Genomic DNA, 72,089 nt, shown 5'->3' with positions numbered 1-72,089 from the left:
GAAAGCAGCTTGTAGTAGGCACATAGTTGTTGCTTGGCAAACACTTGCTGATTGGCAAGCATTTCCAAAAAAAGGTAAAATAACATGTTAAAATGATGGACCTTAATACTGAAATAATTCTGATTAAAAGAAATGCTCAGAGCTAGATGAGGTAAACTGAATGTGATGGGAGAGGAGGGGAGCAAATTTCCATGAATAACTTTGTTCTGTTTTAATGGTCATAGAAGAAGACAAAAAAGAAAGGGAAGGGGAGGGACTTTACTAGGCAAGAAAGAAGGAGAGAGATATAATTAATGTAGATTATGAGTATATAATCATAGAGGAAGGGCGGGGAGGAACCACAACTTATGGGTTCACTTTCATCTGAACTGGATAAAGGAAAATTAAATATAGTTTTGTACAAGAGTTAAGAGAAAGCAAGAGGGAGGAGGAAAAGGAAAAGAAGGAAGAGGAGAGAGAGAGAGAGAGAGAGAGAGAGAGAGAGAGAGAGAGAGAGAGAGAAAAGGGGGAGGGAGAGAGGGAGAAGAGGAGAGGGAAAAAAGGAGAAGAAGGAGAGGGAGAACAGGAGAGGGAGAGAGGGAGAAGGAAAGAGAGGGAGGGAGGGAGGGAGAGAAATAGAGGAAGAGAGGGGGAGGGGGAGGGAGAGGAATAGAGGGAGAGAGAGAGAGAAAGAAGGAGAAAGGGAAGAAAAGGGGGAGAGGAAGAGAGGGCGGGGAGAGGGATAAAGGGAGAGAGATTTTTGAAGAAATATACCAAACTCAAAAAGGAAATAGGAGACAGGGATAAGGAAAGGGATAGATAAGAGAATAGTCATTAGCAAAACAAACTCAATTTTGGAGGGTAAGAACATGAAGGGGTATTGAAAGGAATGGAAGAGAGGAATGGAGGAGAAAAAAATAGCAAGTTATCTGAGTTTTCCTCAAAAAAACCCTCCAAAAACCTTTAAATAATGCCATAAAAACAGCTTTTGGAGTAGTAGAACTCACAAAAGGATGGGATGAAATAATCTTCCAGCTAGGAAATTGGCAGGAAAAGTCTGTCACACCTATGTGAGAGCAGAGCGCAGGCCAGCACAGCCCCAATCCCAGAGGGAGGGGGAGGAGGGAAGGAGAGGTAGCCCTTGAGGATTTCTAAATCGTGAGCATCAGCAGCTACCCTCAAATCTCTCAGCCCACAGAAGGTAATGGAGTTGAACAACTGATCCGAAGGAGATTATTTGGGGTCTCTTTGTTGGCACTGGGGGAAGGGCTCTGTTGCTTTGCCCTTATTCAGATCTGAGTCACAGTTCTGGGTAGTAGTTCCAGGACAGGAAGGAACACTAGCCCACCAGAGCATCCCCTCAGAGTTCCAGAACAAAAAAGAATGCTTGTGGTTCCTCACAGACTAGAGCACAAGCCAGGAGAATAATAAACAAGCCTCTCCTTAGATCATACTACCTTAGAAGAATTGAAAACTTACAGATCCCTAGAATTGTCTCTGAAAACAGCTGCAGAAAATTCTGAAGCTTGGGACAGTACATCCTCCACCCTGGAAGCAGAGGCCTACTTAAACAAAAGAGTAAGAAGTCAATAAATAGGCTGGGATAATGAGCAAACAACAGAAAAGTTTTTCTTGATGACAAAGATCAAAACACAAACAAACACTCAGAAGATAAACAAAGTCAAAGTTCCTATATACAAGGCCTCCAAGAAAAATACAAATTGGTCTCATACTATGAAAGAGCTCAAAAAGGATTTTAAAAATAAAGTAAGAGAGGTACAGGAAAAATTGGGGGAAAAAATCATGAAAAAAGAGTCAACAATTTGGTAAAGGAGACCCAAAAGAAATAATCCTTAAAAAAAAAAAGACTAGACCAATGGCAAGAGGTAAAACAAACAAACCAAAAAAAAGCCAATGAGAAATGGAAGAGAAGCAAGCAACTAGAGGGCACAGTAGATATAGAACTGGTCCTGGAATGAGGAGGATCCGAGTTCAAATTTGACCTCAGACACTTGACACTTACTAGCTATGTGATCTTGGGCAAGTCACAAACCCTGATTGCTTTGCCAAAAAATAAAAAATAAAAAGGAAAGTAAGAGTAAAAATTTGTGTTCAAATGCAAGATACAGAAAAAAAAGAAGTGCCACAGAGAGGAAATGAGTTGTTTCATTTATAAGATCACAAGTTTGAGACACATTCCCTCTCTTTTTACCACCTTATTTGCAAACTCTAGTGGACCAAATAAAGGGAAATAAGCAATTGACAATCAAACTGAAAGTGAATGAGATAGACTCATCCACACAAGAGAACAATAAAAGGAATTAGAAAACAAACAATAAACATTTATTAAGCACCTACTATGTGCCAGGCATTGTGTATACCATGGGATCAGAGGGCAGAGGGAGGAGCATTAAGGGGAGAGAAAGAGAGGCAAAAGCTAGTCTCTGTTCTCAAAAAATTACATTCAACAAAAGCTCCTTAAAGAAACAAAAGACAATCAAAAATTAGATAATATAATTCAAAAGAACTGATAGGTCAAGGAACAAAGTATAGAAACAACTGAAAAATTTAACAAAGAAAATTATAAAAGTGAGACAAAATGACAAAATTTCTGTAATTCTGCTAAAGCACTTCTGATGGGTAAACTTTATAATCTCTAAATGTTTTAATTGATAAAAGAACAAATAAATAAATTAAGCATGCAATTAAAATAACATAAATTTAAAATCCCCCACTAACAAAATGAAAATTCTAAAAAAATTTTAAAAGAGTAATTAAATTTAAAAGTGTAATGCTGGAGAAACTGAGCAAGATAGACATTAGAGAGTATTTAATAATTTATTAAATGGGAGAGATATACTGAGACCAAATGGATCCATGGTTTGGTCCCAGGACTGAATGAGACTATTGTCTCCAAGAATCCAGCAAACAATGAGAGTTCTCAATGACATATATATACATTGCCCAGACTCGGTGTAGACCGAGGTGGGGGTGGAGTCAGGGTGCTGAGAGCGGGAATGGGACTCTGACAATCCTGTTCTGACATGATGAGGGGAGACATGGGGGAAGGAACCCTGGAGATGGGGAGAGGCATCTTGATAATATGGTATCTGACATTCCAGTAGCTTGGGATGGAGAGGGGCATTCTGATATTCTAAAACAAGATCTTTTATCCTTATCAAATATTCTGATAAAGAGGGAGGAGGGGTGGTTTGCAGGACTGAGAAGCAGACAAACTGAGTCAGGTCAGGATAATTAGAGAAACTGAGTAGTGTGGCTTAACAAAAGCAAGGCTGATGAGGTTTAAATTTGGGGTACCCAAATGGAATTAGGGTTTCTGGCGGTCAGGGAGTTAAATGAGGTAAATGAGGTCTAGTGGCGGCGCAAGAGTCCCCTGTAAAGGAATTTACAGACCCAAAAACCTAGATTGATAAAAGAGGTTTATTATAGAGATTGGAAGTAAGGTTAAAGTCTAGTTAGTAAAAGGTATTAGGTAAAGAGAAGAGGGTACTGGAAACAGTATTCCAGTGGGCAGAGAGTCCTTGGGATGTCAAGCATGGCATAGCTGGCATATTTGGACCCTCTGCAAAGAGAGGATTTTAGTTTGGCTCTTTTATAATGAGAGATTTAGCTAAAGGGCTCATGGATGGAGTCCCAAGTTCCCTGGGTTTCAGTGAGGGCTAGAATTTGCTTGGTGGGGGTTGGGAAACCTGAGCAGATCATTAGCCTATGGGGGCTGGGACAGCCCAAGTTGGCTCAGATCCTGTGGGAGTTGGGATAAGCCCTGATCTCCTATTGGAATTCAAAGAGGTGCTTTTGACCAGGATTTGTGAATCAAAGATCCTAGCTTCCTGAACTGATAATGCATCAGCTAGGAGGGGTTGGGAGTAATCTGAATCACAAATCAATTTGAAAGGATCACAAATCAGTTTCTTAAACCTGCTTCAAGGCCATTACATTTATAAATAAAACCAGAGGCTAGTCTTTTGAGGGGAAAAAAACTAATAAAATAGATAAACAGTTAACTAATCTGATTTAAAGAGGAAAATTAAATAAAGAAAACTGTCAGAAAATTTTTTGCCTAATTACATGCTAACAAAACTGATGATAATGACAAAAATATAAGATAATCCATTCAAAGAACAACTAGTTCCAATGTTATATAAAGAGATGGCAAAAAGTTCTTCTAATTTATTTCTATCATACAAATAAGCAAACAATCAAATCAATTATCCCTAATGAGTAATAATATTGTTTTTTTTAATGAATAAAATACAGGCTATTAGGACATAGCAATATATTAGAAAGATTTTAAATTATGACTAGGTTGTATTTAAAACAAGAATGCAGGTTTTGTTCAGCATTAAAAAGAATATAAATGTAATTAACTATGTTAATAATAAAACTAATAAAAGCCATATATAGATCAATAAATGCTAGAAAGATTTTTGATAAAAGCTCACACCTGTTTATATTAAAAATTCCAGAAATTATAGGAATAACTGGACTTTTCCTCATTATAGTAAATAATATTTATCTAAATTCAAGAGTAAACATTAAAGATCTTTCCAGAAAAATCAGGGATAAAGCATGAATGTTCATTACCACCATTATTATTTAACACAGTATTAGGAATATTAAGTACGATGATAAGACAAGGGGAAAAATTAAAGGGATAAGCATAGGCAAAGAGGAAGCAAAATTATCATTTTTTACAGATGATGTGATGGTAGATTTAAAGAACTTTAGTGATTCAGTTTTTTAAAATTGAAGTAATTCATAGGCTCATCAAAATAGCAGATTTATGCATAATATGTATATAAAAGCTACATTTAAATCATCAGAATTCCTTTATAAAACAAAAGCAAAACAAAACTCAGCAGAAGTAGAAAGGTAAATTTAATTCAAAATAACAACAGAAAAAAAAAAAAAAAAAAACAATTAGATGGTGCAGTTGATAGCACACCCACCCTGGAGTCAGAAAGACTCGAATTCAAATCCAGCCTCAGACACTTAACACTTACTAGTTGTATGACTCTGGGCAAGTTACTTAACCTAAATTGCCTCTCAAATAAAAACAAAAACAAAAACTACAACCAAAAATAACTACAGAAGCTATAATACACTTCAGAGTTCATCTTCTAATATTCACACAGTAATTATATGAATCCAACTATAAAACACTCAGCAGAAACAGAGACAGATTTTAAGAAACAGTTGTTCAGGGGTATATTTGAGCTAAATAATTAACATGACAATAATGCCTAAATTAATTTGTTCATTCAGTATTATAGCAAACTACCAAAGGAATATTTTATGGAACTAGAAAAAATAACAATGGAATTCTAAAGAAAAATAAAGGATCAAAAATGTTAAGGGAAATAATTTTAAAAAGAGAGAGAATTAAGGGGAGTCTTAGCAATACCAAATCCCAAAGTATGCAACAAAGCAATAATCATTAAAACAATTTGGAACTGCTTTAAAAAAAGACACAAGCACACAACATTCAGAAACAAAGAAATATAATAGCATCGTGTTCAATAAACCCAAAGATCCAGTTACTGGTGAATTGATGCAATATTTGACAAAAAACTTCAGAGAAAAAAATTAAGAGCAGTTTGCCAGAAATTAGGTTTAGACTAGTATCTCACACTATATTCTAAGATAAACTCAAAATGGATTATTTTACCTAGATATGAGGTCACATCATAAACAAATTTGAGGAGAAAGAAAAAAAATACTTTTGAGTCATATGGATATGGGAAGAATTTATGACTAACAAGAAAGAAAGGACTACACAAGATAAAAAGGAAAATTTTGGTTATATAAAATTCAAAAGTTTTTGCACAAACCTAACAAATATATTTGAAATCATAAGGGAAATTGGCAAGTAGAATAAATCTTTGCAGCAAGTTTCTCTAGTAAAAAGTTTCATTTCGAAGTTAGATAAGGAATTGATTAAAATTTGTAAGAATAAAGGCCACTTCCCAATACATAAATGGTCAGACTACATGTACAGATAGTTTTCAAAGGGAAAAAAGCTACCAACAACCATGTGAAACTGAAGAGATGTAAATAAAAGAATTTTGAGGTTTCATTCATATATATCAGTCTGTCAAATATGACAAAAGAAAAAAGTAACAAATATTGGTGGGGCAGTTATAAATAAGTAACAGTTACATTAATGTTCTTAGTATTGATGGAGTTGGGGATGGGTTTAGCCATTCTAAAAAGCAAGTCTAAGTATCCCTTAAAAATTAGTAAAATGTTTATACCTTTTAACTCAGCTATACCATTACTAGGCCTATATAGTTCAAAGAAATCGAAGAAAAGGACTTACATGTTCAAAAATAGTCCGAGCAGTTCTTTTTATAATAGCCAAAAAATCTAAAATTAAGTGTATGTCCTCTTCTTGGGGAATGACTAAACAAATTAGTATATGAATAAAATGGAATACTAATATTCCAAGAGAAATAATAATGTAGGCAATTTCAGAGGAAACTAAAAAAACTGAACAGAGCAAATTGAGCAAAATTAGAAATCTAATTTATACAATAATATTATTATAAAGAAAAACAACTTTTAGAGATTTTGGAACTTTGATCAACATAATGATAAATTACAAGTCCAGAAGAATTAAGATGAAAATGCCACTGATTTTCCACAAGTCAATAAGTCAAGCCAATTAACATTTATTAAGCACCTACGGTATGACAGGCATGCACAAAGTTCTGGAGATACAAAGAAAGGCAAAAACAGTCTCTATTCTTAAGGTGCACACACAATCTAATGAGAGAGAAAACATGCAAACAAATATGTACAAACAAAATAAATACAGGATAATTGGAAATAACTTCAGAGTCAAAGCATAAGCTGAAAAAGGATCAGGAAAGATTTCTTAAGGGAAGTGAAATTTTAATTTTTTAAAATAAATTTATTATATATTTATTTTAACATTAATTTAAAAACTTTTTTTTGAATTCTAAATTCTCTCCTTCCCTCCAGTCCCTCCTGTACCCATTGAGAAGGCAAGCAATATATCAATTATCTGTGTGAAATAATGCAAAATATTTCATATTTGCCATGTTTTCAAAAAAATCAAGAAAAATAAAGCTAAAAAACTATACTTCGATCTTCCCTCAGAATTTATTAATTCTCTTTATTTTTTTATTATATCTTTTTATTTACAAGTTATAAGCATGGGTAATTTTACAGCATTGACAATTGCCAAACCTTTTGTTCCAATTTTTCCCCTCTTTCCTCCCATCCCCTTCCCCCAATGGCAGGTTGACCAATACATGTTAAATATGTTAAAGTATAAATTAAATACAATATAAGTATAAATGTCCTAACAGTTATTTTGCTGTACAAAAAGAATCAGACTTTGAAATAGTGTTCTCTTAGCCTGTGAAGGAAATAAAAAATGCAGGCAGACAAAAATATAGGGATTGGGAATTCTATGTAATGGTTCATAGTCATCTCCCAGAGTTCTCCCTGGGTGTAGCTGGTTCAATTCATTACTGCTCTATTGGAACTGATTTGGTTTATCTCATTGTTGGAGATGGCCACGTCCATCAGAATTGATCATCATATAGTATTGTTGTTGAAGTTATATATTAATTCTCTTTCTAAATGTAAATAATTTTTTTCATCACAAATTCTTCAGAATTGTCTTAGATTATAATACTGATCAGAGTAGCTAAGTCTTTCTCAGTTCATCATTACAATATTGTTATTAGTGTGTACAATATTCTCCTACCTCTGTTCATTTCAATTTACATTACCAGGTTTTGTAAAAACCATCCTTTTCATTATTTCTAATAGAAAAATAGTCTTCTGTCATAAGCATATACCACAATTTGTCCAACCATTTCCTAATTGATGGTTATCAATTTCCAGTTCTTGGTCACCACAAAAATTGCTGCTATAAATATTTTGTACATATATGTCCTTTTCCTTTTTCTTTGATCTCCTTGGGATATAGACCAGGTCGTAGTATTTTTGGGTCAAATGGCATGCATTTATAGCCCTTTGACTACAATTCCAAATTGTCATCCAGAATGGCTGGACAAATTTACAAATTACAATTTACAACCAGTACATTAGTGTCCCAATTTTTCTAGTGTGCAGCATTTGTTATTTTCCTTTTCTATCATGTTAATATAGGTATGTGGTGGTAGCTGCAAATGAAATTATAGCTGAGACTTGAAGGAATCTAAAGAATTCAGGAATGAGAGATAAAAAAGGAGGTGTATAAGACACAGCCTCTGAATATGCACAGAATGGGGAAAAGGACCTTATGTGTGAGACAAGTGATAAACTTAAAATGCAAAGACATACATACAATGTGTGACATGGATAACATGAGAATTTTTTCTGCAAAATTATGATTATTGAGAGCTTAATTTTTAATTTTTTTATATTCAGTGGGATTAGAAGTATTAAGAGGGATGGGTTAATAAAAGAAAAAAGAAAAATCAACAACCACAATTTTAGAAGACTCAGAATGATAGATGTCACTTACTTTCTGATAGACATGTGAAAGACTCACTGTAAAGGTGAGACTGTTTTTTGGGACATGATCAACGCTAAAAAATTTTTTTCTTGACCATGCATATTTCTTATAAAAGTTTTGTTTTTCTTTAATCTTCCAGTTGGTGTGGGGAGAAGTGAGCAAAGAAAATAGATTTCTATTCATTGAAATAATAAAATTTCTTTTTAAAAAAATTTAATGAAACAAGAAAAAAATATCAGCTTGTTCTTTGTACTCATATTTTAACTCATTCGAGACTCTGAGATGCTGTTCAATCTTTGATCTGCCAGGTGTCCATATACAATTACTCTAATATTTTAATTGTGTAGCTGCCAATTTTGCTTCCAGCTTTTACTGATGCTATTTTTGCAATAATCCTTTACCATAGCTAGTAAACTCAAGGGTAGATAGGTACCCTCTATGATTTCATCAATCTTGGGGACAAACTCCCTTTGAGAGATTTTTATGATGTTTCCTTGAAGAATTAAAAACAACCATAATAATAGTTAAACAGTTCTGATTTCCCTTTTTCTATCATTATTCCATTCATGCAGACCTATAGTCCTATCTTTTTTTTTTTTTTTGACTCTCATCTTTTTAGTACAAATTAAAAGATTTTTTTGTTATTCTTTGCTTTCTTCATCAATCTTACCATATTCTAAGCTTTAATACTCCTGAAACCATTTTTCCCCCAGGACTGTCATATATTCCTTTTCATCCTTGTTCATTATTTGTCCTTAATTCTTTTTTTCTGGTATACATGCTCTTATTGGTTTCCTCCACTTCTTGAAGGATAAAATTATCCTTAAGACAAGCTAAGAAATTGTTAGCTGATCTGCCCAGAGAAAAAGCTCCATTAGATGTATGCATAATTGAAGTCCCCCATAACTACTACATAATGGTAGTAGGCAGTAGTATGATGTTTCTCCAACTCCTCATCTATTCCCTTTCTGTCCTGGTGGTCTATGCCTAATGACAATGCTACTTCTGTTTCTGCCTCTGTTGATCTTTATTCCAAATATTTTCCACACTATGTTTCTTCCCCAATTTCTCATATATCCTAATATGCCATACCATTCTGTTACTTTTTTTTTTTAATTTTTATTTTTATTTTTTTTTTTTTACCATTTTTTTTTTTTATTTAATAGCCTTTTATTTACAGGATATATACATGGGTAACTTTACAGCATTAACAATTGCCAAACCTCTTGTTCCAATTTTTCACCTCTTACCTCCCCCCACCCCGTCCCCTAGATGGCAGGATGACCATTAGATGTTAAATATATTAAAATATAAATTAGATACACAATAAGTATACCTGACCAAAACTTTATTTTGCTGTAGAAAAAGAATCAGACTCTGAAATATTGTACAATTAGCTTGTGAAGGAAATCAAAAATGCAGGTGGGCATAAATATAGGGATTGGGAATTCAATGTAATGGTTTTTAGTCATCTCCCAGAGTTCTTTTTCTGGGCATAGCTAGTTCAGTTCATTACTGCTCCATTAGAAATGATTTGGTTGATCTCGTTGCTGAGGATGGCCTGATCCATCAGAACTGGTCATCATATAGTATTGTTGTTGAAGTATATAATGATCTCCTGGTCCTGCTCATTTCACTCAGCATCAGTTCATGTAAGTCTCTCCAGGCCTTTCTGAAATTATCCTGTTGGTCATTTCTTACAGAACAGTAATATTCCATAATTTTCATATACCACAATTTATTCAACCATTCTCCAACTGATGGACATCCATTCAGTTTCCAGTTTTTAGCCACTACAAAAAGGGCTGACCATTCTGTTACTTTTGAAAGTGGAATAGCCTTCCAAATTCATATTTCTACCAAATCTCAGGAAAACCTACAAGGTCAAATTTGCTTCTTTCCATCAGAATCCCTAGGTTTCTTTACTTCCTAACCATTCTTTGTGCATTGTATAAAGAAAACGGGTGCTATTTGGGGTTTTGGATATTTCTTTCTTGGGTTTTCTCTCCTATGAATTTCTAGGCATCATCTTCTTCTCTATGGTACCTAGAAAAGGCAGTTTCTGGCCTCTTTCTTCCTTTTTTTAGCTTAAACCCTTTTGATTAGATTTGCATGAAATTTAGTCAAGACATTTTTACTGGTAGTTCTTGTTAAGTATATCCCACCTCAAACTAGAAGCATGTCATTCATATATTTTATGCAATATTCCAGAAATCCAAATCTTGTTCTCATATACTTTCTTCTTAACTGGCTATTTCCCAAATATCTCTTTTTCTTCTAATTGCTTTGTCTCTGGTTAGTAGCAATGCTGAAATCTGCCTTAAGGTCTTCAGTTTCTCTCCTAGGACTTAATAATTTTTTTATTCCTTCAGGCAACTTGTGCCCATATGAATTATCAGAAGTGGGATGTGGTTTTGACAGATGACTTCCTCAAGGTATTTTTAATTTGTTTTGAGACTATGTCTTCCTATCTCAATCAGAACAGAAGTGTAGATTAGAACAGAAGCTTTGCCAGTTCTATTTCTAACCTGAAGGTTTACCCCTTCCTTAAACTCCCAAACTCAAGCAATCCACCAGCCTCAGTCTCCTTAGCAGCAGAGACTGCAGGCATGAGTTCACATATTCGGCTAGTTTGCTAAGTCTTAAAAGTTTGTCTATTACTATTGGGATAAATGCTCTAGGAAAAGTAATATGCTTCTTCATTATTATTACTGAACTTAAAAAAAAAAAAACTTCCTCAAATCTTTAATCATGGAGTTGGCTTTGTTCTTAAATGTATTGAACCTTTCTTTAGTAGGATTTATAGGCTTTCTTTTAAAAATAAATTACATGTCCATTAAGTATAAGATCTCAGAGTGCCAGAAATATGACAAAAAATTGACGAAATTGGTTGGTAGAACAATAAAAATAATTGACATGTATGTAGTGCTTTAGGTTTTTAAAGCTTTACATGCATTGTTATCATTGGATCTTTATAACCACCCCGTGATGTATGTGTTATTGTTATACCCATTTTACAGATGAGAAAACTGAGAATCAGAGAGCTTAGGTGACTTACCAGCCTTACACAGCTAGTAAATGTATGAGGTGGGATTCAAATCCAAAGACTTCCTGATTCCAACAGGATCCACTAAATCATGCTGTCTCATGTTGTATGTGATGTGCCTTGAGAAAATGCTATTTCAGTGGAGATAACACCAAATGGCATCTTTTTCAATTCAACAATGATTTATTAAGTGCTTGTGTGAGACATTATATTACTCCCTATTAAAAATTTAAAAATTAAAAAAAAATTAAAACTGTCCTTGTTCTCAAAGATCTGACATTCTACTGGCAGAGTAAACAAGATATTAATAAATAAGTAAATATAACACTAGATAATTTGGGTGAAGAAACACCTAGAGGGATCTTGAATGGGAGCAGCAATTGAATTGTACTATGGAGTCCAAGAAAGGCAAATGAGCATTCTCCGTACTGAGTACAGCACAAGAGTATGAACTGGAACAACATGTAGTCAGTAAACTAGTATTAAGCACCTCCTATATGGCAAGCTCTTTGTGGGCAATTTATTTTGTGCTAAAATTTTGGAAAGATAGGCTAGAGGCAGATTTTTGAAGGGCTTTATAATGTCAAACAGAGTTTATATCTAAGAACCACTGAAGTTTCTTTAGCAAGGATGTGATATGAGCAGATCTTTGCTTTAGGAATATCATTTTGGCATCTGTATACATGATAGATTGGAGAGGAGAACAGCTGGAGGAAGGGAAAACAAAAGTTTCCTGGGATTGTCCACATGAAGGACAATCAGGACCTATTCTAAAGTATAAAGGCCAATTGTGCTGTGCTAAAAGCGAGAGATGCTATGGAATCAATAGAACTATTTCCATGATTGTTTGATTGGATCCCTGGCATCAGGTTTCAGAATCATTATCTAAGGAATGCTGCAAAATACAGGTGCTCAGGAGGAAAGAAACCTGCATTTCAGTTGAAAGCCATAAATCACAGGTGTGATCGCTCATGCAGAAAAGCAGAATTCATCTACCCTACTCCCCCAGCCACATGGAAAGCGTTATTCAGGCAGTCCGAGTCAAAATAGGCCTTATTTAATCCAACAGAACCCGTTTAAATGAGCAACACTGTGTAGTAGGTTTATAAAGTTTCTTAAACAAGCTTCAGTACCCTTCCCATCCCCCGCCCTTTCAGCGAACACATTTCTTGGCTCCCAAAATAATTGCCTTTTAGAGTGTTAGGTAAAACAAGACAGGCAAACACACTCTCCCCCGTCTACCAGACAGATTTAAAAGGAAAAATACCTTCAACCACAAACCACCTGAGCTACAGGGCTTCTCTCTCGCCTCAAGTTCTTCCAACTAGCAGAACTTGGGCCTGTGGAAGAGACTGGACACTGAGAGGTACCACAGACATGTTGTTTGCAGACTCACAGACTGAGGACTGGAAAGGACCTCAGAGGCCATCTAATGTAGCCCACACCTGAATAGAAATCCCTTATACAACATAGCTCCCAAATTATCATCTTGGCTGCTCTTTATTTTTCTCAAATTATGATCCTGCCTTCCTTTCAGAGTGCTCGTTGAGAACCTGGAGTGACTTAGGCCCATTTATTTTGGGGTGTGTAGATAACTTAAGAAATATGTACTGCACTTCTCCCCAACCCCGGAAAGCAATAAAATCTTTTACTTTGTCTGCTGTTAAATAAGTTGACCCAGAATAACATTTTAAGTCATCAGAAAACTGACTTTTACTCCAATTATTAGCAGGGAGCCCCAGAGTTCCAAAGTCATGACCTGTTTCTCACTGACAGCCTCTGATGGTCCATGTCATCCTTTAATCAAAGCCTTCTAAAATTCATTGCTCAAGTTTCCCTACCATCACAAGTTTGTGCGGAAACTAAAGTTAAAAAGGGGAAAAGTCTTGTAGAAGTTAGTTAAGTTAGTTGTATCAACTTTTAGAAGCGCTGTAAAAAATCCCTACTCTCTTCAATGCCTATAGTCATATGAAGGGACATATGGAAGTTGGATTCTTTGCCTCGAGTGACTTTAAAGCCAGAGATGTGCCTCAAGATTTTTTTTAAGTTTAAACATGAATGTCTCCATATTCACAGAAACAGAAAAGGATGCTTATATTCAAAATCACTTCCCAGTTCTTAGCACTATGCTTGGTGAGTTTAGCAAATACACTAATTCATACATTAAAGAACTTAACCTTATTGACTGGATGCAGTGGGGTATAGAACCCTTCCCTTACAAAGACATATGTTTTCTTTTACCACTTGACTACTATGGAAGTTTTGCATGACTACACATGTATAACCTATATAAATTGCTTGCCTTCTCAATAAGAGGAGTGGGGAGGAAAGGGAGAGGGAGAGAATTTGGAAGTCAAAGTTTTAAAAATGAATGTTAAAAATTGCTTTTACACATAACTGGGGAAAAATAAAATACTAAATAATTTTTTTTTGCCTTAAAGATTTTTCTTGGCTATGCAAGAGTCAATGTTGTCAAATTGTCTGTGTATATGTTTTGAAAATAAAAAGCTTTATAATATTTTTTAAATTCTTTTAAAATCTGGAAAAAAGACTTTTCTTTATTTAACATTTTTCCCCACTTACATTCAAAGCAATTTTTTTATATTGTTTTTTAAGATTTTTGAGTTCTAGGTTCTCTCCCTTATCCCCACCCACAATTAGGAAACCACATGTGATGTTATGCAAAACATTTCTATAACAGTCAAGTTGTGGGGAAAAAAAACAGATCTCCCAACCCAATAAAAATAAAAACCCTCAAGAAAAATTAAATTAAAATAAAGAGAGAGAAAGAAAGAGTAATAAAGAATGCTTTGATCTCTATTCAAACTCAATCAGTTCCTTCTCTGGATATGGATAGGATTTCTCAGAAGTCCTTCACAGTATGTGTGGATGATTGTATTACTGAGAACAATAAAGTCATTTATGTCTGGTCATCCCAGAATGTTATGAGCCAGAACTTGAAACAAGGTGATAACTCACTGGAATTGATGGAAGCAATGCTTGGGTTTGCACCTTTGAGAGTTCACACATTAGCTCACACATTAGTTCACATGTTTGGGAGATTTCAGGGTTCAGTATGAGATATTCAAATTCACACCTCCCATAATTACCACTCTCAGAGGAGGAAGGAGTCAACCTTTGAGTTTACACACCTCTAAAAGAGAATAAAAACAGCTGCGCTCAGTCAGGAGAGTTCAGTTGAAAAGCTTGAAAGGGTTAGTTGCAGATTGAGAAGCCACAAGTCGGAGTTGAGTTAGAGGCAGAAGCTGGAAGACACAAAGGACAATCTGCAAGAGCTCTTGGAACCAAGCAGAGAGATAGGCCTCTAAGAAAATTAACCAGGCTATTTTGGAAGAGACAATAAAAGACTGTCCTTAAATCCCTGGCTCCATTTGAGGTGATTATTACTCCGAATTGAAACTAAGGCTGCCTCCAGAAAACCTCCCCAAGAAACCTGCTCCCAGAGAACCATTATATTTTAAAAAAGAACACCACACCAGAACATTGCTATTACTTTGTATACAGTATATTTCACTTAGTTCATGGAGGACTTTCCAGGTTTTTTTTTTCCTAAGACCATCCTGCTCATCATTTCCCAGTGAACAATAATATTCCATCAGAGAAACTTGCTTCAAAAAAAATTCTTATAATTACTAGTGCTAATTTTATTTCCTCTATTTATTCTCTCTCTCCTTTCATCCTGTCCCTTTCTCAAGTGTTTTCCTACTTACCACTCCCTCCCCCAATATGCTCTCTCTTTTATCATTCTCCTCTCCCTCCCATATCCCATTCCCCTCTTATTTTCTTACAGGGTAAGATAGATTTCTATACTCATATTGAGTGTATGTTACTTCCTATTTGAGCCAATTCTGGTGAGAGTAAAGGTCATTTACTCTTTATCTTCCCCCTCTTCCCCTTCCACTGTAAAAGCTTTTTCTTGCCTCTTTTTCATGGCAGATAATTTGCACTATTCCACCTCTCCCATTCCCTTTCTCCCAGTACATTTTTCTTTCACCTCTTTAAATTTCATCATTTTAAAAAAGATATTATCCTTTCATATTCAACTCACACCTGTGTCTTCTTGTCTATATATAGTTCTTCTAACTGCCATAATAATGAGGCTGTTCTAATGAGTTACAATTATCATCCTCCAATGTAGATATGCAAACAGATAAACCTTCTTAAGTCCCTTATGATATCACTTTCCTGATTACCTTCTTATGGTTCTCCAAAGTCCTGTATTTGAAAATCAAATTTCCCATTCAGTTCTGGTCTTTTCATCATGAACACTTGAAAATCCTGTTTCATTGAATGACCACCTTTTCTTCTGAAGGATTATATTTAGTTTTGCTGGGCAAGAGATTCTTTGTTGTAATCTTCTCTCCATTGCTCTCCAGAATATCATATTCCAAGCCCTCAGGTACTTTAATATAGAAACTGCTAAATCTTGTGTTATCCTGAGTATGGCTCCATTATCCCTGAATTGTTTCTTTCTGGATGCTTGCAATATTTTCTCTTGCAATATTTCTGGGAGTTCTGGAATTTGGCTATAATATTCCTGGGAGTTTTTATTTTGGGATCTCTTTCAGGAGGTGATTAGTAAATTCTATCAATTTCTATTTTACCCTCTGATTGTAGAATATCAGGACAGTTTTCCTTGATAATTTCTTGAAAGATGATGTCCAGGATCTTTTTTTAATCATGACTTTCAGGTAGACCGATAATTTTTAAATTATCTCTCCTGGATCTATTTTCCAGGTCAGTTGTTTTTCCAATGAGATATTTCATGTTTTTTTGGTTTTGTTTTATTGTATCTTGATTTCATATATAAAGTCATTAGTTTCCATTTGCTCAATTCTATCTTTTAAGGAATTATTTTCCTCAGTGAGCTTTTGTACTTCCTTTCCTAATTGGCCAATTGCTGATTCAGAGATCATGCTGGGCTGGGGTGTGCTGGGGCTGTACCAGTGTGTCCTGCCCCAGGACGCCCTCACTCGTAACACAGGCCTTTTCTGCTGAGTTTCTAAGCTGTCTTCAGCTGGAAAATGTTCTAATACTCTAAAATTTGTTTAGAGTCATTCTTTAAGGGAATTTGGAACAGTTTGGGGGAGAGGTTGAGCAAGTTCCTGCTTTTATTATGACATTTTTTACTTTGCCCCCAAATAATAAAAAAAAAAGAAAGAAAAAATGATTAGTAATTAGAAAGAAGACAAACTGGCTATGAATTTATTACATGCATCTTGGAGTTTTATAAATTTAAATGTTATGTGCAAAAATGTTTGTGGCAGCCCTTTTTGTAGTGGCAAGAAACTGGAAATTGAGTGAATGCCCATCAGTTGGAAAATGGCTGAATAAATTATGGCATATGAATAGAATATTATTGTTCCATAAGAAACAATTAGCAGGATAATTTTAGAGAGGTCTGGAGAGACTTACATGAACTGATGCTAAGTGAAATGAGCAGAACCAGGAGATCATTGTATGTACATGGCAACAACAATATTATACCACAATCAATTCTGATGGACGTGACTCTTTCCAACAATGAGGTGATTGACCAGTTTCAGTGATCTTGTGATAAAGAAAGCCATCTACACCCAGAGAGAGGACTGTGGGAACTGAGTGTGGATCACAACATAACATTCTCACTCTTAATGTTGTTGTTTGTTTGCATTTTGTTTTCTTAATCATTTTCTTTCCTTTTTGATCTGATTTTTCTTGTGCAGCAAGATAATTGTACAAATATGTTTACATATATTGGATTTAACATATATTTTAACATGTGTAACATATATTGAATTCCTTGCCATCTAGGGGAGGGGGGGAGGGGAAGAAGTGGAAAATGTGGAACACAATGCTATGCAAGGATCAATGTTGAAAAATTATCTGTGCATATTTTGAAAATAAAAAGCTTTAATAAAAAAACAAAAATGTAAATGTTAAAATTAACATAATAGTATCACCATCACTCTGTTTATCCATCTCTTCCTGAACTTCCTTCTGTATTTTTAGATGTTTCACTGATGACTGCTTTATAACATATTTTGAAATCTAGTACTACTAGGCCCCTTTCCTTTTGACTGTTTTTCATTATCTCCTTTGAAATTCTTGATATTTTGTTTTTCCAAATAAATTATGCTTCAATTTTATCTAGTTAGATTAGCACTGAATTTATAAATTAATTTAGGAAGGTATGGTCATTTTTATAATAATACCAAGGCTAAACCAAGAGTAATTACTTGCCAATTATCTATCTTCCTTTTTATATAGGAAATATCCTACCACAGATCACCCTGTGGTTCCTTCATCAAGTAAAAATCCTTCTTTAATTGGATTAAAAAAAGAAAAGCTTCATGGCTAATGAAACAGAATAACCAAAATGAGGATTTTAAACAAAAGAAAAAAATTTAGCAGTTTTTTTAGTTAAGCAGTGGGCCAGTCTATGGGACTTCAGTTTCAAGCATACTAGCTGAAGAAGAAATCACTGTGGGGAAAGAAGGAGGAAAGAACAGGGAAGGAAAGTCTCCTCCCTCCCTCCCGGCCTCCCTCCTTCCTCCATCCCTCTTCCTCTCTCAAGAATAGTCTACAAATAGGATTTTCTGATAAGTTAAAACTTCTTTTCCAAAATGAATATATAAATATATCACCTCTTGAAAACTGAATTTTGTGAATACCATATTTTACTCACAATAGAACTTTTTAAAAAACTGTGCAATAAAACCCTTTACATATTAAAAAAAATCCTTTTATAAACAATTCCCCTCATCTTCCCTATAATGAATCTGTTTTGTCAATTTATAATGATATGAGGTTTTAATTTTGTTGTTGTTGTTGTTGTTGTGAGCCAGTGAGGATTAAGTGACTTGCCCAAGATTATCCAGCTAGTAAGTGTTAACTGTCTGGGACTATATTTGAATTCAAGTCCTCTTTACTTTCAGAGCCAGGGTGCTATTCACTGTGCCATCTAGCTACTCTAAATTTTTTTTAGTTTTATGTTATCTACCATTGTTAATAAAGTTTTTTTTTTTAAACAAAAGAAAAATTTACCTTAGCAAACCTAATCAGCCATAACAAATGACTCCCATCTGTTCAAAGAAGAATCATTCTATAATATTGTTTCCTTGATTGTGCTTCACTTTGCAGTAATTCATTTTAGTTTTCCATACTTCTCTAATCTTCATGTGTCATTTTTCAAGTGCAATAATATTCTGACATATTCATTTATTCAATGTTTAGCATAGTACCTAGAATAGTAGACATTTAGTAAACATTTATTATCAATAAATTGATATTTATTGGCTCAATCTGACTTAATTCCACTTGGACACACTAACAACTCTAATACAGAGGTGTCATTTTTGTTGTCTTCAAGAATGAAAGACAACAATCACCAGTACCTTCTTTATTTCCAACACTTTGTTACTGCAGAAAAGTGCTTCTATAAATATTTTGGTGTACATGGGACCTTTTTTTTTTTTTCTGTCTGACCTCTTTAAGCTATACACCAAGCAGAGGTATCTCTAGGTCAAAGGATATGTAAATTTTAGTAAGTTTCTTAGCACAACTTTCCAAAACCACTGGACCAATTCATTACTCTACCAATAATATGTGCTTGTCTTTCCCACAAACTCTTTAATATTGACTATTTCCATCTCTGTCATTTTTGCCAGTTTGTTGGGTGTGAAATAAAACTTCAAAACTTTTAATTTGTACTTTGTCTTTATTAATGATTAATAATCTCTCATATGGTTGTTATAATGTGCAATTCTCCTGAAAACCATTCACATACTTTGTCCAAAAAGGAATAGTTTTCTTCCTTGACACAGTTTTGATTAATTATCTTCTAATTTTTTTTTGATGTCTCTTTTAATTTGCAGGTCATATAACCATTTTGAATTTATTACAGTATAAGCATTGGTTTAAAACTAATTTTTGCCAAACCTCTTCCAACTTTCCCAGTAGTTATCATATAGAGATTTTACCCCCAATTTATATTCTCTGGCTTATCAAAACTAGATTGAGTTCAATTGTTTCTAATTCTTCCTTACCACATCTGTTCTAATGACCTACTTCTCTAATTTTCAATCAGTATCAAACCCTTTTTGTTTAAAGTTACTGCTGCTTTACAGTACAACTTTTGATTTGGGAGTACTATTTCCCCTTTGTTTTTACTTTTTAAAAAATTTCCCTGGAAATTCTAGACCTTTTATTGCTCAAAATGCTGTTTATTTTCTTTAACCCTATCAAGTATCCCCTTGGTAATTTTTTTTTTTGGTCGGGACAATTGGGGTTAAGTGACTTGCCCAAAATGGTATTTTGATGACTACAGCACTACATTTATAAATTAATTGTAAATCAATTTTGGTCATTTTCACTATACTGCAGCGATCTAGTCATGAATACTATCTCTTCACTTACTTAAGTGAAATTTTATTTCTTTAAAGATTAACTAACCTCAAGTATATCCTGGCATATAGATTGATTGACAAATATTTTACAGATATAATCCAGTTCTTTTAAAACAGCTGTTGGACCAGTTTCATCTATGAAGGCAAGGGATAGTGGATAACTATACAATCACTGTACTATTAATTTACTGCTTCCCTTAGAGAGTGTCAAAGGACAATCTTGCTGAAGGCTTTTAGTCAATCAAAATACAGTTTACATAAAAAACATATGTGAGGTCTAATTTTTGAGAATATTGAGCTATCTTTGGCTGAAGTTAGGAATTATAATTAAATCCTCAGAGGCAAAATAAATGACTGTCTAGGAATCTGATTAAATTAAGATATGTTCCATCTGAGACAACCAAGACAAGAATTTAGCACCTTTCCTATTACTGCAAATACCACCAGAGACTATTATTTTTTATGCAACTGCTTCCTCTCTGCTTTTCAATGGCACATGTGTTTTGCAGCTGTCCTTACTTTAGCCAACAAGAATAAAGAATCAATTAAGAGGAAAAGGTCAAATCATCCAAGCTGCCTGTATTACACATGAGGATTTTTTTTTTAAACTTTAAAATAAGAACCACATCAAATATAGTAAATAAAATGATAAGATTTCAAGCAAGTCCTTTTCTATTTGGAGATTTTTGTTCCTCCCTTCTCTTAGGTTTTTATGCTTAAGGGCAAATTTCAAACACACAAACTCTTCTTTTATAAATCCACTTTTATTTTATGACAAAAGTCACCTTATTATACATTTTATCTGATAGGCAAGATTTTACTATGTGAATTAAACCAAAAGTTACATAATTTTAAATAGAATTCATAGTTTGTTTGTTTTTTTTTAAAGACCCAAAGAATATTGTAAGAATTTTAGAGGCAGGTTTTTAGGTAGACTGAATATTTGAGGGACTATACGAATTTTTGTTGTTGAGTCATTTCAGTCTTGTCCAATTCTGTATGGCTCCATTTGGGATTTTCTTTGCAAAGATACTGAAGTGATTTGCCATTTCCTTCTCCAACTATATGAATATATATTTCATTTAAGCTGCTTGACAACTGCAACGATTTCTTTTTTGTCTTTGTATTCCTAGCAAAGTCCCCTAATATAAAGGGGGCAATAAATAATTTCTTAGTGAGTGGAATTATTTAAATAGGATGGTTAAAATGTCAACTCTGTTATTATTCATGGCTGATAATAATATTTCAAATGCCTTAAGAAGAAATTAAATATAACATCATTTATATTACTAATTTATTTTGGTCCTGAAGCCAAAAAACATGCAACTAGTCACTGTTGATTAATCCCATTCCTTAAAATATAATGGATCGTGGATATCATGTTTGGATAAAGAATACTTTCAGGAAATGTTCACCTGAGATTTAAAAAGTTGGTCTCTTTTTTTTTCCCTTCAAGTAATTAGTTCAAGTAAGCCTCCACAAAAATTCTACTCTGATAACTCATCTTGGCATGGAAGCATCCCTGGATTCTTAAGACACTGTCAGAGAGGTTCAAAGTCCAGTAGGTTCTAGCCTGCAGAAAAGGCTCTGGACACAGGCATGGCAATGTCCCCAGAAAGACTGTACTAGGTTAAGTACAATTAATATCTTCAGATATGTAAATATGTGAAATGTACCATTTTATATGATCTAAGCCATTTGTTCTGCCTTTTACCTAATCCCTGAACTTTTCATTCATTAATAGTGATATTCCCTGATTTACAAATTTTATGATGGTAAACCAAAATATGGAAAGATTGGTGTGAAGAATGATGTACCCATGGTACCATTTAATTAAGTTTGAATCTAAAAATTCTTAGCTCCTAATTGTGATTGACATGAATGTTGGTCTCTCTCCAGGAACCCTTTTATAATGCTGGGGGAAAAAAAAACATTTTGGGGCAAACAACTGGAAAAACTACTACTGGAGGCTGTGGCACTTCTTCCCTTATGGATATGTTCAGACTTTGGGCTATCCCAATTATCCCTAGCCTTGAGTCAATTATCTTTCCTCTTTCTTCCTATCCCTTAATAAAAGGGATTAATATCAATTAAAATCTTTTAAAAGATCCTAGACTGAAACTCTAGACAGCAAACCTCCTAGAATCTTTTTTTTCTCAATTAGCATTTATTAAGGGCCTTTTATATACAAGGCATTGCAATAAATGCTGGGAATACAAAGAAGCCTCTGCCCTTGAAAAGCTCACTAACTGGGGCACTGTTTCACTTTTTGGTCTATTTCTAGATTTCAGCACATAGTGTGGCACATGGTAAATGTTTTTAAAATGTTTGTTTATTGATAAAGAGAACCCAAGATATCTCCAACTCACTCTGAAATAGTCCCATAGATTTGAGTATCAGGTTGCCTAACATTCAACCCAGTTAAGTTCAGAGTTACTCATATTTTACCATTTCTGCTATTTAGAGATTGGTGATAAGCTTTTTGGGCAAAGCAACTAATGAAAACTTATTTATTAAGGTGTGAATTATCAGTGATAGTGGAGAGAGTACAATATCATTAAAGTCACAAATCTTTCAAAATAGTGAAAAAAGTTCAAGTAGTGAGGTTATTTATAAATGCTAAATATGAGACCTAATGAAGCTTGTATTATCACCTTGGGCAAATGCCAATTATCCTTATAATAGGATTTTACTTTTTTTAATTTGGTTCTTTAAATATTCTAAAACACTAAACTAAATGCAGTCATATTTCTGTTTCACTAGGCAAATACAGAGAACAAATCAATAAGTTCTGTCCAAAAGCCGGAAAACGCCTAAATGGTTCCCAACTCTCTGAAAAGATATTATATTTGAGAAAAACCCTATGTTCCAAGCTAGTTGATAGAGTAATGTCTCTGCTCATAATATAGATTCCATCATTATGAAGTGTGCAAGTCAAGTTAAGACCTGATTTGGATGTATTCTCCTTGAGATAGAGCCATTCCCGGGTAATTGTATTGTAAGATTGCACTGTTAACAGGTCCTCACTTTGATTGGTCCTTTTGTTGGGTCCAAGTTCATGGAGACAACCTCCCACCAAATAGATGATCTCTTCCACTGACAGCATCTGTTGTTTGCGAATGTGGACATCACACACTTCAAAAACAGTCCAGGCATCAGAAGAGGGACAATACTGCAAAATGTTCATATTCCTCTCTAAAATAAAAAAATAAGCAAAATTGTAAACATTATACATATTGCTCACTATCCACAATAGATCCCTATCTCTCTACTGAGGTATTTTAAAGTAACTTAGGGAAAAAACAATAAATTCAATAAAATTAGCTCCAGTTAAAAAGTATAAGGAATTTTCCTTTTCAGAACTACACAAATATATATATAACAAGAATAAAGGAAGTTATAAAGTGGAATGGAATTGTTGAAAAAATAGATTTAACTAATCATTTATGTGATTAATGAAGATAAAAACATTTTTTTTAATTTATATATTTCTCAGAAATTTATAATACCTTAAAAACTGATTACATGATAGGCTTAAAGGAATCCAAGGCAAATGTAAAAAGGCATAAATATTCTTTAGAGACAATAAAAATAGGTTAATAAAAAATAGGAATTTTATTAACCTAGACTCAGAAAAGGAAATAAAGCAAGCCATTTATGAATTACTAAAAGCAAAAATTCTGAAGCAGATGGATTTACAAGTGGTTTGACATAAATTAGCAAACATAATTCATACTATAATCCACAAAAATAACAAAAATCATATGATTATAGAAGAGCCTTTGACAAAGTAAAGTACTCATGTTAAAGTCCTAAAAACCATAAATACAGAAGGGACCTTCTTTAATATGATCAAAAGCATGTATATAATGCCAAGAACAAGCATTATTTGTAATACAGAAACATTAAATGTTTCCCACAAACAGTGGTAATGGATGCATCTACTCACCACTAGTATTGTACATAATTATGGAAATATTAAAGACAAACACTGCATAAAATTATTCCTACTTGTAGATGACATAATATGAGGGCATTTTTTTGAAAATATTAAAAATCAGGAATAAACTAGGTTCAATAAAGTAGTTGAACATAAAATAATACTATAAAGTTATTGGCATTTCTATATAGTACAAACAAGACCTAGGAACAAAGCAAAAATGTTTGTGGCAGCCCTTTTTGTAGTGGCTAGAAACCGGAAATTGAATGGATGCCCATCAATTGGAAAATGGTTGAATAAATTATGGTATATGAATATTATGGAATATTATTGTTCTGTAAGAAATGACCAATAGGGTGATTTCAGAAAGGTCTAGAGAGACTTACACGAACTGATGCTAAGTGAAATTGAGCAGAACCAGGAAATCATTATACACTTCAACAATGATACTGTATGAGGATGTATTCTGATGGGCATGGCTCTCTTCAACAATGAGATGATTCAAACTAGTTCCAATTGTTCAGTAATGAAGAGAGCCATATACACCCAGAGAGAGGAGTATGGGAACTGAATGTGGACCAACATAGCATTTTTACTCTTTCTGTTAGTTTGCTTACATTTTTGTTTTCTTTCTCAGGTTTTTTTTTTTTCTTTCTAAATCCACTTTTTCTTATGCAGCAAGATAATTGTATAAATATGTATACATATATTGGATTTAACATATACTTTAACATATTTAACATGTATTGGACTACCTGCCATCTAGGGGAAGGGGTGGGAGGAAGGAGAGGAAAATTTGGAATAGAAAGTTTTTCAGGGGTCAGTGTTGAAAAACTTACCCATGCATATGTTTTGTAAATAAAAAGCTATTTAAAAAAAAAGAAAAAGAACTAGGAATAAAGTATATAGTAAGGCTCTATTAATGGTAAGTAGCAGGTCGGTGGTATAGTGGATAAAGTACTGGGCCTAGAGTCAGAAAAACACATCTTCATGAGCTGAAATCTGGCCTCAGACAGTACTGTGTGACTTATCACTTACCCCTAGTTGCTTCAGTTTCCCCAGCCATAACTGAAAAAGGAAATGGTAAAGTACTCTAGTATCTTTGCCAAGAAAACTCCAAATAAGGTCACAAAGAGTCAGACACAACTAATATGACTCAACAATAACAAATGTTAAGTAATTCCTTTGTATTGTTCAAGATCTCTAAAAGTAATTTCTTCTTTTTTTTTTCAAGATGCAGAACTACAAACTAATAGTTTTAATTAGTTAATTACAGTTCTTAAGTTTCAATCCTGGAGCTTCATCAATTATTCCACTCCCTTAAAACCTGAGACTAAAATCTTAGTTTAAGAACAGTATCCACACACTGGAGCCTCAGTGCTGACCAAGGCTAGTCAATGGGGAATGGGATTGGGGGAAGGAGGGGAGTAGAGGGGCCAGAAAATTGGAGACTACACTGAGGACAACTGCATTGATATCTCAAGGCCTCCATGGACAGCTGAAGTACAACCATTTACTATACTAATGTCAGCCACCCTGCATTCCTTACTTTATCATTTTAGCATTCTTTTTTAAAATTTTGAGTTCCTAATCCCCTTGTTTTTACCTCCTACCCCACCCACAAAGACAAACAATATATCAGTTATACATGTGAAATCATGCAAAACAAATTTCTATATTAACCACATTGCCCAAAAAAAGGCAAAAAAAAAAAAAGAGAGAGAGAAAAAAATTATACTTCAATTTGCATCAGAGTTCATCAGTTTTCTCTCTGAAGGTGGATACATTTTTTTCATCTTGAGTCCTTTGGAACTGTCTTGGATCACTGTATTGATCAGAGTAACCAAGCCTTTCATAGGTCAATATTACAACATTGCTGTTAATTGTACACAATGATCGCTGGGAACTTCTCAGTTCACTTTTCATCAATTCATATAGATGTTTTTTTCTGAAATCACCCATTTCTTTTAGTATAATACTACTGTATCACAATCATCTACCACAATTGGTTCAGCTGTTCCCCAAATGAAGAGCATCCCTTTAATTTCCAGTTTCTTGCCACCACAAAAAAAAAGCTGTTTTAAATGTTTTTTAACATATAGTCTTTTTCCTTTTCTTTTGATACCCTAAGTCAATAGATATGCACAGTTTTAGCCCTATAGTTCCAAATGGTTCTCCAAAATGGTTGGACCAGTTCACTACTCCACCAGCAATGCACTAGTATATCTATTTTTCCCTCATTCCCTGTAGCATTTGTCATTTCTGATAGGTATGAGATGGTACCTTAGAGTTGTTTTAATTTGTCTTTCTCTAGTTAACAATAATTTAGAACATTTTTTTCAAGACTGATTTCTTCTGAAAACTGTCTATTTGTATCTTTTGATTACTTATCAATTAGGGGAATGATTCTTATTTTTATAAATTTGATTCAATTCTATACTCAGTTTATATTTCAGAAATGAGACCTTTATCAAAGAAACCTGTAAAGTTTTTTGACATTACTTCATTGACTATGGTATCTTTTAGCAAAATATAGTTTCCCTGATTATCTCTTTTAATTAGATCTGTTTTTGTTTTTGCTTTGTCTGGGATCTTTGTCTTTTTTTACTTCAGCTGAAGTATATAAGATTTTGTGCCAGCCCTTTATTTTAACTGTGTGTGTGTCTTTTAATTTCAAGTGTGTCTACTGTAAAGAATATTATTATAGTTTCTAATCCATTCTGCTGCTTCCATTTTATGAACAAGCTCATCCTATTCACATTCACAATTATAATTACTCACTGTGTATTTTCTCTGCCCCATTATCTTGTTTCTTCCTGCCTCTCTTTTTACCCTGTGCTTTCTCAAAAATCTATTTTGCTTCTAACCACCTAACTAACCCTTAATGCATCCTTACTTTTATCTTACCCCCATCTCCTATTTCCCTATTAGATAAGTTACATTTCTATACCCAAATGAGTTTATGTGAGTGTGTGTGTACGCACATATATTTTTTTTAGTAAATTCCAATGAAAGTGAGGTTCAAGCATTGCCCGCCATCCCTCCTCCTTATTTACCCCTCCACTGTGAACCTTATGCCTCTTTTATGAGAGAAAAATTTCCCCATTGAACCTCTTCCTTTTCTCAGTGCATCCCTCTTTCTCACCCTTTATTTTTTTGGGGAGAGGGGAAGATCCCCCACAATCAACTCACACCCATTTCTACATATACTTCTTTTAACTGCCCTAATAATGATAAAGTTCTCATCTATGTCATCTTCCCAAATAAGTATATAAATAGTTAAATTTTATTGAATCCCTTACAGTTACTCTTTCATGTTTACCTTTTTGTGCTTCTCTTCAGTCTTGTGTTGAAATGTCAAATTTTCTATTCATCTCTGGTTTTTTCGTCAGGAATGCTTGAAAATCCTCTATTTCATGAAATATCCATTTTTTCCCATGAAGGATGATACTCAGTTTTGCTGGATAGGCGATTCTTGATTGCAATTCTAGCTTTTATTTTCTAGAATATCATATTCCAAACCACCTACTTTTTTTTAACATGGAAGCTACTAAATGATGTATGATTCTAACAAGCTTGAAATATTTTCCCTTTGATCTGGAAGTTCTGGAATTTGGCTATAATATTCCTGGGAATTTTCATTTTGGGGTTTCTTTGAAGATTCTTTTTTTTTCCATTCTTTATACTGTGTTTTCTTGTTTCTTGATGTTTCATGGAATCATTAGCTTTGATTTGACTAATTTTTTTTTTTTTTTTTTGCTAAGGCAATTGGGATTAAATAATCTTGCCCATGATCACACAGCTAGGAAGTGTTAAGTGTTTGAGACCAGATTTGAACTCAGGTCCTCTGACTTCAGAGCTGGTGCTCTATCCACTGCACCACCAAGCTGTCCTAACTAATTAAATTTTTAAGGAGTTCTTTTCTTCGTGAATTTTTGTGTCTTTTTTTACCATTAAGTCAATTCTGTTTTTTAAAGTATTATTTTCTTTAGAATTTCTTTGTGCCTCTTTCATCAAAATGTTAATTCTCTTTTCATAATTTTCTTGCATTACTTTTGCATTTCTTTTCCCAACTTTTCTTCTAACACTCATCTCCTTAATACTTCCAGGAATTCTTGTTGGGTCTGAATCCAATTAGCATTTGTCTCTGAGGTTTTGTTTGTAGCTGTTTACATATTGTTGTCTTCTCAGTCTTCCCTGCCACCATAGTAGCTCTTTGTGATCAGATTCTTTTTTTGTCATTTGATTATTTTTTCAATCTATTTCTCAGCTTTGAATTTTATGTTCCTAAACTTCAGGCTTTTTGTGTTACTTTTTAGAAAATAATTCTTAAGATATACAAATGTTTGCTGCTTCCAAGGAAGTGTGATCCTGGGAGATATAGTCACCATTCTCTCCTCTGGTCTTCACCCTGAACAGCTCCTAGTTAGTCCCTCTATACACAAGGGCTAATATTCTTTTTGTCCTGGAACTGTGACAAAGGCCCTTACCCTTTGTGACTAAGTCCTAGTACTCCTCTCCACCTTGAAACTGTGACCCAGAACTGCTTATGCATAATACTGTTGCCAATCAGTTCCAACCATTCCCAGTGTCATGAAAGCACCCCCTATAATCTCCTTCTGACTAGTTGTCTGTCCACCTTACCATCTGCTGCTGCCTTCAACTGCCACATGTGTGGCCTCCATACAAGCCTCTACCCCAGTATCAGAGACTTCTCCTTTAATCTATTAAGTTTTCTTGGGCCAGAAAAATGTCCCACCCTGACATTTTGTTGGCTGTGGCAGACCAAAATTTTATCTGAGGTATTATTTTAAAGTTGTTAGGAGAGGAATTTTGGGAGCCTTCAGCTCACTGATATTAGGATGCTAATCATTAGTTATTGATACTAGAGGAAACATGTGAAAATAGGGAATTGTGGCACCTAAGTGGCACGGTGGATAAAGCACCATCCCTGAAGTCAGGAGGACCTGAATTCACATCTAGCCTCAGACACTTAATATAAAATAAGGGATCAAGTCAGTAGCATTAAAAAAAATCTTACTGCCTCCAAGAGTACCCCTATATCCCCGAAAAGGAAATATATCCAACTGCTCTCTGGAAACTTGATCTACCAGTAGAGTTGGTCAGTCTCACCAAGATACCTAAAGTCAGGACAGCTTCAAGGAGCAACCATGTACCCCAAAAGGTTCACTCCTTGAGGAAGTCTAGTCAATATTTGTAAATCTCTTATTGTTAAAAAAATTTTTCTTTAAACTGTAGCTAAATCTGCTTTCTATAATTCTATACATCATTCCTACAATACACACACACACAAAAATCTATACCTCTTCAAGTTACTTGAAGGCAGGTATCTCTGAGGTGCAACCAGGTGATACAGTGGATAGAGTGCCATTCTTGGAGTTAGAAGGACCTAAGTTCAAATCCAGTCTCAGACATTTACTAGCTATGTGACTTTGGGCAAGTCACTTAACCCTATTTACCTCAATTTCCTCATATGTAAAATGAACTGGAGAAGGAAATGGCAAATCACTCCAGCACCTTTGCCAAGAAAACTCTAAACGGGGTCACAAAGAGTCAGATATGACTAAAAATCAACAAAGCTTTTTGTGTAAGTTTTGTTTTACAAAAAGTCTTCTCATTTAAGACAAGTTCAAATATTTAAACAATTCTTCTCAAAGAACCAGTTTTACATGATGGAGACAGCATGCAAAGTATAGCTTTTGGTGATTTATAGGAAAAGCAAGCACTAGATTAAAAATAAGAAGGTCTGACCTTTACTAAACTAACTATGAAACTTTGAATATATCCCTTAATCTCAAAAGAGATGGATTTTGTAAGGAAAAGATTCATGTTATGAAAAAGAAATTAAGACATACATTAGTCCAAAGACAACTTCTTAAGTATTCAAAAAATCCAAATTATATAAATGGCAGTAAGAACTCCATGAACTAAGTAAAGTCTATCTGTCTCTTCAATTTCATAACAAAAGCCTTAGATAAAAAGTACCTTTATTACTTTGCATTCTCTCATTTAACAGTTTGCATCTGGGCTTCAGTCCTCATCAATTAATTTAAAAAGCTCTTTCCAAAGTTACCAATATTCTATTAATTACCAAATCCAATAGCCTTTTTCTCAATACTTATCCCTTCTTGACTTCTCTGAAGTATTTAATACTGCTGACTTCCCTCTTCTGGATAGTTTTTTCTCTATAGGTTTTCACTTAACTGCTGTTTCTTAGTTCTCTTGTCTGACTGTTGCTACTGTTTCTTAGTCTCCTTTGCTCAGTCATCATCCATATCATGAATGAAAACGAATCTATTAAGCACTTGGGGTACAAAAAGGAAAAAAAAAAAGGCAGCTCTTGGTCTCAAGAAACTCAATTCTCCCATGGGCATGTTTCTCCATAAACCTCCATTTTGAAAAAAGGCCCAGACTTTTCTCACCACCTCTAGACCCTGCTTCAGCAGCTTTCTCCCTTCGTTCCTGTGATTTCTTCTCCCAGCGGTGAGTTCTTCCCTGAAGCTCAACTTTGAAGAAGCCCTTAAACTATCCAGACTCTCCATTGCCACTATCTTCTCCTCCCCTCCCCAACTTTTTAGCAACCTTTAATGCATTGTTTTCCCCAATGGAATATACCTTCCTTGAAGGTAGGAATTCATTCTTTTTACTTACATTTGTATCCCCAGAAATTAGCAGAGTATCTTGCACATAATAAGTATTTAATTTGTTGATTTAATAGGGGAAAATGATACATATAGGAGGCTCTGAAAATCAGAGAAAGCTTCCATGGTTTTAGAATACAATAGCAAAACGAATGGGAATATTAACTTCTTTAATGTTATTTCCACTGATAAGACTATCAATTTTTGATGTTGAGCCAAATCAAGGAACTTTTGTAGGAAGAATTTTCTTTTCTCAGTCTTCAGTCACTGTGGTTGATAAAATACCTTTTAAAGCAGCTGCCAGGTCACATATCTATAAGAGTTGGTTCTCTGAACAGTGGCTGTCTGAGCCAGGTTACTAGCAGAACTTGAATGGGGAATAAGAGGAGGAGAGGGCTATTTCCAGGGCTCTTTGGCTTAGGGTTCTTGGCTGTCTACATTGGAATCCCAGGAGAAGTAGTAGTGAAAGTGGTGGTACTGTACCCACAAATTTTAGGTAAATCCTCAAATTCTATCTTAGACTTTCTTCTCTCCTTTTTCTATACTCTTCCTTGATAACTTCATCAGCTCCCATAGGTTTAATGATCATCTCTATGCAAATTATTCCCAAATTTATATTTCTATTTCTAGACTCTCTCCTGAGCCAGAGTGGCATATTCCAATTACCTTCCCTATTTCAGTCATGGAAATCACCATTTTTCCAGTCATACCAGTTCATAATCTCAGATTACTCCTAGAATCTTCCTTCTCTTTCAACCACAAAAACAATCAGTTGACAATTCTTATCAATTCTACCACCACATCTCTTGTATCAGACCCTTTCTCACTATTCATAACGCTACCACTAAGGCTACCATTCCTTGCTCAATAAATGCCACTGGCTCTCTACTTTCTCTAGGACCAAATACAAATTCTTCTGTTTCAGAATTAAAACCCCTTCACAACCTGGCTCCAACTTACTTTCAAGCCCTGTTATATCAATTAGTCTCCTTCATGCATTCCATGGTCCTCTTTTATACAACACTTTATCTTTTGTCTCTATCTTTTGCATTATCTTTCACGTCTGCAAAGCACTGATACATACCCTCTTTTCTTCTGTCTCTTAGAATCACTAGCTTCCTTCAAAGCTCAGATGAAACATGATTATTGATGCCTCTAACCTAGCCGCTAGTACCTTTTCACTCTCTTCCCCACCAAAAAAAATGTTAACTTGGACTTGGATTTATTTTGTATATATATTTATCTATGTATATAGAACATTTCCTGATTAAATGTGAGCTTCTTGAGAGAAGAAACTCACTTTCTTTCTTCTTTTCTTCCTTCCTTCCTTTCTTTCTTTTCTTTCAAACTCCTATCTCCTGATATGGTAGCTTGGTTAATGGTAGACATTTTATATGTGTTTAAGGATTCAGTAGGTAAAAATATGTATAAAATTATACTATGGAAGCAAAGATCTTGCATAGAAGACACTTCTGTTATATGATAATCCCTCCAACTACTAGCAATAAATGATCCTTCCATAGATATGCCTCTCCTATATTAAAAAAGGGAAAGGGACCTGTATATGCCAAAATGTTTGTGGCAGCCCTGTTTGTAGTGGCTAGAAACTGGAAAATGAATGGATGCCCATCAATTGGAGAATGGTTGGGTAAATTGTGGTATATGAATGTTATGGAATATTATTGTTCTGTAAGAAATGACCAGCAGGATGAATACAGAGAGGCTTGGAGAGACTTCCATGAACTGATGCTAAGTGAAATGAGCAGAACCAGGAGATCATTATATACATCAACAACGATACTGTACGAGGATGTATTCTGATGGAAGTGGATTTCTTTGACAAAGAGACCTAATTCCGTTTCAACTGACAGAACAATTGATTGACAGAAGCAGCTACACCCAAAGAAAGAACACTGGAAAATGAATGTAAACTGTTTGCATTTTTGTTTTTCTTCCCGGGTTATTTTTACCTTCTGAATCCAATTCTCCCTGTGCAACAAGAGAACTGTTTAGTTCTGCACACATATATTGTATCTAAGATACACTGTGACATATTTAATATATATAGGACTGCTTGCCATCTGGGGGAGAGGGTGGAGGGAGAGAGGGGAAAAATTGGAACAGAAGTGAGTGCAAGGGATAATGTTGTAAAAAATTATCCTGGCATGGGTTCTGTCAATAAAAAGTTATTATTAAAAAAAAAAAAAAGATATGCCTCTCCTAACTCTCTCTGAGCCCCAGTCCCCATGAAAACATATGATAAAATTACACAAAGAGAAACAAAAGAAGACAAAGTCATAATAAGTGTTTTGATGATGTCAGGCGTTCAATGGAGAAACTTTCTAGTTGTTCCAGCTTTTAAAAATACAGTTACTAACTAAATAATATAGCATAAGATGGCTCTCTTTGGAAGCTCATGTGAAGTAGATTAATTGCTAATGTGCCCAAAAATTCTACTTAAATTAATAATAATGTGATTAATAAGATTAATGAGAGATTTCAAAGGAACATTATATTTCTTAATTCTAGAACTTAGTATATTCTGTAGTCCATTAGAGGCCTGACCTAGCAAAATGTGGAGTTTCCAAAAAGGTTTTTTTGAAAATTTATCAATACTAGATTATTGGTTATTTTCTGAAAAGCCTCAATCAGCTTAGGAAGATAGCAGGATATGAATCAAACTTCCACATCATGATTTTTTTGCTCTTGTGTGAGGGATTACTTTGACAACTGGTTAAATGAATGTAACTACCAAAATTGCTAGGGGATTTCTAATGGGATAAAAGAGAATACCCAACCCTGACACATCTTTACAGACTCACATTCAAACCCCCACATATTTATCCACAGCACCAAACCAGCCCACAATGGGTGTTCTGGCTTGGAATTTCCAAAAACAAAATCATAGTGGGTGGCCCAGGAGAAGCTAAAAGTACATTGGCAGAAGCAGTGTGAAGCTAGAAACACACTAGCAAGTGTTTTCCAGGTCAAATTTAAAGGACATTTGCTCAGCCAAGGTGGTGAGAGGAAAAAAAAAAGAAATTTCTCTCTTCCTCGGTTAGAATGCGAGCCTGTCATATTATATTTTTATGGACATATTTTGCAAAGGAAAGAAGAATAATTGACATCACTTTAGGAAAATGTAGATTGTCAATGTTTGCGTTCTTCCAATTCACATATGATGCATTGCTGGCTGGTCCCCAGCTTGAAAGGAATTAGAATTCTTGGAAATTCACTTACATGGACGATTCTGAGTATTCCCTTTCCCATGAAAACACATTTGCAGGAATCCTTTGGGAATTATGGACTGTTTTTAGAATACAGAGATGACTAGTGCAATCTTACCCCCTAACTAAGCTGGAGGTAAAATTTGTGAGTGCTGGGCATCATATTTTAGAATTAAATATAATGGAAAAATTAGGAATTTTCTTCTCTACAGTACAAAGACACACTCCTAATGCAACACACCTGAAATAGCTTCAGGAAAGGAAGGAACCACACTGTTGATAAACTAGGGAGGAAACAATTTTATTGCTAATATACTGCCTTTGATGCCCACATCCCTACAGTACACAAATACACATACACACATCCCACTATCCTCCCCAAGACACACAAACATTTGCATATTCACACAACTAAACCATTTTAAGTTCCTCCAGGAATCCTTACTTCAGAGGATTACTTCTCCATAACCAAGAAATGTCAATCCAATTCAGAAAAGAACCCCCTAAATAGATTTTTTTTCCTCTTAGCACCTCTAAATCACTATTAATCAGAGAAATGCAAATTAAGATAACTCTGAGATACCACAACACACCTGTCAGATTGGCTAAGATGACAGGGAAAGATAATGACATGTTGGTAGGGATGTGGGGAAACTGGGACACTGATACAATGTTGATGGAATTGTGAACACATCCAACCAGTCTGGAGAACAATTTGGAACTATGCTCAAAAAGTTATCCAACTGTGCATACCCTTTGACCCAGCAGTGTTACTACTGGGCTTATACCTCAAAGAGTCTTAAAGAAAGGAATGGGAGCTATACGTGCAAGAATGTTTGTGGCAGCCCTGTTTGTAATGGCCAGAAACTGGAAACTGAGTGGATGCCCATCAGTTGGAGAATGGCTGAATAAATTATGGAATATGAATGTTATGGAATATTATTGTTCTGTAAGAAATGACCAACAGGATGATTTCAGAAAGTCCTGGAGAGACTTAGATGAACTGATGTTGAGTGAAATGAGCATAAGTAGGAAATCATTATATATGCACGGCAACAACAAAATTATATGATGATCAATTCTGATGGATATGGCCCTCTTCAACAAGGAGATGATTCAAATCAGTTCTAATTGTTCAGTGATGAACAGAGTCATCTATAAAGAGAGGGTTGTGGGAACTGAGTATGGTCCATAATATAGCATTTCACTCTTTTTTGTTGTTGTTTGCTTGCATTTATTTTGCTTCTCTCTTTTTCTTTTTTACTGGTTTGATTTGATTTTTCTTGTGCAGCACAATAATTGTATAAATATGTATGCATAAGAACTAAGAGATCATTATACACTTCAACAACAATACTATATGATGATCAAATCTGATGGAAATAGCTCTCTTCAATAATGAGATGATCCAAATCAGTTCCAATTGTTAAGTAATGAAGAGAACCAGCTACATCCAGCGAAAGAATTATGGGAAATAAGTGTGGACCACAACACAGCATTTCCACTCCCTCTGTTTGTCTGCTTACATTTTTTATTTTCTTCTCAGGTTATTTTTACATTCTTTCTAAATCTAATTTTTCTTGTGCAGCAAATAACTGTTTAAATATGTACACATATATTGTATTTAACATATACTATAACATTTAACATGTATTGAACTGCCTGCCATCTAGGAGAGGGGGTGGGGGGGAAGGAGGGGAAAAGTTGGAACAAAAGGTTTTGCAAGGGTAATGATGAAAAATTACCCATGTATATGTTTTGTAAATAAAAAGCTATAATAAAAATAAAAAATAAAAAAGTAATAAAAATTAATATATATGCATACATTGGATTTAACATATATTTCTACCATGTTTAACATGTATTGGACTACTTGACATCTAGGGGAGGGCATGGGGGGAAGGAGGGGAGAAACTGGAAGGTTTACAAGGGCTAATGTTGAAGAATTGTCCACATATATGTTTTTAAAAATAAAAAGCTTTAATAAAAAAATTTTTTAATTCAGTAAAAAAAAAAAAAAAAAAAAAAAAACCTTACTTTTTGAGGCAAGCAGTACAATTCTCCCACCTCTTTGTTGAAAATACAAATACATAGTCCAGTGTTCTATGCAAAAAAGACTTAACAGTACTAGCTGACTACCAATTGAGAGAACTGCAAGTTAACTAAAAGACACTCATTTCACTTGAGTGTTGTCACACACAACCAAGATAAGCCATTTTTGTTCTATCCTAGTCTCTGCATGGAAAACTTAAGAAGGTGTCCTCTCTTGTGTGTCAAATGTGACCAAAACTCTGAATATTCTACAAGTCCAATCATACATTTTCAATGAATTTTGTCTTTCAATGGTGTTTAAACATAAAGAAGTACTCCTTTTATTAGAAAAACAATCAATTTTATATCTTCCTTTCATCCTCCATCTGGCAACCACCAATTTAATGATTTGTACCTAACTTCCTAAAGGTGGGTATGCCCCAAGGCTCTATCCTGGATCCTCTTCTCTTCTTATTCTTCTTCTAGGAGACTTCATTTGCTTCCATGTGTTTAATTATCACCTAATGCTGATGATTCCCAAATCTTTAAATCACTTCCTAGTCAAACATAGGCTTGCCAAAAAGACTGTTTTATGGAGAACTCACACAGGGCAGGCACTCGTGTGGTGATCAGAAAAAATGATACAAAGACACTCTCAAAGCCTCTCTAAAGAATTTTAAATTGGTTGTATGACCTGGGAGACAATGACACATGACAAGCCCTCATCAGAGAAGCTTCTGTGCTTTATGAGCAAACAGGACTGAAGTGGCTCAAAAGAAACGTGAAATCCACAAAGTTAGAGAACCCACCCAAAATGGACTATTTGTGTCCAACCTGTGATAGAGCATTACGAGCTCATATTATGAGCTAAGTCTCTCTCCTAAGCTCTAGTACTGTCAGCGATTGCTAACTGGACATTTTAAACAGGCATTTCAAACTCAACACATCAAAAGCAAAACCCTTCTTTGGAATTTTCCTATTTCTATCAAGAGCATCACCATTCTTTCAGTCACCAGATTTCTGAACTCACTATTGTCTTCAATTCTTCACTTTCCCTCAGCTCACAGATCCAATCAGCTGCCAAGTCCTTTCAATTCTAACTCCACAAAGTTTCTCCCATCCATCCCCTTCCCTCTATATACTCTAATTAAGGTCTTCACAATCTCTTTCCTGGATTACTGCAACAGTTTGCTAATTGGTTTTCCTACCTCAAACCTCTCTTTTCTCTAATTCACCACCAACTATAAGTGCTCAAGTGATTTCCTGAAGCATAAGAGTGAATGTCACTTTCCTTTTGAAGAAACACCACTAAGATCAAATTTCCTCTAGGATCAAATATAAATCCCCGCTTTAGCCTTTAAAATGCTTCACAATGTGACTCCAAACTAGTTCAGTTCCAGTTCCTATATAAAGTCTTTCCCACTTCCCCCAGCTGCTAGTTCCTCTACATCAAATTATCTATGTATTTTGAATATATATTGGTTATAATTAGCCACCAATAGAATGCAAATCTCTTGGGCCTTCCTATTGAGGCTTTCTTGTTTCCTTGTCTTTGTTATCCCAGCACCTAGTACATTACCCAGAACAGAATAGGTGCTTAATAGATGCTGGATGATTGCTGTTACACCCTAGATTCCAAATTAGTTTGACAATGGTATGGCCATTCTCCACAATTGCACATCCATCTTCCTCATGTCCCTCTCATAAAAATCTCTCTTCCTTCAGATGCAGCTCAAGCATCACCTACATGAAGCTCTTTCCAATTCCTTCCCAGTGTTAGTGTCCTTACTTCTTCCCAAACTACCTTAAATCTAAGTATTACTGATATTGTTCAATCACTTTTCAGTCAAATCCAACTCTTCGTGATCCTATTTGGGTTTTCTTGGCAAAGATACTGGAATGGTTTGGTGTTTCTTTCTCCAGCTCATTTTACATATAAGGAAATGGAGGCAAACAGGGTCACACAAGTAATGTCTGAGAATAAATTTGAACTCAAGTATTCCTGATTCCAGGCCAATGCTCTATTCACTGCATCAGTCACATTATTCTACTAATGAACATGTTAACAGAACCAATGATCATATTATACATAATTATAACTTAGAATAGTGCAAAATCAAATACATATAACTGATTCATAGGATTCATTACTTGCACTAATAAGAAACTATCTGTATTGTACTGATAAAATTTTCAGAGGCAGTAGGCAAAAGCTTGGTTTCCCCCAAGGTCCCCAATTAATGCCCAGCTCATTCTTATAGAACTGTTAACCCTGTTTATAGGAGTTCCATCACCAACTTATCATAAAGACTAACCCAACTTTAGGATTTTCATTCCCATCTCTAAAACTATGTGACTAACACACTATAAGTCTGTAATAAATACTTTTTGATTGATTCCACCTTGATTGGCAAGTAAACATTTGGATACATCTGAACACTTCTTGTAGACATCTTTTGCCCCAATTTAAGATGCAGGTTCTTACACATTTTTTAAACCACCCTGACTAACTTGACTTACCTCTAGTAGTATATCCTCCCATGACATAAATGTTTCCCTTACATTCACAGGCAGAGAATTCAGCCAAAGGATTTGGTAATGGAGCCACAAAATTCCACCAGTCCTGCTCAGGATTGTAACATTCAACATTTGAAATAGACTGTCCACCAATGGCATACAGTTTTCCACTCACAGCCAGAAGCTTGAAACTGGACCTGAAAGAGAGGAATAAAAGACCTATGATACAAAAGATCATATGTATAACTAAAACAGAATCTGGAATTTCCTCTTGAGATTTTAAGATAAGGGATTTTTCTGTGATGGATGGAGTTATAATCCTAACCTCAAAAGAGAAAGATCAACTTGCTGATTCTTTTAAGCTCCTTTCCTGCCCTAAATTTCTACAGGGAAAAAAAAATCTTCAAAATATTTCTGAAAACATTTAACAAAAGATAACATTTGAAAGTATCATTTAAACAAGTATTTATTGAACATTTTTATGTTTCCAGCACTGTGCTAGAATCATAGGGTCAAAAAACCATAACTTATTGATGGAAGTAACCTTAGAGGTCATCTATTCTAACATTTTATAAATAATAACAATAGTTAGCGTTTGTATGCAGAATGAGAGACAAAGAGATATTTATAAAATACTTTACATATGTTAGTTAATTCATTTAATCCTAGCAAGAACCTGTAAAATAGGTGTTCTTATTATCCCATTTTACTGATTAGGACATTGAGGCACACTAGTTTAAATACAAATATATGTGTGTGTGTGTGTGTGTGTGTGTATCATACTCATATGTGTAAATGTATATACATACACACATATCTATACATATAGTTGAGCTAGCTAACAACTAAGCATGTGGATAAAAGGACATCATTAAAAATTATAAAATAGACTTAGGGACAATTAATAGTAAAATTGTAAATAGGCTTAAGTTTCCTAGAAATCAGTGAAAAGAACATTCCCTTCATTGGGACTTGTATATTGTGCTTTAGACCCTGAGAACAATTTTGTATGTCATTAGACTTCACCTGGGTGGCTGAGTTAGTAGGGGGTCCCTTTGGCATCATTTTGGTAATATTTTTCTGATGCCAATGATTCATAAAACCTGATCATGATGTCATTTTTGACCATGAAAAATAGAGAACTGAAAGAATTAAGGCAGTCTTGTAAATAAGCTTACGATTTTACCAGCCCACAATTTGTTTTTACTCTCTACTCCCCAAAGGTACACTGAAAGTAAAGTAAATAAAATTAGCAGACATTTTATTACTCATCCAGCAGAATCACTTGCCCTGGGCAAATAGGTGAGTAGTTATTTTGAAAGCTGAATTAAAAGGCAGCCAAAAAGTAAACAATCCTTCTACCTACCCCCTAAATTGCTCAAGTGCACTTTGGCCTCTTATGAAACGCTTTTTCAAGTTGTCAAATTTGAGTTAAGAGGAACTTCACCATATGAAAATAGTCTATGTAATTAAACAGTAATTCTCTAACATAGGGAGTTAAGAATAATACAACTTGTTTGGTGTATGCTTAGGTTAATTTACTGAGCTCCAACCTCAACACCAAACTCATTAAACTGAAGAACAATATAAAAGAATGGAAATCCAACATGAATTTTTTTTGTTACTGAGGTTCTTAGACAATAAAGCAATACTATATTGAGTGCTTTAATTTCTTTAGAACAATGTTATTGAAGAGACTTTTAACAAATGTCTTTGGCAGTGAGGGTGATGACCTGGCAAGGTCAATGGCCCCAGGAATAAAGAATTAAAAAGCAATGTGTAATGTTTTCCTGACTCATAATTCCAATGAACACAATCACCAAGATTTCAGAGAAATGAAGATTGCCTTCTGACCAAAAGGTGATAGACTAAATGAGACACGTTTGGACATAGCTATTATGAGAATTTATTTTGCTTAACTATGCATATTTATTCAAAAGGTTTTGCTTTTCTTTCTTTCTTTAGTAGGGTGGGCACAGGAGAAGGAAGGAGAGAATATATTTTTTTTAAATACTACTGTATTTTCAGGTTCCCAGAAGAACTTGACCAGCTCAGTGAAAAGGATAGTGACCCATGCATTTCAAAAAACTAGGGATGTTTTACTTGAAGATTTAAGTGGCAGAAGGATTAAGAAGAAGATTTAATTTAAATTAATTAAACTAAACCAAATTAATGGATTTAATAATAAGATTTAATAGCTGCCTTCCATTATCTGAAGGGCCATCATGTGGAAAAAACATCAGATGTGGCCCCAGGGAGTGGAACCAGTTACAGAGAGGCATATTTTAACTTGATGGAAGGAAGAATTTTATAATTAGAATTGGCTCAGAAATGGTAGGATCTCCCTCAATGGAAATGTTCAAGTGGAACCTGGATGATGTCAATTTTGAGTTAAGACAAGATAAGATTTGGAAGGGGGGTTTCCAGCTTTGAGATTCTAAGACAATGTGAAAGCTTGATTATATGGAAACAATACATGCTATGAAGATTATTCCCAATTAAAATAGTACGAAGGAAAGCAGTAACTACCAAAGCAAACACAAAAACAGTCTAGTGATAACCTGTTTTTCTGAGTTCAGATCCACATTCGGCCCACCAGGAGGCGCTGCCTACCTGTTATCCAGAGTTTCCTGCTAGAGCAGAGAAATTAATTCTTTTCAAAAGAAACAGTACATTTAAAATACTGAAGATTTTGAGCTGTAATTTACATAGCAAAATCTTTATTCGTTGACACATTTGTGTTTGATTAATGGTCTTTCTTCTTTTATTTCCCTGTCACTTTCCAATAATTTGCTGGCTTCCAGCTCTAACATGACGTGCCTTCCATTATAACAATTAAATATAAGCAATCAAAACAAATCAACACATTAGTCATGCCTGGAAAAGTATGCTTCATACCACCTTTTTTTCCAGGGTGCTAAGGGTTTGATGAAAACCACTTTATTTTATGTCCAAACCAACCGAAGTAGAAACAAGTTACCTTGTTATTTTAAAATTCCCAGGCTTTCTGCACTGTGTTCAATCCCTGAGGGAAATCAGCTACTTTGAATTCAATAACCCTACTGTCAGATTAAAGGGCAAACACCAATGGTGCCCAGGGAGAGAGCCTTCCCTCTAGACCATGAAGGTTTATTATAAAGTACGAAGTGATTTCTTGCTATTTGAACTATTGATCTTCTTTGATTACAGCATCATAATCACTCAAGGTTCCAAGTTCTATTCAATATATAACATATAGGACTTAATTATCAAGAAAATACTTTGAGACATTACTTTTGCTGAAGGTGTGTGGCTAATGTGCAACTGCACAACTTCAGACTCAAAACATCTGAGATTATTTAATACATTTTTTATTGCTCAACTGAGGTATTAGTATTAGCGTCTGAGTTTAAAGAGAAACTTTTAAAGGGACTAATTTGTAGTTTGACAGAATGAAACTAGGTGTTTTCCAACTAGGACCTGCCCAAGAACATTTAAAGTACAAAGAATTGCTGGTCACACCTCCTGGCTTCCAGGTACGGGACTATGGAGGTATTCAAGTAGGAAAAAGGGCATCACAGACATGACATGTCTCAATGACTTGTATTAGAGTATGAGCCAATCCTGAAGCAGACCTTTTTTCCCCTTTTTATTTTTTCGTGATTCTTCCTCTATTAATTTCATGTAACCTTAATCTCCATTCTTTTATTTCTATTCTTCCTATTTTGCTCCCTCTTCCTGGGGCAGAAATCTAGGCTTTGTCCAGCATCAGAAGAAGCTGACATACTTTAAGATCCAGACTCCAGGGAAACCACTATCAGGGAAAAAAGAGTTATAAAGCATGTAACTAGGAAAAATCAAGGGGAAAATGAATGAAATTGCCAAAGATCTCAGGAAGAAGAAAACTCAAAGACCTTAAAAATAAGCAGATACATGAAAAGGATTTTGAAAAAGCAAAAAGCAGAAGGAAATATGATTTCTAGATATAATAAATGAGTTTAGGAATCTATCAGTAAATATTGCAAAACAAAGAAAAATGATCCAACACTTGAAAGAGACAAAGGACCTAAGAAAATTTGATAAGAAGATGGGACCACAACAGAGATGAGAATTAAGAAAGAATTTCTGACTTTCACAATAAAAAAAAAGTGGCAGAATACAAAAACTTGAATCTACAATGGTGAGTTTCACCAAAGAAACAAAAAAGAGAACAATTGATCCAGGATGCAAATAATCACAAGTAGGGACAGTCTAGAAGATGAAAAGTTAAAAAAAAATTAAATATGTTCACTATACAACAAAAAACACCAATCTCAAAGACAGGATGTGTAGAAACTAACTTTCATGAGTCACCTGGAAAAACATGACAGGACTAAAACTTTAAAACCATAATTCAGTAGAAAAACAAACAAAAAAGAATTGTCCAGCACTTCCAAATGCAGAAAATGAAATACCAATTCAAATCATAGATCAGTGTTAGAATCCTTACAAAGTGATAAGTCAGTTGCCTAATTTAGCATGGTACTTAGCAAATCCTCTAGCTCACTAATGTATTTAAGTACTCATTGGAGTTCACACTTTCGGGAGATTCACAAGTCAGTATTCAGTATGAGATTCACAAATCAGAAATCCACAACCCCACTCTCTCAGAGGAGGAGTCAACCTTTGGGAGATCATATATAAAGAAGCTCTTAGAGCTTCAGGGAGTTAGTTTAGTTGAAAAGATTCAGAGTGGAGGAGCATCAGTTCGGAACAAGCCCACTCTCAGAGGCGAAGTCAGATTCATTCCATCTTCCACCTTTGTGCTGGCTGGAGGCTGAAGAAAGCAGAGGCAAAGAACAAGCTGCAAGAGCTCTTGGAATCAAGGAAGGAGAAAATAAACGTTTGGATTTTATCAGCTGGCTGCATTTGAAGTGATTATTATGTTGAACTGAAACTAAGGCTGCCTCCAGAAAACCTCCCCAAGAAACCTGCTCCCACAGAGAACCATCATATTATATAAAAGAAAAAGAACACCACATTTTGGCGCCCTGAACATGGGGCTGATAGAACTCTGATTTCAATGGAAAAACCTCTGATCCTGATTCCAGTGGAAAAGTCTCCTCAACCCAATTAGGGTGAGTACAACAAAGAAATTTTGTTAAAAGAGTCAAAGTAGAATTTCAGTTAAGATGGGACAGATGTTTAGAAAACAGCCTTCTGTTTCTGTTCAAGGAAAATGTTTAGAGAGCATTGTCAAAATTATGAAAAGCCAAGGTTTGATTATAATTTTGCAGCAGATCACTGAACTTTTAGAAACTGTAAAGCACATATGTCCTTGTTTCTCTATGGAAAAAGAATTGGATCTAGAGGAGTGGATATTAGTAGGAGAGAATCTTTGTCAATTCTATAATAAAAATGGACCTGACTCAATTTCCAAATACATACTTAATACATATAATTTAATACAACTGGCTTTAGGAAATTTTATAAGTGTTAAAATAAGGAAAAAGAAGAAAGAGCAGGAGGGGGAAGTGCCAACTAAACTAGGTGAAAAGGAGGAAGAATCAGATAAGAATGGAGTTAAGTACAATTTTGAGTATGATACTTCACAGCAGGAAAAAGTAGATCATTCCTCATCTCATGACCCTCCCCCTTAATTAGCCCTTCATGGGTGGAGGGAAAAAGAGGTGGAGAGGCAGTAATGCAATCAGAACCACCTATTAAGGAGCCTGGGACAAGAATAGAAAAGGCATTAATTAAAGCAAAAAATGAAGGAGAAGATATATCTGATTTTATAAATACATATCCTGTGATTGAAGAGCTTGACTCTTCAGGGCAAAAAGGGAGAAAATACACTCCTTTTAATTTGGAAAAAATTAAGGATTTGAAAAAGGGATGCACTCTTTTATGGGGCTACATTATCTTATGTGAAGATATTTGTTACCAGATAATTTGTCTTATGAAATCTTAACCCCAAATGATTGGAAATCCATAGCTAGAACATGTTTAGAACCTGGACAAAATTTGTTGTGGCTTTCGGAGTATCATGAATTATGTAGGATTCAAGCCCAACAAAATAGGCAAACTGGAGTTATTGGACAAATCACTTTTGACTAACTAGATGGTGACGGTCAGTATGGAGAGAATTCAGAACAGATTTATTATCCCATTTATTATCCCATACTAGTGTATGAGCAAATTTCTAAGGCTGCAATAAAAGCTTGGGATTCCCTTCCAGGACAAAAAGATCGAGGGGAAGCCTTCACAAAAATAGAACAAGGTCCCAATGAACCTTTTGCAGATTTTATGGGACGTTCACAAACAGCTGTAATAAGATCCATTGGAGATACTGCTGCCACAGAAATAATGACTAGACATCTGGCTAAGGAAAATGCCAATGAGGTTTGCAAAAGAATTATATGGAATGCTCCTTTAAAGGAGATCATAAGACGCTGTGCCCCAGGAGGCACAAATGCTTATTATACCCAAACTATGATGAACATGAAAAGACAGGGTCCTTTTTGGCAAAGGAATGCTAGAGAAACTTGTCAATGTTTTCAGTGTGGAAAAGTTGGACATTTGAGAGCCCAATGCAGATACAGAGATAGAGTGAGAAGACAGGGTGAGAGAATAAAACCCAAAACTTCATGTCCAAAATGTAACCGAGTCTTTCACTGGGCCTCGGAATGTAAATTGACTCAGAGAAATGAGAGATGGAGCCCAGCTCCAAGGTATCAATCAAAAGATAGATGAGGCATGATGGCAGCTGAGGTTACACCCAGAGAGTTTTTAAAAGGTCAGGACTCTGATGTGATCAATCAGTCTAAAAATAATCACATGGCAGGAAGAGATTACAGTTGGGGAGAATACAGGCCTTTTAACCCAACAGGGCAGTGTACAAACAGCTCCAATGTAATTACCAGATGATGAAGGGAAATCCCCAAAGAGGTAAACAGAAGGGAATTAGATAGGTTAACTGCCTGGGAGAGAGGGTTTGCTTGTATTTCCACAGGTGGAGAAGGAATCAGATGGGTGCCAACGAGCCGTATTCGCCTTGTCCATCAGAGAGAAACAGAAAAGCAGAAAAACTTCAAAACAAAGGAGAAGATTTAAGAAACATCTGACACTGAAAGAACATGGCTGACAGTGAGACTGTTGAAGGAGCTTTGAAATCTTCAGGAATCATTGGATTCCCTAATACAAGATGAGACTGTTTCAGCAGGAATTATTGGATTCCCTAACACAAGATGAGACTGTTTCAACTTCTTGAAAACCAGCAGGGATCATTGGATTCCTTGAGATGAAAAATTGTTGATGAGACTATTGCAGTACTTCAGAGCTTATAGGAATTATTGGATTCCTGGCACATGAACTAATGGACAATAGATTCCTTTTGGACTATTTCTAGGACTTATGGACATGTATAAATTCTCATGTTGATTCATGTTATTTGTTACATTACTAATAGCCTGTGTTATATTGCTATGTGCTTATGTCATTATGTGTAATACCTCCCATATTGATGAATGTAATGTCTCCCGTATTGATGGATTTATGTATACCTTCAGAAACCCGCTAATCTGATTTGATTTCCTATTTCCTTTGGTGTTTTCATCTCCCTGAGATGTCAAGGAGGGTGTGACCACCTTTTTATGGTGCTTTCACTTCTTTTTTGAGCAGTCAAGGAAGGCGTGATCACCTTCTTTTTGGGGTTCTCACCTCCTCGAGAAGTTAGGGAGGTCATGACCACCTTATGTTCTAAATCAAAAGAAAGCAGGAGATGTTAGAATCCTTACAAAGTGATAAGTCAGTTGCCTAATTCAGCATGGTATTTAGCAAATCCTCTAGCTCACTAATGTATTTAAGTACTCATTGGAGTTCACACTTTGGGGAGATTCACAAGTCAGTATTCAGTATAAGATTCACAAATCAGAAACCCACAATCCCACTCTCTCAGAGGAGGAGTCAACCTTTGGGAGATCATATATAAAGAAGCTCTTAGAGCTTCAGGGAGTTAGTTTAGTTGAAAAGATTCAGAGTGGAGGAGCATCAGTTCAGAACAAATCCACTCTCAGAGGCGAAGTCAGATTCATTCCATCTTCCACCTTTGTGTGCTGGCTGGAGGCTGAAGAAAGAGGCAAAGGACAAGCTGCAAGAGCTCTTGGAATCAAGGAAGGAGAAAATAAACGTTTGGATTTTATCAGCTGGCTGCATTTGAAGTGATTATTACGTTGAACTGAAACTAAGGCTGCCTCCAGAAAACCTCCCCAAGAAATCTGCTCCCACAGAGAACCATTATATTATATAAAAGAAGAACACCACAGATCAGCTCCAGAAAAAAGCCAAATTTGCAAATTCTAAGACATAGCATATAAACAATTCAATTCAGAAACAACAAACTCTTCAAGAAAGAAGGCCCTCAAATATAAAGGAAAGGGCATTCCAATGATGCAAAACTAGTCTGAAAATGCAGTCAGGAATGGAATAATATTGAAGAGGGGACCCCTTAAAAATCCTTGAAGGAGAAAATCTCTTTCAACCTTGCCTCAGTGAGAGACCGCCCCAGGGAATCAGATAAAGTGGTTTACCTAGGTGGGGCTGGTTAAGTCTTGAGCTACAGAACTCCAACCCTAGTCAAATGTAGATCTTCCATTCAATTCAACTCAAGCTGTACTCAGTCCCATCATGAACAACCCCAAACTCATAGCCAACTTGAGCTATCCCAGCCCCCACTAAGACATTCAATATAAAAGAGCCAAACTAAAACCCTCTCTTTGCAGAGATTCCAAACATGCCATGCTTGGGATGCCAAGGGCCTCTGTCCACTGGAATATTCTTTTCCAGTGTTATCCTCTCTTTATCCTCACTTATTTCCCTAATCAGACTTTACATCTTTGTCAGGATTTCTAACCTTACTTCTAATTCCCATAATAAACCTCTTTTATCAATCTAGGTTTTGGGGTCTGTAAATTCTTTTATAGGGAGCCTCTGCACTGCCAGAAGGGAGTCCCCAAAACTCCCTACCCTTGGGTCAAATCCCAAGGGGGTTGCAAGGGAGACAAACCTCTCCATTTGGTTCCCTGAACCCCAAACCTGCCATTAGACCTTATCATTTAACTCCCTGACCACCAGAAATCCTAATCTCATTTTGGTTCCCTAAATCTAAACTTTATCAATATGTTTTGAAGGGCAATAGAATCTAGAGTGACCTAAACAGAAATAAGCATTTGAAACACTCTTAGGAAGAAAATCAGGCTTGAAGATATTAATTATTTACTTCTCAAAGACCCCAAATAACAGAACTGCACTAATGCAGTAGCAAAGGACAGCTAGAAGAAAAAAAGACAGCAGAAGACAAGTGACTTTTTTCTAAATGTATACAAGGAAATTTGGACAAAGGCTGAGATACAGAGGAGAGGCAGCCCTGGGACAAGACAGACAGAAATACCCTCCCTACAGGGTCGTCAATGTTTCTTTCTGAGGTTACAATATAAAATAGGAGGATACATACAAGAGAGGAAAGGAGCAGGAAATAGGGAGGGTTATATGCCTGGGTCAAATCCGTGGCTAGAAATAAGGGGAAGATTTTTCCTACGGATTTTGAGGAAGAGAATAGCCTTCAGGGAAGTGGATAAAGGGAAAGGATTAAAAATTGGGAGGAGAGGGAAGAATGAGGTCTTGCTCTAGTGGTGGCAGAAGGTTCCACTGATGAATGCTCCTGGGGTAAAGATATTCTGGGTGTTTTGTAGTTTGATACTTGACAAAGTGACAAGAGAACCTGTCCTACCTCAGGTGGTAGGAAGGGAAAAGAAGGGAAAGCTGTAATTCCTGGGGGCAATTGGCACCAGGAAGAATGGAAGCATAGATCTAAAGAGATTTCGAGGCAAATTCAGAAAGAAAGTAAGCAGGGGGAGGATGTAAAACAGTGGTAGGCTGCATAATCATAATATATAATAATATATATTATTATATATATTATCTTTATAATATATAATAATAAACCATAGGGTGTGTCACCTCTGCCAAGTGCAGGAATTTGTATTGCTCTGGGACGGAGGCATAATGAAAGGAGGAAATTTATACGGCAAACTCTGTCTATCTCAAAAATTTTAGTTGCAGTAGATGAAGTAGATTGTAGAAAATACAAAGAGACTAGACAGGAGGCATGAAGCAGAGAATAAGGGTCAAGAGTAGACAGAAGATACATAATGGAAAAGGGTACAAAAGATGAAACTGAAAAAAGCTAATGAAGATTAGTTGAAGGGAAAGAAAGGAAGGGTGATCTACTTGACAGAAAGGGGGAAAAAAGGGATAGAAAAATTAAATAACCACATTAAAATAGGAAAGCAAAAAGGAACTAATAAGCAAAACTCCAAAGGAAACTCCAAAAACTCCAAAGGAAAAAGGGAAACAAGTGGGAGTTTAGGAGTGGGGAGAAAGACAGTGAAAATAAGGCTAACTTTTAAAAAAAGATGAAGCTAAATTTACTGTAGAGGCTTAGTATTCTGTTTACAATGGAAGAAAGAAAAAGAATTGTAACTTCAAGAAAACAATATTAGAGACAAATTAAGGAAAATGTAAGTTAATTTTCATACTGATGAGAGTAAAACTACCTGAGACAGCCCTGTAAAGTTACGAAAAATCACCAACAAAAAGTTACATCCTCTGGAGCCAGGATGAGTCTTCAGAAAATGTCTCTTTTCATATACAAACTCAAATGGTCTTGCATACAGAATGTCAATTCTTAGATTCCTGTATAAAATAGGTCTTCAGAAAATGTCTCTTTGCAAATCACTTCTCTCTTGAGAATGATACTGCCCGCCAAGGAAGTCTTTCTCTTGGTGACTCTTTAACAATAAAAGCTTTTTTTATCACAGCCTTTGAGTTAAACTCGGGCCTTGCAGAACAAGGAAATTCTCATCCATTCTTGCCACACCTCTTCTTCAGTACCCTGCCCTCATCAAAACCTTTAAATGTGAATGAATGAAACAATCCATTAAAATAAAGTGAAATTATATACATATATTGTATTTAACATGTATTTGACTGCCTGGGAGAAAAGTTGGAACAGAAGGTTTCACAAAGGTCAGTGCTGAAAAATTACCCATGCATATATTTTTTAAATAAAAAGCTATAATTTAAAAAAAGACATATGCATTAGGGAAAATACTTTGTAGTTATGAGAAAGATATATTTTAAAGGGAGAAACTGGAGAAAGGGAGAGCAGTTAAATTAATCTGATAAACTAATTCAGTGAAGGAATGGTAAGTACTTAAAATTCAAATGGTGATAGATTGGCTGAAGAATAAAAGATGGGACAGATATTTTTTATGTGAAATGACTTGTTATGTGATAATTGATTGAATGTGATAAAAGAGTTGGAAAAATCTAAAAGAGTCTTGGGTAAATGGGAAAAAAATCAGCCTTTCTTTAAATTGGAAGGAGTATCAACAATGTGGTTCAAAACAATGATTTCAATTCAGATATTATACCTACAGAACTAGACTTCTAGGGATGGTTATGTAAGCCAAAGACAAAAAAAAAAAAGAATCATTCCCATAGAGGTGATAGCTTAAACTAAGGAATTAGTCACCAATGTAGCTAACCATAAGAAAATAATTAAGGCTAGAGTCTTGAGGGAGATTTCCTTACAGGGCTGGGTAAGGAGATTATAAGAAGATAAAAAGAGAATAAGGAAAAACAATTTGGAGGAATTTTAGAGAAGTGAAAATATCAAGAGATAGTAATTAATCAGTAGGGTATAATATTATTGATGTTTCAAGAGATAAGAATACAAAGTCAATAGTATAGCAACTAAGATGTCTCGAGATTCATCTTGTTAGGCAGTTGATGAAAGTATTCACTCTGACTAGAAGTTTAGCATGAAAATGGAGGAAGTCTATAAAACAAAAATTTGTGATGGGGTATGACTACTGAGGAATATCTTTAAAATAATGGACACATGAGAATGTGAGAGAAGATTGTGAGAGAAAAGGGTATCTTTGCTCTGTTACTCAAAAATGACTATATTAATTATGGAGAATCACTCATTCAACAAATCCTTATTAAGCATTTTTTTTAGCAAAATATTGTATATATGACTGGAAAAATGTATCTATCTTCTTGGAATTTACAGTTCAGAAAAAATTTGAATAAATAAGATATTCTTCTTGAAAAACAAAATAAAACCAAAAAATAGTGAGATTAATTTTTTTAAAAAAACACCCGATCGCCAGTTACTTATAAAAAACACATTTTAAAAGCAAAGATATACCCAAAATAAAACTATATTATGCATCTAGTGAATCCAAAAAAAAGCAATTATGTTATCTAACAAGGCAAAAACAAATATTAAAAAAATAAAAAGGGATAAACAAGGAAACTACATTCTGACAAGAACGACAGAAAACCAATATTAGTAATAAATTTATATGCTGTAAATGTCTTTGCATCTAAATTCATAAAAAAAACATTATCTGAACAAGAAGACATAAACAGTCATAGTATGAACCGAGACTTCAATATTCCTTTCTCAGTTTTAGACACTTAACAGAAAAATAAACAAAATGACTGTGAAGACCGTGTATTTTTAAAATCAGCAGGAGTCCGGAGTTCAGGTTAGGGGAAAATCGTCAGTCTTTATTCTCAGTGAAGAAGGATCGGAGGTGGAAGAGAATCGGCGATAGCAATGTGTGCAGCTGAGTCAAGAAGCTAGGTAGACCTGCAGCCACACGACCAGCAGCTAGGAGAAAAGGCCCAGGCCCAATCTCTCCCAGCTTCTCTTCCTGTTCCTCTCTCTGCCTCCACCCACCAAAATCATCATTTCCTGTACAACACATCAGGACTTGCACAGAGAGTGCAGGGACCATTCTTTATCCAATCATGTATATTAATAGAGTATAGTCCAATTACTATTTAGCCTCATGTACTTGGGACCTCAGTGCATCAACTCAAACCTCAGCCCATTACAAATGACCAATATAGAAATAAACAAGTTGTTAGAGAAATTAGCCCTAAAAGACTTATGGTATCTTCTTAAAGCAACTATAAAAGAATATAAATATTTCTCAATACTATATGGAACCTTTACCAAAACTGACATTGTATCAGGGGCATAGAGATGTTGCAAACAAGTTGTAAAAAGGCAAAATCAGTAAATGCATCCTCTATAGACCATAATTCAATACAAATAGTCATTGGTTGAGGGGCCACAAACAAAAGACCCAAAAGAAGATTTTAATAACAAAATAGAGAATCCCAAAGAAATAGAGGAATAGCTTCAAAGATATAGCATATCATAAGACCAGCTAGAGATCTTAAATAACCAATATAATATTCAAAAAAAGAAACAGATCTCATCATAGAGGACCTATTGAAGAAATACTTTTAATGAATTCATTCACAAGAGAATTCTACCAGACTTGTAAAGAACAATTAGTATCCATATTTCACAAATTATTACCAAAAACTGAGAAAGAAAGCACCCTATCAAAATCCTATATGACTAAATTATCTTAATTCCTAAACCAGGTAAAGATAAAACACAGAAAGAGAACTATAAATCAATACTATTAATGAATACTAAACAAAAAAAATATTAAAACTCAATTTTTTGACTCAAAATCTCATTTCGTCATTTTTCTGGGAAATCATTTGTCATGAGTAAATGGAATTCATACCAGGGAAGCAAATAGGATTCAACATTAGGAAAACAATCAACATAGTTTAATCACATTAAAAACCAAAACATCTCAAATCACATAATTATCTCAATAGACACAGAAAAAGTTGTTGACAAAATGCAACACTCATTTATTCTTTTAAAAAAATACTACAAAATATATGCATAGAGGTTATCTTTTTTAATGTCATAAAAAACATCTCTATAAAACCAAGAGCAAACATCATATGCAATAGAGATATTCTAGAACCTTCCTAATAAATGTCGGAGTGAAGTAAGAATGCCCACTCTCCCTACTGTTATTTGATAATAGTTCTAAAATAGCTAGCAACTACAAAAAGACAAGAGAAAAACTACCCCTGTTTGTTAATATAATGATATACTTGGACAATCCTGAAGAAACATCAAAGATGCTAATTAAAATAATAACTTCATCAAAATTGCAAATTACAAAGTAAATCCTCAAAAACCAACAGCATTTTTATATAATAATAACAAAAACACAAGAAACAATAATATAAAGAGAAGTCTCATTCTAAATAAGAACAAAATGCATAAAATATCTGGTGAAATGAATTACCAACGACTTATATAGATTCAATTACAAAGTGCTCCTTAAAGAAAAAAAAGAATAGTCTAAACAGCTGGAGGAACATTCGCTATTCATGGCTAAGCTGTGCAAATACAATAAAAACTACACAACTGCCAAAGTGAATTTATACTTTTAATGCTATCCCAATCAATAACAAAGGCCTCATACATTATCAAATGTATTTTATCAAATACATTAATGTATTTGATAAAATAACAACAAAATTCATTTAGAAAAATAAAATATCTAGCGTATCAAGGGGAATGATGAAAAAAAAAAAAAAGGAAAAACCTACATAATGAAAGGAGACTAGCCCTTCCAAACTTCAAACTATTGTTATAAAGTAACATTCATCAACACCATTTGATACTAATTTTTAAAAGTAAAGAAAGGTGAAAAAACCTCTATAACCTAATGTTTAGTCAAGTAGAAAACATAAATTATCTAGAAAAAAATTCCTTATTTGATAAAAATTGCTGAGAAAACTGAAAAGCAGTCTGGCAAAAATTAGCCTTAGAGCAACACTTTCACAACATATTCTTCACTTTATTCTAAATGAATATATGACATTATTAAAGATCATGCCATTAAAAAGAAAAATAAAAAACCTAAGAGAGAAGCAGATCATATATATCTCACATTTATAGGCAGGAGATTCTGAATCAAACAAGAGATGGAAGCAATAACAAAAGATCATATGAAACTGAAAAGCTTCTGTACAAACAAAATTAATGCACATAGAATAAGAAAGAAGTTGAATGAGGGGGAAAATTTTTGATTCAAATTTCTGTGATCAGGGTTTGGTATCCAGGATTCTTAAACAATAAATATTTGAATCTAACAGCCATTCTCCAATAGTGATTAAAGGTTTTGCACAGTTTCAAAAATATATTTTTTTTAAAAATGCAAATCACAACCACTTGAAAGAATGCTGCAAATCATTGATTTAAAAAATGTAAATCAAAACCACTAAGGAGTTTAACCTCATGCCCTATAAGTTGGTCAAAATTTTTTTCAAAACTGGCAATAGTGACTATTAATATAACATTAATATAATATAATTAATAATATAATTATAATTAAAAACATGAATTTAATATAATATAACATTAATAATAAAATAACACGTATTTGTTATTGTTTTTTTTCTTTCTTCTCGTTTTTCCCTTTGCTCTGCTTCTTATTTCACAACATGATTAATGGGAAATATGTTTAATATGATTATACATGTATAACCTATATCAGATTGCTTGCCATCTTGGGGAGAGGAAAAATGGAAGGGAGAAAAAGTGGAAATCAAAATCTTATAAAAGTGAATATTGAAAACTAAAAAATATATTTTTTAAAGTCAATATTGAAGGGGTTAAATACACTATTGTTAGTGGACTCCTAACTATTTTAGAAAGAGATCTAGAGTTATGCAAATAAAGGCCTAAAATGTCTATATTCTCTGAACCAGAGATTTCATTACAGTATTTATTCCCCAAGGAAACTATTAATAAAAGAATATTTCCACATACATTAAAATATTTATAAAAGCATTTTTTGTTACAGTTAAAGAATTAGAAACAAAGTAGATTCTCATTGATAAGGGAAAGACTAAATAAATTGTGGTACATGAATGTAATATAACTGTCCTTTAAGAAATGATACATGTGATGAATATAATGAAATGTGTTAAGATCTACAAGAATTAAAGCATAGTGAAGATAAGTAGAGTTAAGAAAATAACATACACCATGACAACAATAGTATAAATGAAAAGAAATATGCAAAAAAAGTGAATGTAACAAAATTATAAACATCAAACATGATTCAAAGCAAGCAAAACAAGAAACCATCTCCAATCTATCCCTTTGTGGAGATGGGAGGTCCACAGATGTTACAGGTTGCACATGTTTTGGAACTTTTTCAATATGCTTTCTTTTTCTTATTCTTGCCTCCTTTATCTCCCTATTTTTCTGTCTGTTTGTTTGCCTCTAACAAACACTATTTGTTATGTAGGATGGATCTTTGGGAGGAGAAAGAGGAGAGATGCTTGTGATAAATATAATGATGTAAAAAACAGAAAATAACCTGAATTTGAAGCCGCCCTGCTTCTTACTACCATACCTGGATGACTGACTTTAAGCAAGTCGCCTCAGCAGTAAAAAGGACTAGATCATTTTACTCCCTTTACCCCTTAGGGGATGACTCTCCCTCAAGGTCCACAGGAAGTACCTTTTCATGGGAAATTCCAGCCCCACTATTCACTTCACTTCTTCCACCTCCCTTCCTCTCCTACTGCTCCTAGTCCTTTTGCAGTGCCCTTTTATATTGTCTTTTTCTATTAGATTGTAAATTCCTTGAGGGTAGGGATTGCCCTCTCATTACAGTGAATGCTTTATCATTTCTCTATCTGGCATCTAAATCTTTAATCCTGTGAACTGTATGTTAAGGCCTTGAGAGGATTCTGAATGATGGAAGAAGTTATCCCATAGAAATTTTGGATAAATATAACTTCTTAGACTGGTCACGTGTGGCTTCAGTGACTAAGAATCTAAGTCAAAGGAAAAACTAAACTTTTCTCATGACATGTCTGTTTTAAAAGTGTGGCTAGATTTTTGTTTTTTCTTCTCAGGTAATTTTAATCTTTCTAAATCTGATCTTTCCTGTGCAACACGATAACTGTATAACTACGTATACATATATTGTATTTAACATATACTTTAACATATTTAACATGTATGGGACTGCCTGACAGCTAGGGGAGGGGGTGGAGGGAAGGAGGGGAAAAGTTGGAACAGAAGTTTTTGCAAGGTCATTGTTGAAAAATTACCCATGCATATGTTTTGTATATAAAAAGCTATTAATAAAAAAAAGAAGAAGAAAGAAAGTGTGGCTAGGGGCTGCTTCCTTGCATTAAAAGTCCTACTATCTAGTTAATTTAGCTCTCATGTCCTGACATCTCTGACTTGTTCCTCCAAAAGTGAAGGGAACAAAACCAATCTTTGAGGCCCATGAGCCACGTGCCAGTCACAGCAGAGATGAGTTGGTGCAAGGATGTCCTCTCCAGATTATCATCACTTTTTGCAATGCCACCATGGACTCATGAGTTTGGGGGGAACCCCTGGGATCTGGTGCTTACCTCTTCTGGTTCATCGAAGCCACCTGACTCCACTCGTTTCTGCAAGGGTTATAGCAGTGGGCGGCAGAGATCTCCTGGCTGGTGATCCTATAACCTCCCACTATGAAAAGGTAGTTGTCCAAAATGGCAGAGCCATAGCCCCTGACGTTAACCAGATCAGGAGGCAGCTGATTGGCCAAAGGCAACCACCGCTGGGCGCCCTCATCATATCTAAGCATAGACCTCGGCTCTCCCTGGTGGGGGTGTGGGGCCAGGGGGCCCCCCAAAAAGTCTCCCAGAGCTATGAGTACAGCTTTCCCTTTCATCCTGCCCTCCCTCAGCTTCTGCTTGAGACTGGCCTCTCCTGGAGCCTGTGAAGGGGTGACCAAAAGAGGGAACTGGGGACTGCGAAGCACCTCATGGTAGTGGGCAGCCATGAACCTCAGGCAAGCCCCCTGGAGGTCTTGCAGTCCATACACCTGCGCCAGGCGGTGCAGCTCCAGGCAGTTGTCCAGCCGCACCTGGGACAGCAGCAGCTGCAGCAAAGACGTGACCTGCAGGAAGGAGGCCACTTCCACCAGCTCCTCCAGCAGGCTGCCCTCCTCCTCTCCACCACTCTTCTCTCCCTGCGGCCCCAGAAAACAGCCAGAGCCAGTTCCTCCAGTGTTGATGAAGTCCAGCACGAGCTGCAGGCCCGGGCCGCTGAGACCCCGTAGCTGCTGCACCTCAGGGCCCCCAGAGGCTGGCCCCCCAGCTTCCCGCATACCCGAGCGGTACAGGGCTCGAAAGTAATCGCTCTGCTCGATAAGCTTCTTCTTGCTCACTGGGTAGCAGCGGCCTTCCAGCAAGATTTGCACCATCTCCTCCGCAGACATGGCTGAGGGGGCCGCCGCTGGGGAAAAGGAGGTAGGGGTCTCAGTGAGCCCGGGGTCTCAGTGAGCCCAGGGCAATGGCCCTGGCCCAGTCACCCCCCACCACCTCCCACCTGCCCTATTCCGGGTTTGACGCGGGGGAGGGCTCGGGAGCGCCCTAGCTCCGCCCAGGATGGGAGGAGAGGAGATGCAGCTCCTAAACTAGAGTCAAGGAGGAGGATCCGCGACAGCTCCTCCTCCTCACATCCTCCTGCTCTTCCTATTCCTCCTCCTCCTCCTGGTCTTCCTCCTTATTCTAACCCTACCTCCTCTCCTTCTCCTCCTTTTCCCCTTCTGCTCCTCCTCCTTCTCTTCCTCCTCTTCGTCCTCCTCCTTGCCGCTCCCCACTAACTCGCACTCCGCCCCCAATATCTTGTTTCATCTCGTAGCTCCATAGAAAGTCAGGATCAGTTGTGCCCCACTGGTCCCTGGATTCCGAACATTCTTCCAGGGAGGAGGCCGACCTCCTCCCTGAAGATCCTTCTGGACCCTGGCTTAAAACAAAAAACCAAACAAACCAAAAACCTCTCTGAAAATTCTGGACATGCCCACGCACGAACCGGGCACTGGGAAGCAGGCCTTCGAGGAGAACCTCCCTCCCCCGAAGCTGCAACCCGGGCTCCATTAGCTAGTGCCCGGGAGGAAACTGCAATAACTGGAATCAGCCCGCCGGGCTTTGTGGCATCTGCAGCTGATTTTCGGGGACTGCCTTAAAAGCAGGAATGCTCGTGCCTACACTGTGCCCCCCAAAACCCCTAGAATTTTCACAGAAAGAAAGTAGGTCTGTGAATGTGAAGGGGAAAACTTTCTTAAAGGAATAAAAAAGAGGTGGGGGGAGAACGAAGAAAGGAGGTGAGGAGGCAGTGAACACAAAGCAGAACCGAACCAATGTAGGCTCTGAAGTGGAAACTTGTGACACAGAAAGACATTTTTGTGTCCTTGAATACAGATTCTCAGAGGAGCCTATAATGTCCAATCTGTGCCAGGACAAGAATCCCCCCAAAAAAATTCTCTAAAAGCCTTGCAAGTCACCATCCAGCTCTTGCTGAGGATTTCTAATGAAGTGAAACCCATTTCCTCCAGAGGCAGCCAGTTCCATTTTAGAGTAGCTCTGACAGTAAAAAATATTTTTCCTTACATAGGGCAGAAATCTCTCTGCAAACTTCCTCCCATTTCCTAGCTGTCTTCAGGCCCGGCAGATAAAATCTGATCTCTCTTCCACATGACAATACCTCACACACTTTAAAGACTTCTTCTCCAGACGTTTTTGGTTCCTTCAAATTAACCTTTCGCACCTTTAGCAGCCATGTCTGCGGAGGAGATGGTGCAAATCTTGCTGGAGGGCCGCTGCTACCCAGTGAGCAAGAAGCTTATCGAGCAGAGCGATTACTTTGGAGCCCTGTACCAATCGGGTATGGGGGAAGCTGGGGAGCCAACCTCTGGGAGCCCTGAGGTGCAGCAGCTAAGGGGTCTCAGCGCCCCAGTTGCTCCCCTTGCCTGTCAATGCCCTTCTCCAAATACATCATTCAGAACTGTCCACAACAGATGTGACCAAAGAACTAAAAAATTTTTATCTTATTCCTTGATATTGGGGAATGATATAGGGGAAGGGACATAAACATATCTCTCTTGATGCAGAGTAATATTCATCTCAGATTATTTGGTTGCTGTATTGCATTGTTTGTGTTGCACAAATATGATAAATCATTTTTATGTGACACTCTGCCTTCTGGCAGACCACAGGGACACAGGACACCAGGAGTGCCTGGATCATCCAAATCAAAGTCATGGAAAATGGGAAGTTTGACTTTAACTCTGTGAACTTTTTTTTTCAAACAATAATCATTTTATTCCATAGTATTAATTTTTTTAAAGATTGCACATGAAACTGCAAATCTATTATGTACAATTTGCTATTCCTTTTAAAACATAATAAATTTATGCAAATTTCTTTTTTCCTTTTTTTTCTTGTCACCCCCTCCCAGATGGCTATTAGACACAAATAGTTATATACATGTAAAATTATTCTATTCATCTATTATCAATTCTTTCTCTGGATGCAGATAGCATCCTGTCCCTTGTAGTTAATTTGGGCATTTTTGAGTCAAAATGACTTATTCGCTCAAAGTTATTCTTAAAAACAATATTGCTGTTACTGTTTGCATTGTTCTCACTATTCTGCTCATTTCACTCTTTATTTCCTGCAAATCTATCCATGTTTTTCTAAGATCAAGTTCAGCATTTCTATAACAGAGTAGTATTCCATCACAATCATATACCACAATCACTGACAAAACATGAGCACACCTTGAAGAACCAAAATGTGCTAATTGATAACAGTACATTTATTTTATCCATAAGGTGAAGGAAATGAGATAGGATGAAAATGTTTATTTCAAAGTAAAATTATATTATTTTTACATTTGCAATTGTTGCATCTGGTCCTTTTAGTATTAATTCTACTTCCTCCTCCCCCCCCCCCAAAAAAAAAGAGATTATTCAGTAGTCTGTTTAAGTTTTTAACAAGAAAGAAATCAGGATGGGGTGTAGTGTCACCTAAGTGTTCCTAAGTATTCTTATAGGTTGGGTGTTTGGAAAGATCATGTCACTCCTAATCTTCCAGCCAAGTGATTGGCCATCTAGATGGCTAGTGGCTAGAACAAGGAATTTAGCCTCAGACACTAAAGTTTTGTAATCACGGAGAAGTCGCTTAATCTCTGCCTCAATTTTGTCATCTGTAAAGTGGAATTAATAATAACACCTACCTGAAAGGGTTGTGAAAAGCAAATTAAATTATATATGTTCAGCACTTTTGAAGCCCTAAAATATTACATAAATACTATTATTAATAATAATCCACAAGTTGATGCATAGGAGACAAGAAACACTGAAAAAGTCCCCCATGCCAGGGAAGGTTAACCTTTTACCCCTGCTCCACACTACTTGTTAGCTACTGTTAGGGCTCAGCAAGAGGGATTCTCTCTCTCATGCCTCTTTTTCAGAGTTCACAGTAATCTTTTCTTCTTGGGGAAGTAGAATTATTACTAGAAGAACCAGGTACAACAATAAATGCAAAAAATGCTATAATTTTACTTTGAAATTAACATTTTCATTCTATCATTTCTTTTGCCTTATGGATAAAATAAATGTACTATATCAATTAGCACATTTTGGTCCTTCAAAATGGTTTTAAAATAAGATCTTTCTTAAAGGAGAAAAGGGCCTGTCCTCACAATTTGTTAGTGGTACAATCCTTCCAGTTCCAATGATATTCCAAGTTGTCTGACATTTAAAAAAATATAAAAGCTTGTGACTGTCAAATCCTCATTAGTGTGATTTAATGAAAATGTCTTGAGAAACAAAGAGGAAGAGATCTTTTCCCATTTAAAGAAACAGGAGATATAATTCCTTAGCTTTGTGAGCTGAATCGATCTGGAGAAAGAATCTCCTCTATCATCACATGAGAAAGAGCATGCAAAATAAACATCGTGTTCTAGATTAGTAAGAAGCACTAAACTAAACATTATTTTTTGCCTTGAACCAGCACATATGTGCAGGAACACCATTTTCACAAATAAAGCCTAGAAATTTTTCTTGCTATGTATATGCCTTCATCAAAAAAACAAATAATTAAAAAATGTGAGAGCTGAACTTTAGAAATCACCTAACCATGGGATCATAAATTAGAGTTGGAAAATGCCAAGGAAACAAATCAGGTGATTTGCTCAAAAGTTCATATAGGTAGTAATTAGCAGTGTTGGAAACTAAATCCAGGTTTTCTGCCTCTAAATCCACCAATCTTTCCATTGTACTGTGTGATATGGCAAATCCAATTTATAAATACTCAGAGATATCTCAAGTGAAGAATAGAAGTGTTTATTTTAGAATCTTGCAAGAAGCAAACTATCTTTCCACTGGAGTTCCACCAGGGGAGAGCGGTTAATTTCCACAGAGATTGAAGTGAATTATATAGTCATGACCACAAGAATCCATGACACCCTCTCCTTTCCTTATCGATCAATTCTCACTTCCCCACTTAGTGGCACAAATTTACCAAATTCTGATCAGACCCATATGTTTAGTTTTACTGTTTGCAAGTTTTTACAGTTTGTGTTTTCCTAAATTTATGGATTTATGGTGGTCAGTTTCACAAGGTTTACAACTATTTATTGAGCACCCTATTTCATTTTCCCAATTTCCCCAAATAAACTGAATCTGTTTTAAGTTCAATCTACCTTAGTTAATAATTTTATAAAAAACCATATAATTCCCCCACAATAAGGAGATTTGTTTAGAGGTAAGTATACTGTCCATTAAGCTAGAATAACCAAAGAGACTTAGTTTACCTCAGGCTTCCTCAATCAACAAATACAGATTAGCCAGTTTATAGACCTCTTAGAATATCTTCAAGCCATTAAATAGTTAGATTCTTCTCTAAGCAGTTAAGTAAAGGTTCAGGAGATCACCTCAGATATTTCTACTAAAAGAGCAAGCCTTTTGTTCTCCTTCCCAGAGCCTTAATGATTAACAGATCTTTGAAACTGGGTCTGGAATTATCAAATGACTATGCTGAAAAGTCCTCAGTTTCCCTGTTATACTCAGTACCATGCCAACGTCTTTAATCCAGAGAGATTTTACAGAGAAAGAAACAGGTTAAGAGAGATAAGGTTAAATTTATAGATAGTAAATGGTGAAGTCCAGATTAAATCTTGGCTTTCTAACTTCAAACCCAAATGCCTGAAGCCTTGCAATACCATGACCATTAATATAAAGAAAGTTTGAGATGAAGTGACATTGTGGAAGAAGCAAGCTGTGAATTTGAGGAAAACATCTCTCCCCCAAAAAGTTAACCTTGGAGATCAAAGAAACAATTATGGGGTTGTAAAAATAGAGACAGACCCTCAAACTGGTAAAGACAAGATGAGCCTTACTGATTTCTATCTAGGAGGCCTTCACTCTTTTAGAGAATTCCTGCCAAGATATCTGATAAGATTAGCTACAGAGAAAATAATCCATTGGAGCAAACTAGCAAACAATTCTAGCCCCAAAGTTAATACATTTTCACCAAATCACCTGATATTCTGTCAGATGTAGCACGCTAGAACTCTGAAAGGGTGTACTTGAATCTAAGACAGCAGGGTACTTGTAGTTAAGTACACATTCAGTGTGAGATGATGATTCTCTAAGCACATACTTGATGTAATGTAATGATGTGGTCAATCTAGTTGGCATATGCTTAGGGTAAAGTGGTGATGTACAGCTGCACCTGTCCAGTGTGATATGGTAATGTAATCGTGCTAGGGTATTTAAGGGAGTCCCAGAGACAGAGGACTCTCTCAGCCTGGGTAATTTCAGCCACAGAGAAGACTTCAGGCTTCAGACTCCAGAGTCCAGACTCCATCACCATCCAGCCACCTGGCTGCTCTCCTGCCTCCTTCCCCCACTAAGCCCAAGACTTCAGGCTGATCCTGAGGCCCACCAGAGAGTCAACCAGGACATTACAGTCAGACTGTCTAATCCCATTCAATCTCCCAAAGAAGGAAAGTGGCTAAGCAGCCTCAGCGTCTTTTTACCATTTGCAATATCACCCTAAGTCTGAACACTTCTAAATGAATATAATCTGTCTGTTCTGCAAGTTGCTGTCCATGTGGCAACTGACCATCAGCGGATGCTCATTAAACTTTTTATCTTCTTGATGAGGTTTAGATTAGGGGAACCCAAATGAAATTAGGATTTCTGGCAGTCAGGGAGTTAAATAAGGTCTAGTACCAGGTTCGGGGTACAGGGTAGGTTTGGCTTCCCTGCATCCCTTGGGATTTGGCACAAGGGTAAGGAGTTTGGGGGACTCCCTTCTAGCGGCACAATTAGTTCTCTGTAAAGGAATTTACACGCTGGAAAATCTAGATTGATAAAAGAGGTTTATTATGGAGATTGGAAGTAAGGTTAAAGTCTAGTTAAGGAAATAGGTGAGGGTAAAGAGAAGATGACACTGGAAACAGTATTCCAGTGGACAGAAAGATCCTGGCTGTAAAGGGCACTGCCAAGGTCCATTTGCAAAAGCCTTAGCTGATGGAAGCTCATTATATTGCTTGTCTTGGGAGTTGGGAAGCCTGAGCAGATCATCAGAATGGGAGCTGGGAGAGCTGAAGCAGATCAGAACCAGTGGGGACTGTGAGAGCCCAAGTTGACTCAGATCCAGTGGGGGTTGGGACAAAGCCTGATCTCCTATTGGAATTCAAAGGAGTGGTTTTGACCAGGATTTGTGAATCAAAGGTACAGGCTTCTGAATCACAAATCAATCTGAAAGGATCACAAATCAGTTTCTTAAAGGGACCACAACCCTCTTCATTCTAACCTTGCTTCTTTATTTATTGACCTCTAGTTAAATGGACCAAAGTGAGAGGAGTTACTTTTCAAGCGGATTTTAGGACCTCTAGGTTGAGAAATTCCCCCAAAAATATTTTAGAGGCAACAATACTGAATTCTTGTTTTTTCAAAAAAGTTTAGTTCATCTCACAAAACTTTGAGACAGATTATATCAGAGTTTGTAGTCCCATAGAGTATGTGTATTAATTACCAGAAGTGTGCTGATGTAGGGGAGAAGTACATTTTTTTTTTTCATGTAATAATGTACCTCAAGATTCCTTTCAGGTTTCAACACCCTACATTCTCATATAAATTTCAAAGAATGCAACTAAACTGAAGAAGAGATAATGTTCTGACTCCCAGGGTTTAACTTTATTTCTGTACCTTTTTTTTCCTCCATTTCTCTACATGATGAGTTATATTTTATATATAATTATAACTTTGAATAGTGCACATTTAAATAATATAACACAATAAAACTCATTATTGGTACTTCCCAGGAATTTAGCTGCCTAGCAAATTACTTTTAGCTCCAAAATTACACAAAAATTTGTTCAAAAACCCACAGGCAATAAGAAAGGGGGGCCCCTAGTGCCAACTCAGGACAACAAAATGGTAGCTTCCCAACATGATGGATTCTATATGCTAAGGTAGTAAGAACACAAGGCTCTCCTGAAAAACCTTCAGAGTGATTGGTGATTGAAGCATCAAGGAATGGGAATAATATGCTTAGGTATGGTAATGCCTAGACTGAGAGAAGCCTGTTCAGATTGAAGTACCCAGATAAGAGAAAATACAGGACAGCCAAAATAATGTAAATTTAAGAGCATTTATTGCTAGCTAGTGAATGAACCCCACCAGAACAGGGGAGTCAGAATCAAGCGATTTCAGAGACACATATTTATAGAAAGAGACATAAAAGTTCCCTAATACATTTGTCATACTAAAGGAATTTCATCCTAGACAGAAGGCAAAGGTTATCACACTAAGGTTGCCATTCCCAGACAGGCAATAAGACAGTATTTCTTTATGTTTATCAAGTTGTCAAGGTCTTAGGTTTTTTTAGGCCAGCACATCTCGGGGTGTAAAAATACCATCTGCATTAGGACATGAAGAGCTAGTAACAAACTACAGAATTTCAAGATTATGTTGCTCATGGTCCAGAGGGGTGTCCTTCCCCTTCAAGATCAAGTCAATTAGCATTTATTAAGCATCATGCTAGGTCCTGGGGTCTTGAAATCCTTAGCACTCTGTCCCAAACATCCATAAAAGACTCTGAAGGCTGAACTTAAAAATCCAATAGGGTGGGGTGATAAACCTCAGGAGATAAAGTACAGGCAGGAAAACAGGTAATCCAAATCAAAAATAAGCACAAAGCCTCATTTAGGAAACTAAAGCTAGAAAGATAAACAAATGAGAAGACAAAGATCACTACAAAAAAGTTTAATAGATCCAGTGATACCCAAAAATCCAACCTTAAAGAAGAGAGTAACTCCATCTTATCCTAGAAGCAATAGTCACCGAAACTTCTAGAGTAATGAAATGACATGATTAGGCTTGTAATTAAACTTATAACCACCTCAAGGATTAAAATTTTTAAAAAGATGTATGTGTATATTCATTACCATAGTATAATATCTGGTTACTCTTTAGGACTAGATACTTCAAGCTCTCCCAGATAAAAAAGTATTAGTTAACAAAGTTTAAATGGGGACATCAGAAAGTAGTGAACTCTCTTTGTTCCTTTAGAAGCTCTCATTAATGGAAGCTTTTGTTTCCTTACCATCATCACAGACACATCGCAGACTGGTGTTTTCTGGCCCATTTTAAATGGTCTAAGAGTCACAGTAAATAAACTTTTGTTAGAAAAGCAATAATGTAGACTTATCTGAGCAGGATCAACCTGGACCACGGTGTTTCTCTGACAATAAGTGTCCCTTTCATACTTTTTGTCACTTGAGATGATGATAACATCCTTTAGGAATGGAAGGCTCTTAAGTGATCAGATCCCTTATAAAACTTACATTAGGTTTTCTGTTGAAGTAGGATTGTGAAATCAAAACACACTCTTCTTTATCCTCAGCTGACCTATTTCCCGAAAGACCTAATTAATAATAGATTAATTCCCTTTATGACAATTTTGCCTGAATATTTCTAGAAGAATCATCTAAAACACATCTTAATCACTCAGTAAAAAGGCCTTATAAAAGCAGAGGCCCATACTGGATTCAGGCTAAATTCAAAAAACAAACTCCTATTTAAAGGACAAAAATCTTTAAAAAGCAACATAGAGAACTGTAAGTTGTGCCTTCCTTGTTAGTCGTTACCTTCTGTTTTTTCCTGTTTTCTGCTCAGGTTGGCTTACCCTACACCACTATCAATGGACCTAGGATCTCAAACTCAAAATGTTGCCTCCCAAACTAACACGTCTATCTTGGGATCAAGAAGAAAATAAAACTGAAGAAGAAGGCAGGGACCTAAAGCATAGTCTGGTATGTCCCTCCTCTTTCTACATTTCTCCCAAGAAGTGAAGAAAGACAGGAATAGAGTCAACTAATATTAAAATTAGAATGCAAAGTTCTAGGAAGAGAATAGAGAGTACAAGGGCAAGTCCGTCTCTTTTAAATAACAGCTCCCACAAGTCCAGAAATTGTCAGGGTTGTTTCAATGCTCCCTTCAGGACCACCCTAAGGCATGATGAAACTCCCAAATCATAGAAGGGAAGAAAATTAAATACAATTAAGTGTGCAACAAATATTAGCTAATCATGATCCAAAACTAGTGACTTGATTATTCTCCAACAGCAGAAAGGACAAATATGAAGTTGTAACTGATAAATCAGCTAAAAGTCAGGTAAGGTGGCAGTTGAATCTACACACGATAAAAAAAGTTTGTTCTGATTACCCTGATCACATCTTAGTCAGTGGGCCCACTTACTATACTATCATCAGCCTCTTGATTTTGTGCTTCTCTTTCCCAGCATTGGTGAGCTCATGCCTGATTTGTCTCACCCACATAGAGATCTTAACTAATGGGAGGATGTCTATTCAAATAACTATAAAACAGAACATTTCATAACAATATATAAGAAGCATATATTGCTTTGATGGAGAAAAACATTGCCAGCTAGAGAGTCAGAGAATTCTTGAACAGAGGCCTGTTGAGCAGGCCTTTGCAAAGCTTCTTAAACTGTGGGTTAACTGAATGTGAGGGTCACAAAATTATGATTTATTGTGAATAGTTTGGTTTGTGTATCTATTTATGTGTGTGTTTGTGTGTTTGTGTGTTTGTGTGTGTGTGTGTGTGTGTGTGTGTGTGTGTGTACTTATTTTATATTCCTATATGCCCAGGTCACATAAAAATTCTCAGGCAAAAAGGGAATGGAAAAAGTTTAAGAAGCCCTGCTTTAAGAGTAGATAGGAATTCAACAGATAGAGAAATAGTCAGATAAGACATTATAGGCACAAGGAATAGTCTGAATAAACTACAAGGCATTTTCATGGGACAGGAATGAATTCAATTTGGCTGAAAGATAAATTATATATATGGGAGCAACGTAAAATATGGCTGAAAGTAATCTAATGATAACACGGTGCCCCATATGATATACTTTTTATTCATACTTTGTTTTTAAAGAGGACCATTGGACATCACAGGATGATATCTTGATTGGTAGGTAAATCAGATTTAAATGAGATAGAAAATGTACAAAGTCATCAGCCTCATTCTCCCTTCCAGAGACTCTTCCAGAGTCATCTAAGACCAGCAGCATGACAAAATTCAGGAGGCTGGCCATGGTCCAGCATGTAGTGGTATCTTTGAAGTCTGTGAAATCTCTAAACACCTTCATGACCATTAGAACAAATTGCTCTCAATCTGCCCATTCACCAGGGAAAGTCTTCCCATGTTTAGGCCCTAGATCTCCCTTAACCCCTCATTACATCCTAACCCTATTTTTTTTTTCCCTTTTCTATAAAAAGGGGATAAATAACAGCACCTACCTTCCAGGGCTGTTGTAAGGTTTAAATGAAATTATATGTACATAGAGATATATGTGAATATAGATCTAGATGTGTATACATCTATACACACACACACATACACTTGATGGTAAAAAGAGCTACCTTTTATATAGTGATCATATATATGATTGATAGTAAAAAGAGCTATCTTTTATATAGTGATCATATATTATATATAATATTATATCTATCTTTTTTCCTCTCTTTTTTTTGACACTTTACTCTAACAGATGGCTCTCTGGATGGGGAACAGAAAAGGATATATATGCAGAAGATGGGAACCAGACAGGAATGGAAGATGAATAAATATGAAAATATGGCAAAGTTGCATACCAATAACCACTCCTTATTACCTTGTGACTCTGGTCAAGTTCCTTCCCTTCTCCTAGCCTGATCCCCTCTCATCACCCCAGAGTAGAGGCAGTTAAATAGGCAATCCCACTCTGAGGTCCCCTGATGATCATTAGAGCCCAGTTTTGAAAGGGACTTGAAGAAAGCCAAATCACACTCCCCAGAGCCCACATGCCTAGTAAGTTGACACTTGGCTTCAGTTGGAGCAGGATAACCCTTTCACTATGTCTGAGGCTGCTGGTTGTGTGGGAAGCCCTTTCTGCTAACCAGCCACATTCTGTCTCTGCTTCTAGTCCCCAAATCCTGGTCTACTTAACCCTGGGGCCAAGCAGAGACCCCTGAGCCTGGATCTACCATAAAATATGTATTCTTGAAAGATTTCAAATCCTCCCAATCATCTCTTGTAACCCTCTAAGTGTTCTCTCTCTCCCTCCCTCCCCCTCCCTCTCTGTCTCTGTCTCTCTGTGTCTCTCTCCCTAATCTTCTCTCTCTCTCTCTCTCTCTTCCCAATTCTCTCTCTCTCGCTCTCTCTCTCTCTCTCTCTCTCTCTCTCTCTCTCTCTCTCTCTCTCTCTCTCTCTCTCTCTCTCTCCCTCTCTCCCTCTCTCCCTCCCTCTTCAGTCAAAGCATTTCCAGCACTATCTTAGACACCTCAAACTGGATGCCCAACAGACTTCTCTTAATTAGCATGTTCAAAAGAGAAAGCAAGCAAGTATTAGCTTCTTCCCTAATCATTCCCCTCCTCCTACTTTTCCTGTTACTATGGAGACAACACCATTCTTCCAGATTCTTGAGCTCCTAACAAAAGGGTCATCCTGGACCCTTTACTCTCCCTCAACCCTCTCTCCTCCTTCCTACCACTGTCCCAATACATGGATTCAGTATGGTGGCAAAGTCTGTCAATTTAACTCTGCAACATCTCTGATCAATTTCAGGGAGAAAGGAGTATTATAACCAGACCCATACATAATAAAGACTAGTTAGGCAGATGTAAAGAACTGATCGGATAAGGGAGATATTGGAGAAAAGAAAATTTATTAGAAGGTAAAATAGTTATAATTATAGGGAGCAAGATGGTACAATGTTTAGAACCTTGAGTCTGAGTCAGGAAGACACAAATTCAAATATAGTCTCAGAGACTATAAATAAGTCATCTAATCTCCACTTGCTTCAGTTTCTTTAACTGTAAAATAGGGGTAATAGGGGTAATAATAACATCTACCTTCGAGGATTGTCACAGTGATCAAATGAAACAATATTTGTAAAGCACTTAATACAATGTTTGACACACTGTAGCCACGTAATAAATGTTTGTTTCCTTCTTTCCTTCCTTCCTTCCTCCCTTTCTTCCTTTTCTTCTTCCTTTCTCCATTCTTCATTCCTTTCTTTGCTCTTTCCTTCCTTCATTCCTTTTCCTTCTCCCATTTTCCCTCCTTTCCTTTTTTCTTTCCTTCCTCCCTCTTTTTCTTCCTTCCCTTCTGCCTTCTTTTCGTCCTCCCTCCCTTTCTTCCTTACTTCCTTTTTTCTTCCCCCTTCCTTCTTTCCCTCCTCCTCTCCTTCTTTCTTTCCTCCTTTCTTTTTCCTTTCTCTGTTCTTCCCTACTTCCTTCCTCTTTTCCTTCTTTCCTTCCCTCTCTCCTTCCTTTCTTCTTTCCTTTCTTCCCCTTCCTTCTTTTTTTCCTTCCTTCCAAGGACTTTTATTAGTGTAGTGGCAGAAGAACTAAAAAAAATATAACAAAAGCTATCTCAAGGGGAGAATTGAGAGAATTTTCACATTGGAAATGAGAGGTGAGAGAAATGGAAAAAGTCAAAGAAAACAACAAGGTTTTGACTACAGGGTACAGGGTGGTATCCCTGACAAAAGTGGTGAAAGCAGAAGGAGGAAAGATATGGAGAAAAAAATAAATTCTTGAGTGTCTGAACTTTGAATAGGACACTTACCCTTGAATAGGACATATATCCAGGTATATATATATAGAGAGAGAATGGTATAAAACCCTAGGAGAAAAATGGGATTTTAAAAAATTGAGCTAGAGAGAACCTATTCATAATCCACATTTCAAATACTTTGCCAAAAATTACAGTTCTACATTTTGTTCTTTTAAAAGGAATTTTTATGACAACTTTATTTCTGAATGTTTTTAAACACAAAAATTACATAGTTTTATACTATTAAAGCATATCATATGGGACTGCTAAAGTCAATTACATGTAATACTGAGTCTTAAATTTTTCCCTTTTGACTTGTTTAACTTCACCCACGCAAAATTTCCATTGACTTCAGGCATCTGAAAGTTTAATTTCATTTGTGCCAATATCTGCAACTCAAAGTATGTGGAGTGCAAAACTGAGTCTTCCCAGTTAACTTTTCTCATAGAAGTCCAGTCTAGTAGTTACTATTTTGAATTTTATATTTAACAATGGAGACCTTGGGTTTTTAGCCCAAATCTACCACTCAGTTTCTAAGTGATCTCGGACAGAGTCCTCAGTTGCAAAATGAAGCTAATTACAACCTGTACTTTTCTGAAAGGAAAATTGTGATGATTAATGAAGCAATAGTCTTCCTGAGCTTTGAATTCTTCCCAACAAGACTCTGATAATATAGAAGGAATGATTATCATAAACAATATAACAAATAGCAATTTGCATTCCAAATATATTTGTCAAGATTCAAGCAGTGTGACAGAGGCAGCATGTTAGAGAAGCATTCCAGATTCAAGTCATGGGTTCAAATCTTCACTTCTCTAAGCCTTAGTTCCTCATCTGTAAACTGAAGGGGTTGGACTAAATTCTTCTCAGGTCCCTTCCAGTTCTAATTCTCTGACTCTGTGATCCAATAGTCATCTGTACTCAGTTGCAGTCGTTTCCTAGTTTCTTCGTTTTATTTTATATGATCACTAAGTATTGCAGCTTTGTTCATTTATTATGAATAGTCTCACATTATACCTCTCCATGAATTGAAATCTGTATTTTTTAAACACAGATAAAGAATAGACTTTATTTCTTTTTTATTGAAGCTTTTTATTTTCAAAACATATACAAGGATAATTTTGCATCATTCACCCTTACAAAACCTTGTGTTCCAATTTTCCCACCTTTTCCCCACCCCCTCTCCTAAATGGCAAGTAATCAAATATATGTTAAACCTGGTTAAAAAAAAATGTGAATCCAATATAGGCATATGTATTTATGCAATTATATTGTTGCGCAAGAAGAATCGGATCAAAAAGGAAATAAAATGAGAAAGAAAATAAAATTCAAGCAAACAACAAGGAAAAGAAATAAAAATGTTATGTTGTGATCCACACTTAGTTCCCACAGTCCTCTCTCTGGGTGTAGATGGTTCTCATCATCACAAGATCACTGGAGGACAGACTTTATTTCACAGAAAACAACAAAATCAGCAAAGTGTTCACAGGAATCTATAGTGAGATATAGACAACACATTTAGTGCTCATTAGGCATTAATTAGGTTATTGGGGAGTGGTGGCAGTGCACAATACTTAAAATAATGGTTTAAATGAGGAAGACCTGAATTGAAAACCAGCCTCAAACACTTACTAGCTTTGTGACCCCAAATTAGTCATTGATCCTTTGATTGCCTTAGTTCCCTCAGCTTTAAAATGAGGATAATAATAGTGTCTACCTACCAGGTTATTTTGTCATATGAGATACCTGTAAAATGGGTAATACAGTGCCTAGCACATAGCAGGTGCTTAATGTTTGTTTCCTTCATTATACTATCACAGAAGTAGAAGGGATTCTAGAGGTCAACTAGTCCAGTATCCCCACTGTACAGATGACAAAACTGAGGACTAGATAGTTTAAATGATTCCTTGATATAATAAGTGGCAGAGTTTGAATTTAAACTTAGATCCTAAAATTAAAAATTCAATGCTTGTTGGAATACATGGGAGCCACCTGACAGTGGCTGCTGGAAAACCAAACCAGACCTGCAGAATGGATCTCCTCTTGTGTGAGGATGATACAAGGAAACTGAGAAGCAGTTGCTATTCTCTGCCCTCTCTCCTCTTCTCTCTGCCTCCAATTTATCTCATTCCCAGTCCGCAACATCTGTGTCACCAAAGGCTGCCCTGCAGCTCCTTCAGATGTTATGATCCACAGCTGTGGAGGTTCTAGGAGAATTGACTTGTCCCTTAACAAATTGACCTGTCTCTTAACAAATGCTCTTAATCTTTTCACTGCACCATATGGCCTCCCTTCAGAAGGGAACTGATCTCAAGGTTGTCAATAAGGCAACATGTTGACATTGCAGTGAAATTCTTTCTCATTTGGGTCTCTTCTATAGCCCAAAGCTTATAGAGCCATCCTTATCTTTGGAGTCATCCTGCCAGATAAAAGTACTTTAGATCTAACTCAGAACCAGATCTGAATTACTTGAATCATCTTCAGGAACAGCAGAGTTTTAATATAAATCTCCTGTCTCCTTTAAGATGTTCCTTATTGCTTCTCCGGCTAGGGTTGAAGGAGTGACATGAAAAACCTGTTTTTCTCCTAAAAAGCACACTGGCAATAACTCTTCTTTCTCTGGATTACTAGGCCACCAAACTATTAAATATGGAATTATTTATCACTGAAGGCATATGATAGCCAAGAAATTTCCCTTCTCTGGATAATGGAAAACTAGATTCTGGGACCTTAGTGCTGAGGAAGCAAAAATTACCTTCCTCTACCCATGAAGCTGGCATTCAGAAAGGTAAGGACAATTGGCATAAAAGGAAAATTAATGCTTTCATAAAGAATCCTGCTCATATT

The 72,089-nt window shown here is 35.9% G+C and overlaps 1 protein-coding gene across 2 annotated transcripts; it reads right to left on the bottom strand.

Annotated features, from left to right (window-relative positions):
* Positions 1-18,419: 18,419 nt before the first annotated feature.
* On the bottom strand, positions 18,420-56,819 carry KLHL42 (kelch like family member 42). 2 transcript variants are annotated; one of them, XM_031938077.1, is made up of 4 exons: positions 55,687-56,819; positions 38,329-38,522; positions 22,976-23,143; positions 18,420-18,784 (listed from the first exon to the last, which is right to left on the bottom strand). In XM_031938077.1, exons 1-4 carry the CDS (start codon positions 56,538-56,540, stop codon positions 18,762-18,764), a joined length of 1,239 nt encoding a protein of 412 aa, XP_031793937.1. In that variant the 5' UTR covers positions 56,541-56,819; the 3' UTR covers positions 18,420-18,761. The 2 variants fall into 2 exon arrangements, with proteins under 2 accessions (XP_031793937.1, XP_003770894.1); XM_003770846.4 differs by lacking the exon at positions 18,420-18,784 and having other exon boundaries at positions 22,152-23,143.
* Between the last annotated feature and the right edge of the window lie 15,270 nt (positions 56,820-72,089).

The sequence above is a fragment of the Sarcophilus harrisii genome, chromosome 5 (assembly GCF_902635505.1).
Source record: "Sarcophilus harrisii chromosome 5, mSarHar1.11, whole genome shotgun sequence".
Taxonomy (NCBI): Eukaryota; Metazoa; Chordata; class Mammalia; order Dasyuromorphia; family Dasyuridae; genus Sarcophilus; species Sarcophilus harrisii.
This window is presented reverse-complemented; position numbering and strand designations above follow the sequence as displayed.

Excerpts from the sequence above, each read along its gene's own strand:
- KLHL42 (XM_003770846.4), bottom strand. The coding sequence starts at position 56,540 with ATGTCTGCGGAGGAGATGGTGCAAATCTTGCTGGAAGGCCGCTGCTAC. Across the intron at positions 38,523-55,686 it reads GCTTCGATGAACCAGAAGAG|GTCCAGTTTCAAGCTTCTGG; the intron begins GTAAGCACCAGA and ends CCTCTCTTTCAG. Across the intron at positions 23,144-38,328 it reads GGGAGGATATACTACTAGAG|AGAGGAATATGAACATTTTG; the intron begins GTAAGTCAAGTT and ends TTTTTATTTTAG.